This window comes from Ambystoma mexicanum, chromosome 3p (genome assembly GCF_040938575.1).
Source record: "Ambystoma mexicanum isolate Mex_15411 chromosome 3p, UKY_AmexF1_1, whole genome shotgun sequence".
Taxonomy (NCBI): domain Eukaryota; kingdom Metazoa; phylum Chordata; class Amphibia; order Caudata; family Ambystomatidae; genus Ambystoma; species Ambystoma mexicanum.
In genome coordinates, this window is record NC_090925.1 from 473,903,326 (window position 1) to 473,975,414 (window position 72,089).

A 72,089-nucleotide genomic window follows, 5' to 3' on the forward strand; every position below is an offset into this window, starting at 1 on the left:
AAGTCCATTGCTCATGGTCAAAGGCTGTGGCTAGTGAGGCCCATCTATATATTAGAATATATAGTGAGCACAGTCAAAGATTGTGGCCACTGGCCAGTATTGTGCTAAAGCCCATTGCTACTGGCTGATTAGTGCATATAATATTCTGTGAACACAACTAACAGCTGTAGCCACTGGTAAAGGCCAAGATTTATGGTTGGTGGCCTGGTAGTGGTTTAAAATATATAGTGCACATAGGTGAAGCCTGCCTGTGGTAGTCTTCATGACTGTAGACCATGATTAGTACCCATTCATATGGTAAAATATATTTGGTCATGCACACTGACCATAGCTGAAGGCCATTCTTAATGCCAGTTACTGTTCTATGTTATTAGTGATATTATCAGTGATGGGATTTTTGATGTCCTCATTGTGGTTATAGGCTGCACAACAGGGGGCTGCAACATTAATATGTCTTTAGGTGAATATATAGGAAAATGTATCACTCTCAAGTTTTTACAAATCTTTGGAGAAGTGTGAAACTTAAATCTATATATGCATAAAGTGTTTTTTGCAAAAGAAAAAAGTAGACGTAATAACTAAAAAAGATTTTCATATCAAAAGGACATTTTTCATTTTTGTATTGAATAAACTTAAGAAATTACTTACGATGACTATGCCATCGCATACAAATCTAGAAACAGTTTATATACTTAGGCGCAACAACTTTTGTGATATGTTTGGTGGAGAGTGGAAACACACTTCTTATACAGAAAGATCTTTTAATGAGGAGAGTTACATTCAAGGAAAGAATGTGCCTCTTGCTATTGATGAGAGTGGGTGTATCATACACTGTATATCTTCTGTATCATACACTGCTGTCATGCGGTATTTGGGCTCATTACTTTCACCAGTCTCTACTTGTGCTTCCCTAGTATCGTGAGGCACCTTGGTTGGGTTACCCACTGTAAACATTATCATAGCACTACTAGGGATTGCTTTAGCACAGCATCGCACCCCTACCTGGCACACACACAAAATCAGCAGCAGAAAAACGATGATGGGGACCAGCAGCTTCATTGTAGTCCCCAACAATGATGGTACCCAGTCGAATACTATGTCCAATCAATCACTGGTCTGGACCCCATCTTCCTTCCTCATTCTTACTCCGAGGTCGTGCACTCAGCCATCACATGTGACAGTGTCCCATTGTCGGCATCTGAAGAAGGTATGAAAGTGCAACATGCACTCCCGATTTTTCAGCAAACACTGCCTTCCATTTCTGTTAGGCGGTCCAAGACGTAGCAGTTCTGCATCGTCATCAACCGCAGGGCTCTAAGTTCCACCTTGATGATGTTGAATCCATCCTCAGTGTCGTTAGCCAGTTGGATAAGCTCCCATCTCCCTATTTGCATCCATTTGGCATTTTCTCGAGCCTGGATGCTTGGTATGAGTGATGCAAATAATGTCTCTGCTGAGTTAAACAACTTCTATTGACCAGGTATCTGCGCCAGGAGGTCGGAAGAGTCTTGAGAGAGGTAGTTTGATGCTCTCTTTTTGCACGATACCTGATCTTGCATCTGGTCCTCTGTTAATATATTATGTATGGGGGGTTCTTCCTTTTTTGACTGGGATGCCGATGACAGTCTGGTGGGCACCTTCTCCCCCTGGGCATGACTTTCCGGAATCACCATCAGGGCAGAATGCAGCGATGCCAGAGCACAATCGCCCTTCCATGATTGCGGGAGATGCAAGTATGCCTGGTTGCCACATATCCAATAATTGTCCATCAAAGCAGCAGTTCCTTTTCGCATATCACAGATGACAAGTGTTATATTGCAATGTTTGTTTGATCACATGGCCACTTTTCCTTCTCCACAAAGGCAAAGTTTGAATGTGTCTTCATGCTGTATTTTGATTGGTTTCTCAAGAGCTGTGACCCAAATAAGCTTTTTGATGTGTTTTCGACCACGTTCCTGAACATGTATCTTCCATCTACTTCAGTCTCTCGTCTGTCTGCTCGCGTAGTGCTTCAGCCTTGCACATCACTGTTGCATCATGCCTTTTACTTTCAGTAAAAAAAGTTCCTTTTATTTCGAAAAATGGCTCCTTGAAACATGTAGCACCTTCTGGTTTCTTTCTGCATAATTCCTTGTCAGGAGGGAGTAATTTTGTGTTATTGTATCCCCCTCTTCATCCCCTCCCTTTTCCCCCTAGGCCATTGTGGGCATACATAGCATTCTGGAGATAGATGGGAAAAATAACTGTGTTTAACATTTGCTCTTGATTATGTTATACTGCCAAAACTGTACATATGGAGGAGTAACCAGTGTGGTATCTTGGAACATGGTATACATCAGTTCAACATTTGAGGGAAGATCAGAGGTTGTCTGTAAATGTGTGTGTGGTGTTGCCAATGCCTCTGTAGTTGGTTGGTCGTCATCATAAACATATATTACATTTTCACTGGTATTCATTGGAGATAATTCATGTTGGACAGTGTTAGTGGTATGGTTCTTATGCAAAGTGGTGAGATTTGCAGAAGTATTGTTGTCCCATATTAATTTTACCCCATCCCATATTATCTTAGTGCCTTCTTGTATTAGTTTCCCCCCTGCCCCTTTCTTTTACATCCTCAATGATAAAAGACAGACTCCAGTATAGACCAAAACACAACAATATAATGGAGAAGACAATTGCTACAAAGTAAAGACCGCAGCCATAAGCGTAAGCTCTAATGGCACTAACATTGTCCCTACTGCTATCTAACTCTCTTCTGTCTGTATTCAGAGGTCTCATCTCAGTCATTGTTGGTCCTATAGCGTGGAATAAAGTGGGTTAAGTACATTTTTATTTACAATAACACTTTCATTTTTAATAAAATACTTATATTTAGGAGAGAGAGAGAGAGAGAGAGAGAGAGAGAGAGAGAGAAAGAGACACCATTCATTTATACACTACACATTTTCATAAAGCTACTTTCTTTCGTTTCTTTTTTTAATCACAATAATAGACCCAGTGCACAGTAGTCCTCATAGTCATTTTAGTACTTTAGCAGTTCCTACTTCCCTGCCTAATGTTTTCATTAAGGCACTGCTACTTCATGTTCCTCTGGCACTGATGGTCAGACAGATGGATCCAATATTTCAGGCCCTTTACCTTCACTGCTGAAGCAGTACAATATATTACTTCATAAGGGCCATGAAATCTTGGAACATTCCATCTCCTGACAATGTTGCGGACATACCAATTCTCCTGGCATCAGTTGTGTTGCGGGACTGTCGATTGCTGATGTTATTGTGTCCTTTGCATTATTTTTTTGAAGGGTGGCGCTATTTTCCTAGCAATGCTTCTGACCACTCACGTTAGTTGCATTAAGTATTCTTTAAACTCGTCCCCTAATATCATTGCTGTTTTGTGGGCATCTGACACTCTCCTTACTGGGGATAGTGGTGTTTGCATGTGCCTCCCTGTCACTATTTCGTGGGGTGACAAGTGGTGGTGGTCAGGGGCAACATGCTTGCCTTGGAAACAAGACAACACAGAGAACCACACATTCGATCCACGGGTCTGCGGTTAGAAACCTCTGGGTATTAAGCACGTTATAAATAACCCGTCATATCATATCATATCATTGGTGATGTCAGACTTGGTTGCTGAGGCTGGGGTGGTCAGTTGACACATTGGTCAGCTAGGCTCATCTTCGCAGGGTGAAGGTCAGGCTTAGTCCACAAAGTGTTACAATCCTAACTAATCTAAACTACACAATGATCATTGACATACAAAGAATAATGTCAGACATAAAACCATTACTTGAATGGAGGTTGCTATAAAATGTGGACAGATATATGCACATTCTAACCCATGCTTTTATGGGGGCAAGGGCACATTGGGCCCTTCTCCCAGGTGCCACTATGGGGTTAGATCTGTGATTTGTTCTCCCTGGTGCCTCACGATTCAAACAAATAGATGGATAGATGTTAGTTTAGAGGAGGATATATGATCACACGGATTAGGTATATGGTGGGCAATTTAGGGTGGTCTGGGGGAAAAGGTCTTCTGACAGTTACATTCAAAGCGAGTAGAGTGGCAAAGGCTTTGTAAGCTGTAACCTCTAAAGGTGGGGGTTGAGGTGGCACAGGCAGGTTTGTGGAGACGGATGTGCACATAGACCAGGGTTTGCTCCGGTCACATTGAGGGCAAAGAGCTCAGAGGAAGAGAGAAGGATACTGAATATTTGCAACAATACATTGTCAAGCGCTTCTGTGAGAAATGGGTTAGTGTGGAACTGGCAGGAGGTGGAGCGGGAGGCTGGGCTTTCTGTGCGCGGCACAGCACAGAGGAAGAGATGGTTTTTTAGAAATCATGGTGAGGCCTAGGAAAAGATGGCACTTTAGGTTAGCACACAATGGAGTCTGTATGTTTTAGCAAATGGCTTTGCTTACCGTCTTTTTTGTGGTTACGTTAAGGCCAAATTGTTAGAAGAAACAAACAAACATGGGGATGTCTCCCGCCATTTGGGTAAACACAAGATCTGTTTTATGCTGGAATGTAAGGAGGGTCTGAAAGACATTTCCTCCCTAACAATATAATACAGGGCCTGTGGTAGCAGCCCTGTAGTTATGGTTAAGTTGCTCAACTCATAGGAAGGGCACATTTTGGGAGGCTTATAACTTTGCTCCCTCGGGACTAATCCTTTCCAAACTTTGCAAAAAGATTATATGGCTCTACCCAAATCTATCTGGTTAAGTTGGTGAGGGGGGAGCAAAGTTTTAGGAGGGTTCCCAAAATGTCTGTTTTTCTAGAGACACAACGGAAAAAAAGAATGTGCTTACGTCTACAGCCCAAACCGCTGGACGTGAAGACATTTGGTTATTATCAAGCTTTGTATTGCAGTTTGTACAAAGTATTGAGGGTTCATTTATTTTGTATTTATCTTCTGTCATAAAATATAGAGCTAATTGGAACCATTGGGATTACCATTGGGATTACTCATTGTCTTCCATTTTGTAAGTCATATCTACAATTATTGTGTTCTTTTTTATAAAAGGTTCTGTGACAACACACACATACTTGGTTTGGTACTTCAGCAGATGTGCTTTTAAACTTTGCTACTTCTTTTTTGTATGTGTTTATTGTAAGATTGGTGTTTGTAAGGTTTTCGCTAATGTTCTCTAAGCAGTTCTTTGGCTGTACCATGTAGGAGAATGTTATTAAAATGTTGCAGTTGATTTTGCATAGTACAGTCTCTGCAGAAGATTCCTTATAGTGGAATGGTGTGTTGCCAACATTTTCATGTGGTGGAAGGTGCTTTGACAAGCAGGTCCCAAAATGCAGGCTAATGAATGTCCTCGCAGTCCATTGTAGTTGTGCACTGGACAGGAGTCCATGGTTTGTAAAGTTTCTATTCTAATTTTGTCTTTTACTTTCACATAGTGATTGAAGAATTGTCGTAAAGATTTGAAGGATTGTTGCCATTTGTTACACATTAAGCTGTATGGCCATTTGTAGAATGGATGGATTGGTTGGGTGGAAGGAACTGTTGATTACAAGTTTGTTGAGGATGTTTTTCCAATAAGGGTTTGTTGTGCCATAATGGTGTTTTCTAGCATTTCATACCCTCGGCCACTACTATGTATGGCAATTGGGTTTTTCTGTTCTTGTTTATAAGCCTCTTCATTGAAATATGGTTCTGTGCTGCTTGTGTGAATCCATTCACCTTTGCAGAATTTTGTAAAGGTATCTATGTTGACATTGCACATGTTTAGAAGTACTTTTTGTAATTTACTGATTCATTTTGTTAGTGGTTTCATTCTGGTTAAAATTAATATATACAATTTTCTTTTGAGCAGAATTGCACTGCCAATGAGAGCTTCAAGGATTAGTCTTCTGCAGTAATTTTTAAGGGTCGTGTGTGACTTTTCTGCTGTTTTCATAAGATTGTGAAGTACTCTACAGTGGAACATTTTTTTTAAAATACGTTTTTGGGAATGCTTAACTGTGGCTATGTTAACATTGTTAGATATAGTGGTATGGTTATTAGCAGTTTTATTCTTCTGCTTTATACATTTTTTAAATATTTTTAGTTTTTGGAAGAGGGGCCCTAGTTTTGTTTAGTGCTTGATGGTTCTGTTTTGTGGACTCGCTGTATTAGCAGTTTTGTTTGAATATTTGCTATACATTCTGCTAGAGGTGGATGATTATTTGGCATGCTTCTATTTTTATCTGCTCTATTTTTTCTTTGTTTTCTACAGAGTTGTTTTTTAGTAGGCATTCTGTTTTGTCTGTTGGAGAAAAAAGGAAATTGTGGGTTTGAAAGTTGTGGAATATATTTGAATGTATTGTCAATAAGTGGTTGAATATGAAGGCAGATATAAATAGAGGGCTGTGTGATTGTGCAATAGGCTGCTAGATGTGGTTGGGAAGGTTGTAAGAGTAGCTGTGTGTGTAGGTGTGTGAAGGGCTTGGGTTAGTGCGTAAGAGAATGGTAGTGTGAATGAATAAGTAAGGACATTACAATGTTTTCAGGATAATAGTGGGTGTTATGAGAATGGTGTTCAGATAAGAATACAAAGAGTATACATGTTGAGGTGTAATGAATAAGAGTGAAACAAATGTTGTTTTGAAAGGAATTTTGTAGGCTACTATGCGGCTACACTGTACTCCATGAGTAACTGAAAGAATACTACTATACTTGTACACTTACTTTGTAGAATGTGAAGAGTAGTTTTCTTCAGGTTGATGTCTTCCAGGAGGTTGTTCTTCACTGCAATTGCGAAAGAAGAAAATGAGTGGGTATGTATGGTAATGGTAATACATTATTTGTGAATGTAGGAGGAGTTTTTGGGACGAAGAGTTAATAACATTGGGCCTCATTATGAATATGGTGGTAACCCTGCCGTTGCTGCAGATGGGTTGCCACCAGATTCCTAATCATTTTTCGGCAGCTACCTTCCCGTTGCTACCAGGACATTACAGATCCTGTTGGCCTGGAAAGTCGGGTGCCGAAAAATGTTAGTCCCTATTTCTATGGAGTTGCATAGGACTCTACAGGAATGGGGACACGTGAGCATGGGCAGCATTTGCTAATTAACCATTCAAAATGGAAAATGTTGAGCATTTAAAAAGCTGTCCTTTTTGGGAGGCAGTATATGAAAGTTAAAAAATGTTTTTGGGGATTTATAGCAGCACTATGCATACCTTTTTTCTAATAAAAAGAAATGGAGATGGAAAATATTTGTAGAACACTTTAAGTGGCACTTGTGTGAAGGTTTGTTATGTCAGTACATGCATACCTGCAAATGTGATGCATAGTTGCTTATTAAATGATGATTCTTTTATTTGTGTTGTGGAAGTTGTGGTTGCAATATTTGCATTAGAAAAGGTGCACTGCAAGTCCTAGAATGCACAGAAAAATCGAGGAGGCAATAAGCATGTAGAAATTAGAAAGGGGAATGTTAGCAAGTATGCATGTGCGGGAAAGTTAACGAAATTGCACACACTGAGTGTTATTGCAAAATCGTGGGGAAATTGTTTCCATTTTCTTTAATTTCTTTATTAAAAATTACACACAGCACTGTTGTAAATGTATACATGCATTTATTTGTTTTACTTGAAATGGTGCTGAAATACATATTTGTAAATGCATTGCATTTTGCCATTGCTCATTCCATGTACATGCCATGCTTTGGTAACATATATGCAGTTTTCGTTTTGAGTTTGCATTGTGGGAGAGTTAGTGTAACTTTGTTAGTGGGAGAAGTGGTGTTAAAAGTAACAGAATGAATTAAAAAATAACACTTAGCAGATTATAAAGAGTCATATTGGCAAGTATGCATGTTCAGGTAATATATTGAATTTTGACACAGTATCTGGCACTTAAACATGCTGTGGAAATGTTTTAAATATGGTTTTCTTTACTTTCACAAAAAAGTCACAGAGAGTACTGCTGAAATTGCAAATATGTGTTTTGAAACTGTTATGAAAATGCCCATTAAAATAAAACTTTGCAACTACACATCATTGTAAGTAACTTTCTCTTGATGTCAGGAGGTTGGACAAACAAGAGTATGATTATTGAGTAGGTTACTTCAGGGTAAGTGGTAGGAACCCTGTTTATATGCATTTGTAAAAGAGTTGGAAATGTAATTTTATAAATATAGGCATACCTGTACTTTGTGTTGATAGATGCAGATGTGGTTGAATCTGCAAACAGAAATCTTGGAAATGTTTACAGTAGTTGTTGATGCAGGTTCTTGGGAGTGGTTGTGTAGAATCAACCTCCACCCATTAAAGGTGCTGCCAGCAACAGCCAGAGGGTCTCACTATGAGTTTAATGGTCTGGAAATAAGGGTGTCATTAGCAACGTACCAGTATGTTTTCTGGACTGCCAAACAAATAGTTTGCCAGTAGGTTCACAGAACTCCCGGCAAGCCTGATCGGCCAAGAGTTTAGGCCCCTACCGATAGTGTTTTCACTGAAGCACCAGCACTGTTAGCAATGATGCCGGTGCGTCAGTTACTCCATTCCTGTGGACTGGACTCCACGAAAATGGGGATTTACCGTTTCCGTCACCTGTCATAATATCTCACTGACACTGGTAAGTAAGGCGGTGGAAACAGCGTTCCAGGGTTGCTGGTGACCTGCCACCTACTGGTCATGAAAAAACTGCAGCACTGGAGCACTAAATTTGAAAATTCATCAGAAGTATAATTAGTAATTGTCAAAGGCTCGTCCTGCTCCCCACGATACCAGTGCTCATCCAACACCCTCACACCATCTCAGGCATACCAGGCACTCAGCACTCGAACACAAATAATACACAAAGCCAGAAGTGGGATCAGAAAGCTCTGTAATGCTAACACACACCAGTGCTTTGGAGGGCTGCATTCGGTTCTGTCCCTCCCAGGCCTGGCTCATACTTATGTACAATGCAGAAGCTACATATTATTCTCCACCAATTAACACCACGTATGAAAACATTTCCCGAATAGGGAGAAAGAAAGCACATTTCGTAACATCAGATTGTCTTTTCATGGCAGCCTCTGGCAGCCTTGGGACTTGAGCCAATAGCATCACTGCGTACTTCTCAAGAGGGAGGGCTGTTCTCATGCCCATCTCTGAGGACTACGGCATTCCACAGCTCAGCTGCTGTGCTCGGAGACATCACTTGGCACGCATGTTCAGATGTTAGGCCATTTCTCAGGCAAGTCTTTAGGCCAGTCCTTTGTATCCGATGAATCTCTAAGAAACCAAGAGAGAATACAGAATCAGAAATGCAACGTGTAACAGTAATTAATGTAATGTAATTAGCGATGTCATCAGGGATGTTATCATTGTGGTCATAGGCTGTGCAACAGGGGTGCTAAGTTAATGTGGCTTTAGGTGAATTTCAGGGGTTTTGTTGCATTAAGTTCTCACCTTAACGTCGATGCAACTAAAGCTTTTTTCTTGAAAATATTACAGAGCCTGCGGTAGAGACCCTGCAGTTATGGTTAAGTTGCTCAACTCATAGGCCGAGCACTTTCAGGGCGGCTTATAACTTCACTCCCCCTGGACGAATCCTTACCAAATTTAGCAAAAAAAGTACATGGCCCCGTCCAACATTATACAGTAAGTTTGGTGAGGTTTCATTAAGGGGGGGCAAAGTTGAAGGGGGGTCCAAAAATGTCATTTTTTTCCATAGACGCGATGTAAAAAAAATGTTGCTCACGTCTACAGCCCAAACCACTGCACAGATTTTCACTTAATTTGAGGCTGGAGCGGTGGCTTGATTCCAAAAGCATGCTTTTGTAAATTCTGTGTAAATCCATCAAGTAGTTTTCTTTAAAACGGGCCAAAAGTAGGAAAAAGATAAGTGATATGTGGGTTCGGTCTGTGGACTCACTTCCCTGTTTGCTCCACAGACAGGCCTCTGATTACCCAAGGGGCTGACGTGATGTCCGCGGACATCACAAGCGCCCGGTAATTGGATCATGAAAAGCGTGAGGTGCGTCATATTTTCCAAAACACCCGCCATGTTGTATCCACAGACAGCCAAAACTGACCGTGGATAGCACAGTGGGGAAGAAGTCTGGAAAACACATGTTGGGTCATTTGGTGTTAGAAAGAGGTGCTGGGAAGGGTGGGTGAGCGAAAAAATATTATATGGGCTGTTTGTTTAGGCAGAAAAAGAGTGTGCTGGTGGCGTGGCTGTCTGCGACACCGCAGTAATCCATGTACAGAGTCTTGGGCAGGCAGCTTGAAAAACACATTTGGGGTTATTTGGTGACTGAAAGAGGGTTTGGGGGACAGCTTGGGTTATTTGGTAACTGAAAGAGGTGGACAGCTTGAGACACACATTTGGTGTTATTTTGTGACTACAAGAGGGCTTGGTCATGTTAAGGGAGTGGAATCTAGAGGATATGGAGTCATTTGCATGGGTGAAAAATAGGGTTGGCAGTCCATTTCGATGTCTACAGATGTCATTTGAATTGAGAGGTTCAGTGCAAGTTGTGGTGTGGTGGTTGTGGCCAGATTCTTCGGTGCATGGCTGTATGATGCTGTGGTGTTTGTGGCCAGTGCCTGGATTCTTTGGTGCAAGGCCATATGCCGTAGGCCATGCACCAAAGAATCTAGGCACTGGCCACAACCACAACAGCATCATACGGCCATGCACCCAAGAATTTGGTTACTGGCCACAACCATTATAATCATATGTCTACAGAAATTGAATCCGACCATTGGCTACAACCATTATAATAATATGTGTATAGTAATTATAGATAGTGTGTGGGCAGTATATACTATTTGTAGCATGGTGACACAATACAATTGAAGTGCAAAGAGTACTTTTGATTGCTCTACCATTGGGTGTACAGGTTGAGTTTGTTGTGCATGATAATGAAGGAAATATCTTTTTCTGTAAAAAAAACACAGTATAATATGTTAGATAGGATAGTTTATTTCTCATTGCATACAATCTCGCATACTATGTTTGAAACAACATTACTGTGCATTCTGTGCATTTGCTGTTTTTGTTTTTATAATCATTGGGAAAAAAAATCCATACAGGATAAAAAAATCCTACTACATTTATTTGACGTTATTTTGTCGAACGGGAAATCATATTATACCCTCTTGATTGTATATATATATTGGCCTAGGCCAAGTCGCTCTGCGAGGTAATCCGCGTTGCAAGGTCCTGAAGAGGGAAAATCGAGATCAAACCCCTGCCCCCTCACCCCAGACGCATAAACAGAAAGAACAGCAGGAAGAACAAGGAGCGCACTTATCATTTGAACCAGGCCCCAGTGCACCCATGGGTGACAAACATGCTGAAAGACACCCACTCCACCAACATTGCAACTTCCATGCTACTTTAGAATCAATGCAGCAATACCATAATCTACAAAACACAAGAACCCCTGTTTAAAGGCTGCAGATGCCTATAGAAATTAACATGAACTAATTGCACAGTGTAAAGCCATGTTTCAGGAAAATCACAGCCAAGTGCATTTTGCCTCACTGAACACCAGCCGTGCTGACTTCATCAATACTCCTCGCAAACCCAGGAGCAGCCAAGGTCACAGAGTGAGATAAGATTGCTTTCTTTGAACAACAGTGAACCCTGGCAGACAAACATTTTTTAATTCTCCACAAATACGAGTAAGCCACGGTAGAACATCCAGAGCCCAGTGTTTTTTCTATGGGAACGAAAGACATTTTCACAAGACCCACACACCATTTGAAACATAATTGTAACAAGAATGGCTCAGCTCTGGCCAATGAACACTGAGAGCCCATGGGCGAAAAAGCCTGTTTCAGCTAAAAGAGATGGGAACAGATTCATACTGCAACAATTTCAGAGTTAGGTATTGGGGGGTGGCGTAGCTAAACCAACCCACTGACGCAAAAGTCCAATGTCCAATTATCAGGCTCCCTATAAGAGCTACATAGGTAACCTATCACTTAGCAGCCAATAGCAGGATGAGATAGGTTTCTGGGACCTGGTCCAATTCTGTGAGGTCAGCCTGCAGTGTGTTACAAAGCTGGCTTGCAAGCCAGCCCCGGGGAAGACAGCGCCTGGACTTTCGCTGTGCATGAAGCTCTCTGTGTGTCTTTTCTTTTTTTGCTGCCCAGAAATAAACGCAGTTTGGAACATGTTGCTGCCTGCTTGGGACTCTGTTGCATTTCTGTGGGCCAAATGGGAGGTGTTGGGGTCTCCTATGGCTCGGACCCCCAGTAGCCCGGGTGGGGGTCCAACTTCTCCCCAACAAGTTGGTGCCCTCTGTGAGGCTCATTGCTCATTGTAAGACATGGGTGAATGGGCACTGCCTGCCTGCCCTGCATTGAACTGCACTCCCTGCTGCCGACTCCAGGGAGCTGTGGTACCCTCGCCTGCACCTGAAGACCACTGGAAAATGCGTAACCGGCTAAAGGCATCGGGGGCCACTTGGAAATACCCCATTTGAAGGCAGGTGAGAGCCCTGCAGGAGAAAGGGTCCAGTGAAGTGCCTTGAGGGGGTGTCCAGTAGCAGAGCAAGTGCCAATGCAGCATAGGAAATGTAAGTACAAGTTCAAGCAACCAGCAACATGGGCTTTGAGGGTAGGGTGTGATTGTGTGGGGTAACAACGGGCAAATGTTTCAAGTATTATGATGTATTGTTGATCAGTATGTTGCAGAAATTTTAAGTTGTTTTGTTTGGGTAGAAACTGGGGGAAGTATTGTAAATTGGGTGGTGGGAGATTGTACATTGTAGCAAAAATTTGGCGTATTGGTGGTGATCGGCACGTGAATTGTAGTTGGGACTGGAGTGGTTGCAGTGGTCCCTTCTTGTGTTTATGAGGATATTGGGTGGGGTAGTGACTCCCCACATATAGGACGGAGTACCGCGCTGGTTGGTCTGCATGGCAATTACATGTACGGGGCTATGGATTTCCTATGAATTGACGTTATAGATCAATGAGTAGATGAGGTTCCCTGCTGATTGAGCTTTGTAGTTCAGTGAGTGGATGATGTTTCCCCGCAGGAGGTAGCTAGATTGCTCCCGAGTGCAGAAGATAATTGGCTGGTTAAGCTCCCCTGGTGAGGGGTGTATCACACGTGAGGTGATGCAGTGTGCGCAGTCCAATTATAAGAGTTTTATTGTGGTTTACCTTGTTCCAGTTGAAACAGGAAGATGCCCTATGGGGCAATAATGGAAATGGGGAAGGGCCATGGAGAAAGGGGGAATTACCGCTCCGCCAACCTTGGAATGGGGTGGTAATTCCCCTTTTCTCCATGGTGGTACCGGTAAGGTACCGGCGGCAACCATGGTGCTTATAGCACCATGGTTTACCGCCTTCTGTGTAATGAGGCCCATAGTGTGCAAAGATTAAAAGGTACTGAAGGAAAATTAAAAAAAAGACCATGGCTGCCATTGGCAGCTTCTCCAGAGGCGTGCAGCAATCACTACTGACACACATACACAGCACTTACACGGGAAGAGCGTTAAAAGCACCTGGCTACAGTTCAACTGTGCGCATGAAGGAAAGGGAAGGGGCGAGGCATCAGCAGATGCTGAACCAGCACGAGCAGAGGGAAGAGGGGACTCACCCTTCTGCACCTCCGGGAGTGTAATATTTGATGACACAGATGGTAAGCAAGGAATGAATTGCATGAGAGAACTGAAAACAGCAGAAGGACATTTAAACACCACACACACACAATCACAATACACTAAAGAGAACAAATAGGAAGGTGCAGAACAACCCACTAGCAGCACAGGAGCGAGCGAGGGAGGGCTGCAGTGCATGAAAGCAGATTTGAAGGCACAGGCACAGAGGAATTAAATTTAAAGGGAAGATAACGGAGGAGGTGCAAAGAGTAACAATAGCAACAGAGAGTGGGGAGAAGGAGCACAAAAAGCTTGACTGGGCAGTGCAAATGGAGGGAGAAGAGAGACGGGAGAGGGACCACGAAAAGAAAGTGCAGTGCGAGGAGAGAGAGAAGAAGAGAGCGGGGGAACTGGAATGGGAAGAAAGGGAATGGAGGAGGAAGGATGAGAGGGAGTTTATGGGAAAAGAGCATGGAGAAGGGATAGATGGCAAGGGAATGGGTACAAAAGAAGGAGGATGAACAGGTGATAAAAGTGGCCAGTGAGTGGGTTGCACTGGAATAAGAAAGGAAGTGATGGGAGGACGAGAGAAGGACTGAACGAGACAGCACAGACAAACATGATAGAGGCTCAGTGGGGGGTGATGAAGCATGCATGGGGGTATAGACGGGAGGCAGGAAGTATAGCGCGCTAGTCATTGACTGTGTGCATTGTAGATTGTGGCAAGAGAAGAGGGTTAAACAAACGGCAGGGACAGAGAAAGGCAGATGAGGCCAAGTCAGCACAAAATAAATTATTAAAGTATGCAATCGAAGGGGCACTTACAATCAGCCCCCACTCACACGCACAAGCATCACAATAATAGTATCAACAACCACCACAATCTGTACTGCCCATGTGGGGAGGATACATGGGGCAGGACGGGATCATTTCAGCAGACACCACAAGCACCAACGCAGGCACTGTCATCCCTACATGTACAGACACAGACACAACAAATGACAGCACCACTACCCCAGGACTCACAAGCATCACAACCCAGGGGCACTGCACAGCAGCCAGCACCCATACTGAACACTGACACAATAGCAACAGTACCAGTGAGACGCACTCTGACACACACACTCACGCACACTCAATACTGCAGAGGACAATTGCATAGGGGTGGTGTTAGGTAACAAAACATTTTCTTTTCTGGGTGGCAGTGGGGTGACTAGGCCATGCATTAGAGAAGAGACATTTGTGACATCATGAGCAGAGTGGATATGACCACCTTATTAACAGACAAAGCCACAACTTGTTAAACACCAGGCATACACATGTTGAAAGTAAGGAAGATTGTTTAGGTATAGTGGAGGGGTACGGTACAGAGGGGGCTGCATAAAGATAGCGCATCACAAGAGAGTACATTTAGCTACATTCTGAGCACACATCTTTCAGCGAGGAGACTGGGCTCATAACACAGAGCAAATAAATGAGACACACAAGGTGGAGGAAGGTGCACTTGAGGGGGGAGGCGTACATTTCATTGACGGTTCACCACGGGAGGAGAGAAATAGGGGTAACGGGTCCCAACAGACTCAATTTGGCAACAAAATAACACAGTGCAAGTAGTGATGCCACTAGCGCAGCACTGGCACAAATGCATTAGCCAACACACATAGGGAAAGAGGTCATTGCTGCACGAACTGGAGAATAATGGTTGTATTAAAATTTGAGAGCAGATAATGGGGGGAGAAATATATTGTTTAAATTTAACAGTAATGGAAGTAGTGGAGTAATACAATGCTAGGATCAATTAATAGACTAGGGTTTAACAAGCGAAAATGTAGTGGGATACAGGACATGGGAGTAAATTGTGACGGTTGCGATTGAAAGAAAAAGAGGAAATAAATAAATAAATAAATAAATACATAAATACATAAATAAATAAATAAATAAATAAATAAATAAATAAATAAATAAATAAAAAAGAGGGGGGTAGCGAATAATTGGTAGCAAATTTCATTAGTACCAGCTTAAAGTGCCTGCAGTTCACTGCGGGGCACGCCCTGAGAAGTTGTGAGAGGAGCCATAGAAAAAAGATTTAAAAACCCTGCGATCATCTTAACTAAGTAACATGATCCTCTTAATTTAGACACACAGCCACCCTATATGACAGATTTATCACCCTGATGTTTCCCTGTTTAGCTTGTCAGTGCCTAATGCCCACGGGACAAAGGCATGCACTATAAATAGTTTACAACAAAAGTACAGTAAATATAAAGATCCAAAGGCCCATTTGTACACTAGCACCTAAATTGCGTATATATGATCCAAGTGTGTAATGACTATCTTCACATAAATTAAGTGCCTACCAATTTTCTGGGTACATTTCGAATAGTGCAACAAGTTATGGTCAGACCATCATTGAACGCCACCAGGTGGTGACAGGATGGTGCATAAATGTACCATTGGCTCCTCCCACTAGGACACTGAATAGTGCAAGAGTAGTGCAGAGAGGGTAGGTCAAGAAATTGAAGAATTTGTAAATTCTTAGGTCTCAAGCGCTTCTTTTTCATTTCTCGCCAGATACAAAGGACCTAGGGCAGGCCTGAAGACAACGGACAACTAACACCCAATGGCTACGGACTAGATTGGGACATTTTGCCCTCCTGACAGACTTTGTTAGATGTGTAAGGCGTCAAGCCCTACAAAGCGGTAGCCACCCTGGCAACTAGGGAGCAACGATCAACAGGGCCAACGCAAAAGATTTTTATGAACTGGAAAACAGCACAAACACTCCCGAGTTAGGGAAACATGGCCATCCTATGGTCCAACGCACACTAGCAACTAGAATAGGGACCGACACACCCATGTCCAAACTTTAATTGAGTTTCATATTACATTTTGTGCATCTACAGCTGTAACACTGTTTTGTTCTTTCTCTTTTCATCGCACATGCAGGTTGTTGCGTATGTATGCTGTTAGAATTGTGTATTACATTTCCTTAATGTTATCTTCCATTAGTCACCCTGAGGCCTACTCATTGAACCATCGTGAAGCGTTTCCCACTCAATTGCCCACTCTATCAGGAAAATCCTTAGAGCACGTTTCCCTGAAGTATATTTCCTTCCTTCCATTGAAAACAAAGCCCACATTTTTCCCCAACTTGAATAAAGTACATATACAAGCCGATTCATGTTATTCCTCTCAAAAGTGTCGCACGCGGCTGGCGCACAGCGTGCCCGTGCGAATGTCTGCGCCAGCCGCGTGCGATAAAATCAATTTCCGCGCACAGCATATTCATGGATTCTCGCCTCCAAAAGCAGACGTGGCGCAGAGTGGCGCAGCGACTCTGCAGCAGCGCCAGTTACGCCCCCAAGAACGCCCTCGCGCAAGGAAAAGCCATCAAGATCGCAAAACCATCGCAAAGGGCTGCGCCAACACTGTACCAGTTTACCGGACTGGCAAACAGCAAACGCAAAGCGGGAAACGCGTATTACGGGTGTCGGGAACACGCGTGCGCGAGAAGATTCACACGCGATCGGGCCTGGGGGAGCGTGTGCGTGTATTCCAGGGGTGCGCGAGAAGTTCTACACGCGAATGGCCTGGGTGTGTGTATTTCAGGGGTGCGCGAGAAGTTCCACACGCGATTGGCCTGGGCGCGTGTATCTCAGGGGTGCGCGGGAAGTTTCACACGCGATTTCAGCAGGGTACGTATATTTCAGGGGTGCCGGGGAGTCCTACATGTGATTCGGCAGTGTGGGTCCTCCCAGGTGTTCCCTGTACACCCTCCATGGCCCCTGCAGGCAGCCCACACCACAGGGGACTACCCTGCATCCCTGGTCATGTCCCGCAGGCAGCCCACCCAACATGAGCATGCCCCCCAGCAAAGGCACATGTCTCCTTGCACTAATGATCACCAACTCATGTCCCCTTGCACCCCTACCCCCAGCATTGCGGGGCACCTGCCAGCAGGCCCCCACCCATGTCCAACTCATGTTCCCCACCGTCCCCACCCCCCAGCACTGTGGGGCACCTGCCAGCAGGCCCCCACCCATGTCCAACTCATGTTCCCCACCACCCCCACCCCCCAGCACTGTGGGGCACCTGCCAGCAGGCCCCCACCCATGTCCAACTCATGTTCCCCACCACCCCCACCCCCCAGCACTGTGGGGCACATGCCAGCAGGCCCCCACCCATGTCCAACTCATGTTCCCCACCACCCCCACCCCCCAGCACTGTGGGGCACCTGCCAGCAGGCCCCAACTCATGTTCCCCAGCCAACATGTTATCACAATCTAGATCCCTGGTCCCTATGGTCAGCCTCCAAATGCAAAATACCCACCCGAGTATTGCATCCACCCACTCAGAAATGGCAATTACATGACAGAACACCAATTGCAAGTTTCGAAACAAACACATGTCCCTCACATACATCCAATGGGTGTCAGTGAATCTCAAAACCCATATCATGATATGCATGAAACCAATGAGATGATACTACACATTGAAGTTCGATAAAAAAATATGTATTAAAGGAAACATAAATAGATTCAAAAATAAAGAAACAGAAATGGGAATGTACAAAAATGAAAAGAAGCATGTCCGTGAAAGAAAGCAAAACCAAAACTCATAATCCAAAGTAATGGTGTCCAAAGTCACTGTCCACAAAAGAAAATCCAAAGGGAAATAATAATTGAAAGCCATTGCTCCATGGGTAAATTGTGAAAGAAAAATAAAATCCAACAGTGAACTATGTACAGACGAACAAGCCAGGGTCCATTATCCCAACAAAATAAATGAAACCTATCTAACAACACTAACTAATAAAATAAACTATATACAAAAATGTGGCCAATGTCCAAAAGGTCCAAAATAAATAAAAAAACAAAGGAAACATAACACTACCTACATAACTATGTACAAGGGCAGCGGGCTAGTCTGACGGCTCACTTTTGGATGTCCCGGCCCAGGGCATCATCGAACTTGCTCAATGTCCCGGAGGCGGTCCTCCTCCATGGCCCAGAGGGTCCGCAGGGCCGTCGACGTGTCCACCTCCAACCCCCTGCGGATTGCCTCGAGGCACTCGGCCCGCCTCAGGGCCCTCCGCATGGAGTTCTCCGCCCTGACCATTGTGAGCCGTGCCTCTTCTGCCCGCTGCCGCTCCGCATCTATGGCGTGGCCCAACCGCTGCCACACGGAAGACACTCTCTGTCCTGGGTCCTCCTGCCCTCTGGCCGATGCCTGCCCCTCCGATGTTTAAGGCCCCGAGCCTTCATGGCTCCCACCACGTTGCTGCTGCTGCTGTGCCTCTGCCCGTGCACTGCCTCCTGCTGCCTGCACATCCTCCGCCGGCTGGGGTGCAGTCGTTGATGTGGCCACCCCTGCTGGATGTCCGACTCCCGACTGTGGAAGGGATGGCTCTTCCACCAGCCTGGCCGCACCATCAGAGGCAGCTCCACAGGGCACCCAGGTGACTGATGGGTGGGAAGATGGCACGGAGGACGACTGGCGCGTAGGGGGCTCAGTTGAGGAAGGGGTCGTAGCAAGCCCCATCAAACGGAGGAATCTGGCCTGGGTGACCTGTCCCAGCAGGCTGACGTGGTCAACGAGCCATTCGAGATGACGTGCAGTCTCCTCATGAAAATACTGCATGTCATCTCGCATGGCCCGTTGACGCAACGCCACACCTGTCAGGACAGGCTCAACCAGGACCCGGATAGCCACGTCCGCAGGCAGAGGAAGGCCAGTTGTCGTTTGCTCATCCCCTGCCTGAAACGGGTCTGGACGTAGGCATCCCTGCTGGTGCAAGATGATGCAGGGACAGGATCAGGGACAGGATTGCACACAGGCACCTCTGCGGCGGCCTGTGCTGCCTCCTGTCCCTGGTCCTGCACTGCACCACTAGCACCAGTGGGATCCCCACCTCCAGACCCCGTCTCTGTTGCTTGCACGGCTTCCTCCTCCACCAAACCCCCCACCAACCTGGATGACTCCGTGCCATCTTCCCCCGTTGGGGTCCCAGCTGCCCCTTCTGCTGCCGAGGAGTCCAACTCCAACCTCCGCCTCTTGGACCTCCCCCGGCAGCTGCGGCCTGGGACGCGGCACCGGACTCCTCACTCCCCGGCGAGATGACAACATGGGAGGGGAGCCGGGCCTTGCGTCTCCGGCTGGCGGTGGGATCCCCGCCGCTGTGCTCCACAGCACCTTCTCCGCCCTCTTCATCAGTTGACGCTGCAGACAGGGAGAAATAAAACACAGGCATCAGGGCACTGTACAATGGACACATACACACATGACAGTTGTACATGAGTGGCATTGGCAAACCTCAGACATGCCATCACAATCCCCAACAAACATGTCATTTCAACTCGCACACATGAGCCATACCACAGCCATATCGCAACTGCCAGCACCATCCATACCCATACAACAGCATGAGCAGGCAAAGCTGAGCCAGACATCACATGCAACACAGGAAGTGCACCACACATGTACACACACCACCACACTTGCATGCATGTGTACACCTCTGCCAAGTGTCGCAGTGTACAGATGGGCATCCATGTCACATCTGCCAATCAGGCTTCCACATCCCGCTGTCACATGCATCCTGTTGCATCACTGTTGCACCCTTGTCAAATACACAAAAATGCACATGTACACAGTGCTGACACATGCAGCTGAAAACAACATACATGCGTGACGTCACGGACATGTCTACTTACATACACATTCATCCAAACATGTGTGCCCACACAACTGCATCTGGCATGCAAGCCTACACACACAAGCACCATCCATGTCTCACACATTACAGCCCTCGCATGTGTTAGCCCCACGGCCCTGTACACCCCCACCCATACTCGACCCCATAAAAACAGATGTGCAACCTGCACACTACTGAAACATCACCACACGCACAGCTCACAATCAGGATGCATGTACACTTACCGCTCGACTCCAGACGGGTCTGCCTCTCAAGGACCTGGATGTGGAGCGCTGGGGATATGCGTTCCAGGACCCTCATCTGAACTTCTGACAAGTGGCCCCGGCGCCCCTTGGCATCCGCTGCCTTCAAGAGGCGCCGGGCCTTGTTCAGGGTCCTGGACCTGAAGTCCTCCCAGCGCTTCTTGACATGTTGGAAGTCGCGGACTGCCACCCCCTCCGCGTTGATGGCAGTCACGATCTCAGTCCAGATCCGAGTCCGTCCTTCCTTGTCAGCGTGGGAACTTCCGAAGAGGGCATCATACTGCCCCAGGACTTGCTCCACCAGGACACCAACTTCGGTGGCACTGAAGCTGGTGCCCCTCTGCCTCTCTGGCCGGGGGTTGTCAGTGGTGCCAGATGTTGCAGTGCCCGACATGACAACCCCAGAGGAAGGAGTGGCTGGGCAACTGGGTCCTGGGGCTGGGCTGTGGAGCGATGGAATCCCAGTCGGGAGTCTTCGGTTCCAGCAGGGGTGGTCACAGCAACAGCACCCCTGGCTGATGTGCAGGCAGCAAATGGCAGGGCACGTGGGCAGCAGGCAGTCAGGCAGCAGCAGATGGCAGGTGGGAGCGTGCTCGGGGCTCTGGGGGGCAGTAGTTCGGCCTTCTGGGCAGGAGCGTGGTCTTCCGTGTGCTTACGCGTGGCCAGCTTGATACGGAGTGATTTGGCACGTGAAAATTCTGCACATCAGCGTGTGAATCGAGGAAAGGCCCTTAGCGCGTATGCGTGTCTGTGACGTATCGCGCACGGGCATTGCTTTTCGTGGGGTGCGGTGCGTGTGTCTTGCAGGCGTTGGGGTTCACACGCTATTACTTCACACCGGGTGGGTGTTGGCTACGCGTTCTTCTACACGCAAGGCAGACGGTGAGTGGTACCCTGCTCCCCCAGGCCCGATCGCCTGTAAAACCACCCGCGAGCCCCTGAAATACACGTACCCCGCTCCCCCAGGCCCGATCGCGTGTAAAACCACCCGCGAGCCCCTGAAATACACGTACCCCGCTCCCCCAGGCCCGATCGCGTGTAAAACCACCCACGAACCCCTGAAATAAACGTACCCCGCTCCCCCAGGCCTGATCGCGTGTAAAAACACCTGCGAGCCCCTGAAATACACGTACCCCGCTCCCCCAGGCCCGATCGCGTGTGAAAACACCCGCGAGCCCCTGAAATACACGCGCCCAGGCCAATCGCGTGTGAGAAACTTCTCACGGACCCCTGAGATACACGCGCCCAGGCTAATCGCGTGTGGAACTTCTCGCGCACCTCTGAAATACACGCGCCCAGGCCAATCGCATGTGGAACTTCTGGCGCACCCCTGAAATACACAAACCCAGGCCAATCGCGTGTGGAACTTCTCGCGCACCCCTGAGATACACACGCCCAGGCCAATAGCGTGTGGAACTTCTCGCGCACCCCTGGAATACACGCGCCCAGGCCATTCGCATGTGGAACTTCTTGCGCACCTCTGTAATACACGCACAGGCTCCCCCAGGCCCAATCGCGTGTGGTACTTCTTGCGCACCTCTGAAATACACGCGCCCAGGCCAATCGCGTGTGGAACTTCACGCGCACCTCTGAAATAAACGCACACGCTCCCCCAGGCCCATTCACGTGTGGAACTTCTCGCGCACCTCTGAAATACACGCCCCCAGGCCAATCGCGTGTGGAACTTCACGCGCACCTCTGAAATACACGCACACGCTCTCCCAGGCCCAATCGCGTGTGAAACTTCTCGCGCACCTCTGAGATACATGCACACGCTCCCCCAGGCCCGATCGCGTGTGGGCCTTCTCGCGTGTGTAGAACTTTGGCGCACATTTTTTTCCTGCGCAGGGACGCTACCGCCTGCTTTTGTGTGGCGGACATGTATGGGCCTGTGCGCGTCTTTGGCCGTGCGCTGTTTTTCCCTATTCGATTCCATGAATACGTGTTGTAGGCGAGCGTGTGGGCGTTCTGCGCACTTGCCTCCTGTACTTCCCCCGTGACGCATACATTTTCATGATTTGTTCCCCATTCTGCGTGTGACGCCCCGTGTTACGCCTACTTTTGTTATGTGCGCCGCGCTATGTGCGAATTCGCTGTGGCCTTATCGCACAGCGTTCGATGACCTGTGCGCCAGCGTGCGCCAGCGTGCGCCGCACACTTTTTCAGCGCACATCCCACATTTTGCGCGTGCACGGACTTCCATGAATAGATGTACGATGTTTTCTGTGCGATAATCGCACTTTCACTGCGATTTTCGCTATTTCACTGCGAATCGCACGTTTTCGCATGTGTGCGCCGTTTTTACCGCGCACATTAATTCCATGAATTGGCCTGTTAATGTCCAACCGACATTGAGAAAACATCAACACGACATGTCCAGGGGGAGGTTTCATTTTTGCCCTTAGTGAGTGTCTAGTTCGCGGAGCTTGAGGTTACTAACAAGTACTAACGTATTTACGCCTTTCTTGTGATTTTCAGGCGGGCAACTTTATCATCTGATCAGCTGCAAGGACCCAGCAGCGTAAGTGGTTATGTTATGGGCAAGCAAATAAGGACTTTTACCTTCACGATGGGACTGTTAATGATGAACGGTCTAATGGGGGGTGGTAATTTGAAAACTATATGTAATAGTGAGCATTACCGCTGTACCCCCTACTAACATTCCCTAACCTAAGCAGGAAGACTTACAGCGTCAGTGGGTGAGGAAAAGCTGCTGCCAAAATAAGGGGAGATAAGGGCAGACACAAAGGGAGTAAAACATACACATAACACACATAGCAGAAGTGACCAACAACATGCACACATGTACAAAATTGGTAGGGACACCACTGGTCGAGAGCTGTCCTGACTGCTCTTTAACATATGCCGTGAGAGAATTGATTACAACAGAAATTACTACAGCAGAGCCCAACGCCCATGTATCTCAAGGTGTGAAGAAGATTGCAAGAGAAGAGAGCAGAATGGAGATTGATAGAAAAAAAGGGAGGGGCAATCCCCTATGAAAGGAGATTTCATAAAGACACTACTAATGATGAACAACTACTGGCAGCTCATTGAAGAACAACTGTATGTAGCAAGTGGCCAGAGAGAGAAGAGAAAAAAAAATAAAACAAGCAAATGCACCAGTGAGCAAGCTGCAAGAAAAAAAGAGGACAAAATAAATAAATAAATAATAAAAGAAGAAAGAAAAAAAAAGAGAGAAGAAAAAATAAGAAAGAAAAATATGATAAGTGCCTAACAGAGTGGGACAAGATAGAGAAGATGGTGACTTGGTTGGAGAATGAAGAAGGACGTATACTGTGAAGGCACCAGCCTTATTTTACCAGCACAACAGTGAAAAGAAGTGGACGAAAATGTTGGATGCAAGAAGGTTGAGGAAAGTAGGGAGATGAGAGCAGGAACATCAGTGCTTATGGACAACTAAAGAGCATATGCATCTAAAGCTCAAGAGAAACTACCACCGAATTGGGGAAGAGACTGTTCGTTGGTGCGCATCAGCATGTCCCTGTTGGTGATGCCCAAGGAATATGTGAAGAATGACACATACCCCAAGATGGAAAACAACGGAAGGAAGAGGAAGTGACTGAAAAAGAACCAAAAACACAAACAACAGAAGAGGAGAAACAGACAGAGGAGTGAAAAGAGGAGGGAATTACTTCTCGAGCGAGACAGAAGCAAAATTGGATGAAGTACCAGCATACTAAAGACTATTCAACAGAAAACGCATGTGAACAGGGAAAGACAAGAACTGGCTGGTGTTTCCATGGTAATGGATGCCATCATGACTAGCTGGTTGATTGAAGGTGATAACGGAAGCACTAGTACCGAGCGCAGCATCATTGTGCAAGATCAAGATACATTGCAAGATGCGAGAGAACAGCAGAAGATGAGATCGGAATGCAAACAAGAGACATGGTGAAAGGAAGAGCCGGACTAAGGGAGAAGATAGCGGTGTGCGACATGGTTCCAGCAGTAATAAAGGTGGACACTCCCTGTGATCCGAGGAAGTACGAAGGGAAGTGAGTGTGGTGAAACGCAGAAGGAGAACACTCCTACATGTATGTCATCGACAACAATGTGGACAATTATGGACACTTCAAAGAATTGACAAAGATATGAAGACCGGAAGGAGGTGAATGTTCCTTGGTGGTGTGGTCGACAAAGTCAACCAGAGGGGGGACTGAAGAGGGAAAATCGAGATCAAACCCCTGCCCCCTCACCCCAGGCGCATAAACAGAAAGAACAGCAGGAAGAACAAGGAGCACACTTATCATTTGAACCAGGCGCAATGCACCCATGGGTGACAAACATGCTGAAAGACACCCACTCCACCAACATTGCAACTTCGATGCTACATTAGAATCAATGCAGCAATACCATAATCAACAAAACACAAGAACCCCTTTTTAAAGGCTGCAGATGCCTATAAGAATTAACATGAACTAATTGCACAGTGTAAAGCCATGTATCAGGAAAATCACAGCCAAGTGCATTTTGCCTCACTGAACACCAGCCGTGCTGACTTCATCAATACTCCTCGCAAACCCAGGAGCAGCCAAGGTCGCAGAGTGAGATAAGATTGCTTTCTTTGAATGACAGTGAACCCTGGCAGACAAACATTTTTTAATGCTCCACAAATAAGAGTGAGCCACGGTAGAACATCCAGAGCCCAGTGTTTTTTCTATGGGAACGAAAGACATTTTTGCAAGACCCACAAACCATTTGAAACATAATTGTAACAAGAATGGCTCAGCTCTGGCCAATGAAAACTGAGAGTCCAGGGGCGAAAAAGCCTGTTTCAGCTAAAAGAGATGGGAACAGATTCATACTGCAACAATTTCAGAGTTGGGTAATGGGGGGGTGGTGCAACTAAACCAACCCACTGACGCAACAGTCCAATGTCCAATTATCAGGCTCCCTATAAGGGCTACATAGGTAACCTATCACTTAGCAGCCAATAGCAGGATGAGATAGGTTTCTGGCAGCTGGTCCAATTATGTGAGGTAAGCCTGCAGTGTGTTACAAACCTGGCATGCAAGCCAGCCCCGGGGGAGACGGCACCTGGACTTTCTCTGTGCACAAAGCTCTCTGTGTGTCTTTTCTTTTTTTGCTGCCCAGAAATAAACGCAGTTTGGAACATTTTGCTGCCTGCTTGGGACTCTGTTGCAGTTCTGTGGGCCAAATGGGAGGTGTTGGGGTCTCCCATGGCTCGGATCCCCAGTAGCCCGGGTGGCGGTCCAACTTCTCCCCAGTCTTAACTGCCGTTTTAGGTTCATCTGGCATTTTGATTCTCGCTCCAAAGTCACCCTGTGTTCTAGGATGGTGGACAGTCTTCTTCTGTTGGTAACATGGCCGTCTTGACCTCTGCAAGCATGTTAATGCTTAAACTGCCCGCAGGCCAAATGTTAGGGTCATGTAATGAGACCTTGTCCTTCGTTGCCCTGTGGATAGAGGATTACCTGTGCCAACGATACTAATCCATGAACATATATTATGCACAATACTATTCGAGCACCTAATGTGAACACTTGTTTGACTATATTGTACAAGACATGTGCGAAGGCTCAATGTGAAATCCAAAGACATACTGTTGCTATTGTAGCCTATTGGGGAATGTATTAAGGATAATCCGTAAATATATAGATGCATACATTAGGAACAAACTCGGCATGAACCCCTAGTTCAAGGAAATGGTTAACCTACAAGTGGGCTGAACATCAGATTACAAACTGTATAAAAGACACAACTATTCTGATGTACAGTCCCACTTACTGCACACACCGAACAGGGCTGGTGTTTGCTGTGTTGTACTGAGAGCCTGATAGCTATCTGTTGCATTGTTCTTTGAAAACTGTTCATTTGTAGAATAAAGACCTGTGTATCTTTTGAACCCACGTTTGGTGAATTTCCTTTTGGGGTACTCAGCCTCGATATTCTCTTTTTGCTTTCACAATGTGTCACAGTATGTTTGTTTGAAGTGTGCAGTACTTAAGGGAATGTTTAAGATGCACAAATAAGTGTATTTGTTGTTACAAGCAGTGAGGCATTAGGATGAATCCTAATGGTGTATTTGCAATTAAGTGAAATGAAGGGTATTTAGATACCTGTTGGTGTATCGAAACTGTTTTACTTTTCAAAAGTACGGTTGGACTCTTTCATTTAAAGGAATTTCTGAAGGACTTAGATATCTGTTGACGTATTGAAACAGTTTTCCATTTCAAAAGCAGCGTTGCAGTACTTTAGATGTAGTCAGATACCAGTTGGCGTATTCTAACTGTTGATAGTTTTACAGTTCCGAAGTATCTTTTGAAGCAGTTCGATTCTTGGTGGTGTATTCTAACTATTTTTATTTTCAAAAGAAGCATTGCAGTACTATGGATTCAATTAGATACCAGCTGGCATATTGTAACTGTGCATAGTTGTACAGGTCAGTGATTACATTTTGTAGACCCTCATAATCAGTACATTCTAAATACTATGTTTGAAACAACATTGCTGTGTGTTCTGCACAGTTGTTGTTTCTGTTTGCATAAACATTGGGTCATTGGGAATAAAATCTATACAGCATTAAAAAAAATGTACTACATTTCTAGCTACATTTATAGCTGTTGGCGTATTGAACTGTTTCATTACAGTACTATAGATGTTGTTAGATACCATTTGGCGTATTCTAACTGTTGATAGTTTCATAGTTCTGAAGGGTATTTTCTAAAGCTGTTCGATACCTGTTGGTGTATTCGAACTATTTTGCTATTCAAAAGTGACATTGCAGTATTATGGCTGCAGTTAGATACCAGTTTGCATATTCTAACTGTTGATCGTTCTACAGGTCAGTGACTAAGCTTTGTAGACCCTCATAATCACTACATTCTAAGTACTATGGTTGAAACAACATTACTGTGTCTTTTGCAAAGTTGTTTCTGTTTGCATAATCATTGGGCCATTGGGAAAAAAAACTATACAGCATTATAAAACATACTACATTTATGTCAATTTAACTTTCACAGTATTATGTTTGTTTGAAGTGTGCAGTACTTAAGGGAATGTTTAAAGTGCACACACTATTGATAGTTGCACAGGTCAGTGACTCAATTTAGGTTTAGGGATATTAAGTAGGAGTTTGTTAGATTTGCTGGTAATTTTTGTTTTAGAGTAATGTAAGTATTGTTTCATTCAAACCGACCATTTCTTTTTGATGTATGCAGTATAATGACCTGCACTGGTTGTTGCACCAGTGTGGTAGATTATGCCTACTGTTGTGAAGGTTTTCTCGCCAAGAGATACTTGCCAGTGTGTGAAGCTAGTCAGCTTACAGTTGTTTTTGGTACCATCTGTGTTGTACCTTAAAAACATTTGTATTATTGGCTATGTGAGTTTATGTGCAAGGTGGAACGATTGTCTGAATTGCAGAAAGAGCATAATATGGCATGATTTGAATTTTGCACCAGCTGATGAAATGGAATGGACTCACGATTTGGTATAGATACATACACAAGTTGTTCCTTAGGAGAAGCATGGGTAAACACAACTGGTTTGAACCGTTCAAGTAAATGTTTTGAACAATTGGTGGCAATTGGAACAGAAGATTGATTGCTACATTTGCATAGCAATTTACACCAGTTGTGTTGGAAAATGTAAATGGAACAGAGAGTACTGTCCCTGTGTCATTTTCTAGACATCTGCTTGATATTCCTAGAAAAAATATTTCTCTTCATATCTGCTGCTGCATGTGCACTTGTGTTTGCACTAGATAGTTTTGTTGTTTACTACTTGATGGAATAGCAGTTGTTTTTAGTTTCTTTGGTGGTATTGCTGGGAGATCTGTTATAAGTTCTGTTTCATTTCTTTTCTTTTAAAAACTTTACCCTTTTCAGGAACAGGGTAAATATCGAGATGGGGTGTGTAAAGTGCACGCAGTCTGTTGTACTCTAGGATGCAAGGAATGTCAGCCTTGACTTTGTTTGAATCAAAATTAACTAGAAATAGTCCTTCGAGTGTACGTAGATGTGAAAGTGTTACATAACTCATACCTTCTTTGAAGACTTTGCTGCCAATGTCAATCAATGCCTGATCTAGGGTTAGACCTTGTCATTTGTGAATAGTAACTGCATATGCAAGAGACAGAGAGAATTGCTCTCTGCGTACATGCCTTTGGAAAGAAGGAATCATACATTTCAGCATCCTATACTTTTGACTTCAGAAAGTTTGCCAAAGTGGATGTTGACAAACTGAATGTTGTTGTCATGTGGATACGTCTGGAAGCCAACAACTGTACCAATTGCTCCATTGACTAATCTTGGTCCACGTCAAGATTACGTTTTAGAATTACTCTGCAGTTTAAATACACCATTATCATTTTCTCCAAACCAGCTGTGTTGGAGATACATTTCTCTAAGCTATTTAGCCATGTTGTTGCTTGTTGACACATAGGGAGTGTCATGCCTTGCACTTCCAGTTTTTTTGTGGAGCTAAAATGCACTAGTAGTTACATTTCCTTTTTTAACATTGTCTCATTGAATTGCGTAGTGCTTGCTAGGGATGGCATTAAGGACATACATTTTACATTTATTTGTGCTAATTGTTCCATCAGGAGCAGATGTGTCATGCCAATATAGCTCATGGATGAGTCAACTATTTAAGATAAACTTTGCATCTTTAGAAAGAAGACCAGTGATAATGCTTTTTAAAATGTTAGCATAGGTGAGGTATGCTGACTGATGCATGTTTTGTGTTAGTTCTCTGTATTGGAAATGTTGGCAGAGATTTACATTTCCTATGCTGCCAAGTGTGTTGCAGCACTGTTTATGTCCTAAGATTTCAAAAATAGGTGCAACTTTCACTGGTGTTAATGTTAGGAGCTCTCCAAAAACAATAACATGTTTTCCTCCAAAGAGTTCTTCGAGGTCCGTTTTAAGAACCTCTTGCAGTCTGAGGTGAATTAAAGCCAACATTAAATTGGAAACCATGCTTACCTCATATATTAGGAGCATTTTCATTTGCTTAAGAATTCTGTGTACTTCAGTAGCAGCTTCTGTTGATAGTTTGCAGTACTCTAATTTGTTCTTGTGATCTACTGGAGGGAGCAGTAGTCGGTGTAAAGTAACACCAGCTGAAATGTTGTTGTTTGTTAACTTTTTTATGAATTTTTGATGATTTTAATTAAGAATGTTGTTCCAGAACCAGATTCACCGCTTCCATAGAGAAGTAGAGGTTTATAATTTTGACAGCTACATGTTTTACTTTCATGCTTCAAACCACGTTCAATTTCCTTAGTCACTTCCAGGAACATGCTAAGTTGCTGACCATTTAGCTGTGATTTCAGCACTCACAAGTTTTCTTCTGATTGCTCATATTGATACATGGTGTTCTCCACTTCAGTCATGGCTAATTCTGCTTCATTTACAATGAGTGGCTCGCCAAGTGTTTCTTGGCTTTCAGTAACAGAAGGTTGACTGCCCTCAGGAGTGTCTTCATTTAATTGTGCTTAAAATGCTTCCTCTTGTTGGCGTTCATTGTCCAACAAGTTTTTGTATTGCTTGAGATTGACATTTGTTATACTGCTTTCATTTGCATTGAATGCAGCTTAAAATGTGTCATAGTAAACTATTAAATCCTCTTCTTTTCTCCATGGTTTATAAAGTTGTAGTAGGGCCATGTAGAAAAGTTCTCTATGTTGAGGAATTTTAAATGATAATTTCATATGATTAATTAAGCTGGGTTTGGTATGTTTGACAAGGCTTCCTTGACAAGCTGAGATCACATATTTTCCACATTTTTCATCTGGTTTCACATTATTATTTAGTAGGAGAAAATTTGGGCTATATGGTACAGGCACATGTTTTCAATAACAGTACTTCTGTTTGGGTAGTATGTGTCTCATACATTGTTTGTTAAAATAACCTGGCTGTTGGGATGATGTTCGGCTATTGTTTCTATGTTTTGGTAGGATTTGAGCACTCTTTTGCTGGATGCAGCTGGACCAAGGCTTAGCCAGACTATGTGTTCAGATTTGCCATATAAGGCTTTGCCTGTTAAATGCTCTGCAGCTTTGTAGCATCCACATTCTCTATGGGACAGCATTTTTATGCCAAAGTTGTAATGTTTGTGACAGTGTTTTGTCAGATGATATGTCACCCCAGGGGACTTTTAGCTCTGTTTTATCAGCTTTGGTTAGATAGGCTTTGACATATCTTGCAAAAGCAGTGGGATTATCTGCAATATATTGTATATCTATGTGTGCATTCCACAAGAGGGCAATGATTGCATTGCAATCATTGATGTACGTTGAAGCTTCATTTTTATAATGCTGTATGTGTTTTTAGGTGATTTGCCTTTCACACTGTGTCTAACAGAAGACATGAAGCTGTGTTCTTGTCCTTTTGCTGAAACTGGTCTATGGACACCAAAGCGGCTGTTGGTGTAGTATTTACCTTTTGGTTTTATATCTGCGTCAGCAGAATTTGCCGCACTTATGTTTTTCTAAGCATAAAATTTGTGTACATAGGTTAGTAGGTATGATTTCTGAAGAGACATAGCAAGATAGGCATTTGTGAATAAACTGCAAAATAGTGGCATCACCGTCATGACCAAATTAAGGAGCATCTTTTATCCACAAAAGCATGTCGATGTGTGGTGCTCATCTGGATTGATATTCTTTTCTCCAAAAGAAGTGTTCCACTCATCCAATGATTTCTGCGACAACACACACATACTTGGTTTGGTACTTCAGCAGATATGCTTTTAAACTTGCTATTTCTTTTTGTATGTGTTTATTAGAAGATTGGCGTTTTAAGGTTTTCACTAATGTTTTTAAAGTTACTGAATTTTAGAAGTAATTTAATTTCCAAAATATTTACTTTGGATGTGTTCTATTTGTTGAAGGAGTTATTTGACTGTCCCATGTAGGAGAATGTTATTAAAATGTTGCAGTTGTAAAGTAGGACCTTTTGCATAGTACAGTCTCTGCCAAAGATTCCTTATAGTGGAATGGTGTGTTGCCAACTTTTTGATGTGGTGGAAGGTGCTTTTGCAAGCAGGTCCCGAAATGCAGGCTTTTGAATGTCCTCACAGTCCAGTGTAGTTGCGCACTGGACAGGAGTCCATGGTTTGTAATGTTTTTATTCTAAGTTTGTCTTTTACTTTCACATAGTGATTGAGGAATTGTCGTAAAGATTTCTAGGATTGTTGCCGTATGTTACACATTGAGCTGCATGGCCATTTGTAGACTGGACGGATTGGTTGGGTGGAAGGAACAGTTCATTGCAAGTTTGTTGGGGACATTTTTCAATAAGGGTATCTTGTGCCATAATGGTGTTTTCTATCATTTCATACCCTCAGCCATTACTATGTATGTCAATTGGGTTTTTCTGTCCTTGTTTATACGCCTCTTCATTGAAATATGTTTCTGTGCTGCTTTTGTGAATTCATTCACCTTCACTGAAGTTCACAAAGGTATCTATTTTGATAAAGGGCATGTTTAGACGTACTTTTTGTAATTTAATGATTCATTTTGTTAGTGGTTTCATTCTGGTTAAAATTAATATGAACAATTTTCTTTTGAGCAAAATTGCGCTGTCAATGAGAGCTTCCAATATTAGTCATCTGAAGTAATATTTAAGGGTTGAGCATGACTTTTCCGCTGTTTATCATAAGATTGTGAAGTACTCTATGGTGGGAAAATGTTTGTACAATTATATTTGGGGAATTCTTAACTGTGGCTATGTTAACATTGGTAGATATAGTGGTAGGGTCATTAGCAGTTTTATTCTTCTTCTTTTTACATTTATTTTCTTTTTCTTTTTTGGAAGAGGGGCCTTAGCTAGCTGGTTCAGTTTTGGTGACTGACTGCATTAGCAGTTTTCTTTGAATATTTGCTATATATTCTGCTAGAGGTGGATGAATATTTGGCATGCTTTCATTTTTTCTGCTCTATTTTTTCTTTGTTTTCTATAGAGTTGTTTTTTAGTAGGCATTCTGTTCTGTCTGTCAGAGAAAAAAGAAATTATGGGTTTGAAAGTTGTGGAAAATATTTGTGTGTATCGTGAATGAGTGTGTGAATATGAGGGCAGACATAAATAGAGGGCTTTGTGATTGTGCAATGAGCTGCTAGTTGTGGTTGGTAAGATTGCAATAATAGCTTTGTGTAGATGTGTGAAGGGCCTGGGTTAGTGTGTAAGAGAGTGGTACTGTGAATGAATAAGTAAGGACATTGCAATTTTTTCAGGATAATAGTGGTTGTTATGATAATGGTGTTCAGATGAGAATACAAAGAGTGTACATGTTGGGGTGTAATGAATAATAGTGAAATAAATGTTATAGGCTACTATGCGGCTACACTGCACTGTATGAGTAACAGAAGGAATACTACTACACTAGTACACTTACTTTGTAGGATATGAAGGGTAGTTTTCTTCAGGTTGTCGTCTTTCAGGAGGTTGTTCTTCACTGCAATTGTGAAAGAAGAAAATAAGTGGGTATGTATGGTAATGGTGAAGTAATTTCAGTACAAGAAGACCTTATTTGCAAATGTAGGAGGAGTTGTTGGGAAGAAGAGTTAATAACATTGGGCCTCATTACGAGTATGGTGGTAACCTTGCCATTGCTGCAGATGGGTTGCCACCAGATTCCTAATAATTTTTCGGCAGCTAGCTTCCCGGTGCCACCAGGACATTTCAGATCCTGCTGGCCTGGGAAGTCAGGTGCTGGAAAATGTTAGTCCCTTTTTCTGTGGAGTCGCATAGGACTATACGGGAATGCGGCCATAGGAGCAGTGGCAACGTTGCTAATAGGGACTGTGGTCCTGTGATAAGAATGTCTAATGTGCCGTAGCAAGAAAGTGTACCATTTTTATACAATTCAAAATGGAAAATGCTGAGCGTTTAAAAAGCTGTCCTTTTTGGGAGGCTGTACATGAAAGTAAAAAAATGGTTTTGTAGATTTATAGCAGCACTGTGCGTAACTTTTTTCTAAAAAAAAGAAATAGATATGGAAAATATTTGTAGAACACTTTTAAGTGGCACTTGGGTGAATGTTTATTATGTTGTCAGTACATGCATACTTGCAAATGGGATGCATAGTGGCTTATTAAATGATGGCTCTTTTGTTTGTATTGTGGGAGTTGTGTTTGCACTATTTGCATCTATTTATTTATTAAATTTATATAGCGTGCAAACAGCCCAGGGGCATTGAGGTGCTGTTACTTGCAAGAGCTTAGTTATAGGTTTACAGAAGTGGTAACAGTAGTAGAGCACATTGCAAATCAGTACAAAGCTACAGATCAGAACATGATTCAGTACATGATGATTCCTATGTGAAGAGGATGGTTTTAATGGCTTTACTACTAGGGTAACAGAGAGCATGTTGGTATAGGGTGATCTATTAGAAAGGTGCACTGCAAGTCCCAGTATGCAAAGAAAAATCGAGGAGCTAATAAGCATGTACAGATTAGAAAGGGGAATGTTAGCAAGTATGCAAAATGTACACCTCCGTAGGGAGTACGTCTGATTTGTACCCCTCCCTGGAAGACTTTTAAGGATGGCAATCTTTTCCACCTTGCTACACTTAACTCTTGTTCAGCCGTCAAACACCCCTCTGACATCTGCCGTCTCCTGGAAGAACTTGACTTTGATGTCCTTGCTCTCACCGAGACATGGTTCACAGCCAGCTTTGTCACAAGCTTTGACACTCTTCTTCCTGATGGCTACAAGATCCTCTCTGTGCCCAGATCCAACCGTTCCAGTGGGGGTGTAGCCTTGATCTTCCCAAAGTGGATTCCTGCCTCTTTCATTCCTATGCAGGCCTACTCTTCCTTTGAATTCCTGGTCTGCAGGCTTTCTCTCTCTCCTGGCCAATCTCTCACAGTGGCTACTATCTACCAGCCGCCTGGCCAGATCTCCTCCTTTGTCTCTGAGTGGGTGGACCTCTCTTCTTCCCTCCTGGCCTCCATCACTGATTTCGTCTTCCTTGGAGACTTCAACACCCATCTGGATGCCGCCTGTCCCACCACGGGAGTCTTTCACAATCTTTTGTGACTCTCTCGCTATTCTTCCCTCTGGCCCGACTCACTCACACACTCTTGATGTTCTGATCTCCTCACACCTCCCTCTTTCTAACCCACTCACCACTCCTCTCTTCTGGAGTGACCACTTTCTCCTCTCCTCTCATTTCTCGCTCTCTCTCTCTCTCTCTCTACCCTTCAGGGCAAGCCTACCCCCCACTGCCACTCACCTTCTCAGTAATTTGACCCATTAAGCTTGTGTCAGTTGAGGCTTTTCGATGCCTCCTTCTTTTCCCCTCCTCCCCCCCTGGCTGACTCACACCCTGACACAGCCCTTTCATTGCTCCACTCCGCTATCTATGATACGCTCGATGCACTTGCCCCTGTCATGAAGATCTGTTTGAAGCCAAAACCAAGTGCAACTCCTGGTATGATTCAGATCTCGTCACGCTTAAACGCAACTGTAGGGTGGCTGAGAGGAAATGGTTGGCATCTTGTACATCCTATGACAAAATGGCCTGCTGTCTGATCCAAAGGCAATACTAATGCTCTGTCCTCACTAAGAAGAGAGCTCACATACAAGCCCACGTTTCTGTGGCATCTAACAACTCAGCCAAACTCTTTAAAATGTGCAAGGAGCTGGCAGATTCTGCTGCAGTCTCTACATCTCCTGTTCCTTCCCAGGCCCTCTGCACAGCCCGGACCTCTGATCTCAAAAACCCAGCACATCTGCCCACCTTTTCAGCTTCTCTTGCTCTTCCCTCCAGTCTCCCTTCTTCCTCTTGCCCCGCTGTGGCCACCCCCTCTTCTCTTCCCTGCCTTTCCTCTCTTCTCTCACGATGAGGTTTTTAAACAAGTCCGATCTATGAAAACCTCATCAAACAGATTCTGCCCTGTTCTTCCAAAATTATCAAGGATTGACACCCTCCCTCCAGCCTTGGCTGACTTCTGCAACCACTCTTTTGCCTTTTGCACCTTCCCCTCCCCCTGAAGCACTCTTGTGCACTCCCTTCTGAAGAAATCATCAGTCGACCTCTCCCTTTCCAGCTAACTTTCGCCCAATCTCTACCACTCCTTTCCTGGGCAAACTCCTGGAAAAGCTGTCAGTCTCCCAGCTTAATCTTCACACTGAATCTGTTGGTTGTCTCCATGACCATCAGTCTTGCTTTTCAGCAGCCAGAAGCATGGAAACTGATTTCCTGAACATCTGTGAATACCTGCTCTCTAACCTTGGTTCTAATCTCCCCTCTATTCTCATCCTACTTGATCTCCCCTCTGCCTTTGACACAGTCAACCATGCCTTCCTGCTCAACCAGCTTTGTGATAACCTGGGTATCACTGATCAGGCTCTGGCTCTGGCCTGGCTGACTTCTTTCCTCTCTGATTAAACCTCTGAGGTCCAACTTGGGTCCTCTCTCTCCTCTATCTCTCTCTCCACCTGTGGTGTTCCCCAACGGTCTAACCTTTCTCCCTGGTTGTTCAACCAATACCTGGCATCTCTCGCCCACCACATTGCTGCTCTCTGCTCCAACTTCAAATGCTATGCAGATGATAACCATCTCGCTTTCTGGCTCCCCTCTACCACCTCTTCTTCTCTCATCCCTGTCTGTCTTTCTGGAATCCAGTAGTGGTGTGCCGCCAATGATCTCGGAATGAATTCCAGCAACATGGAGATCCTCCTCATCAGCACACCTGCACCCCTCTTTCCCTTCACTCTCTGGCCGGCCTCCCTTGGCCTTCTTCCTGCTCCCATCTGTGAGGCTAAGAACCTCAGGGTTTTCTTCGGTGCCATGCCCTTCTTCTCTCCTCACATCTCTGATGTCTCTAAGAAGTTTAACTAGCAACTGCACCTGCTAAGAGGTATTCTTCCCTTCCTCTCCTTCCCTGAGAAGCTCACTGTCTCTCGAGCTCTGGTTCTCTCTAGGCTTGACTACTGTAATAGCCTCTTTCTAAATCTGCCAGCCTCTACCCTCCGTCCTCTGCAACTCATCCAGAATAGGACTGGAAGGCTTTTCCTTGGTCTCAAACCGAGGCACTGTTTCTCTCCAGCACTGAAATCTCTCCATTGGGTCCCTGTGGCAGCAAGGATCAAGTTCAAGACCCTTCACATTGTTCACAAGGCTGTCTGGGGCCTGCAACCAAAATATCTCCATATTTCTATTCGGAAGCATCTTCCTACTGAAGCCCTTTGCTCCTCCACCCCCAACTCCTTGAGAGTCAGTCGTTGTCCGAAGCAACGAGCTTGTGGAAGATCTTTCTCTTTGGCTGGGGCCTCCCTTTGGAACAGCCTCCCCGCCTCGCTGAAACTTGAGCAGAACCATCTCCAGTTCCGGAAGCAGTTCAAGACTTTCCTCTTTGTTTCTGCCCTCTCTCGTCCTCTTCTTGCTGATCTCCTGCCTGTTATTGCATTGGTCAACTGGCTATTCTCTGAACCACGGGCCCAGGTCCCTGCCCTCCCAGTTGCACACCTGCACTGCCATCTGGCAACCTTGCAGTTGGGACTGCATCTGCAAACCTACAGTTCCCCTACCTGCACTAGAACTTGCTGTCTGCACTTAACACCTGCACTGCCACCTGCTGGCCGCACTTCTTGTCTTTCGATGTTTGATCATATGTCCTGCACTTGCTCCTCTTTCCCTTCCCACAGCACTTCTCCCCTCTCCTCTAAAATGTACTTGTGCATTGTCAATGTCGCTGGGCCTAGTAAGATCGTTGTCTTGTTCCCCCTCATCGCGCCTTGAAACACATGTGTACAGGCGCGCTACAAATAAAATATCATACCATATCATAAACATATATGGGAAATTGGGGTTTTATACGCAATCTTCATGAGGGGAGGAAGAGATTGAGGTTTCATCATAGTGTCTTTCATTTAGGGAATTTGATGTTGATGATTGGTTGGGACAGGGTGATTGGGCACAGGTATAATTGCCCAGTGATATTGTATTGTTTCCTTCATATGATTTTTAAGAAACGTCAGGAACTGTACAATTATTATTTAGTTCACCCATTTTTGCAGATAGGTTTATCAGTTCATTTTGTGCATTTTCAGTTAGGGGCGATCTGTTGCCATCTTCAGGTTCATTTCATTGTAATTCGGGCCCACTTTCCTCATTCCCACATGTACTGTTAAAAAGAAAACCTTGTTTTCAACAAATTACATCACTTTTTCTGTTTTAAAAAATGTATTCTGTACTATTAGAGTTGTTTCCTTCACTCATTTCGTGATGTGGGAAATGTTCCTCCAACCATTCCCGTGTGCTTGCCATTTCTGTTGAAAGAAAACAATACTGCTATTTCTTAAAAGTTATGTACACATAATACGTTGTAATGGTACAGAAAGAAATACAGTGCACTTACTATTTCTCTAAGGGTTTCTTCTGGAATAACTGCCAGCTGCTTGTCAGTGTGTAAGCTAGCTTCCACCAAGATAATACTGTTAAGCTGTGTGCTTGGTGCATTCCATTATGTTGTGCACCCTATGAAATTATACTTCTGGTTTCTCAAGTACAGAATTTCTATACATATTTATTTTTGGATGTGCTACATATATCTCTTTTTGTTTCATTTACATGTCTTTGCCCGTTGCAGGATACAACAATGTAAGGTAACCCTTGTGCTTTTTCATATGTGAATGCAGTCTGCGGATTCTGAATCTATCATGATGGCCCAGAGGGGTGGGGTCAGTATTATATACGGAACATGTAGAAAATTAAGAGTATCCCTGTAAAACCCATTACATTCACTGAATAAACGTAGTTAAAGGGATGTTATGGTTAGGTTACACTAATAAAGACCTATCAAATTCAGTGAAAACACTTTCTCAAAGGGAATTATGGTTACAAACATAATCGAAGAAAAAAAAATGAAAGTTATGGTAAAATAAGCAACCATAACTCGCCGCACCACCGTGCACTGCTAAGACAAACACCAAGGGCATCAAGATAACTTTAAAGGATTGAGGAAAGAAGTGAAAAGTGAATGGTATTTGAAGTATCAGGTGAGGGAGCGGGGGGGAAGGGGCACCAACCACAGGGACGTAAGGGCAGGTGAAGAGAGGAAGATGTTGGGTGTGCCTTAATCAGGTATGGAAAAGTGTTTTTCATGCTTCTTGACCACAGCCCCGAAAGCACTCCGAAACTGCTCCCCCCTAGAGAGCGGTGTGTCACAGTACATGCACAGCACTGTCACCCTCGAAAAATAAGGGGCAACTGTGTTGTGGATGGCCTGCAAGGCTTACGCAGGGATCATCTGCCCCACAGGAGTGTCCCTTGTGGTGGCAGGAGCGGATAATGAGGGGGAAGTAGTGGCCGTCAGCCTACTCGTCTCTTTGAAAGGTGCAACCTTTCGAACTTCTGGCTTGTGATTTGACCTGAGGTGGTATCGCATGGAGGTGGTCTTGTAGCTGTACAGACCTGGTTTTCTGTGACTGAGTACAACCTTGCATTCAGTGCATCGAACATTGTCTGCCCGATCCTTAGTTACACCCCCAACGGTGGTTAAAAACTGTCACACCCAGGATTCATGTTGGGAGCTGGAGAGAGGTACTTCCTCATCTTCCTCTTGATCCACTTCTGTATCACTACACCTGTTCCCCTCTTCAGGCCCTCAAGATGGTGGCGGTGGGGCAGCTGCAGTGGACATGGAAGCCATTGTCTTCAACAGGCACACAAGCACAGATTCCAGTAAAGCCAGCAGCAGGTGCTCTCTCCTGGACAGCCAGATTCACAATAAGGATCAGTAGTGGGTGGGTCCCTTTAGAGAGCTGTCCGCAGAAGGCGCGACTGCCTGCAGACTGTTGATCCGCAGATAGGGCTTAAAAAGTTATAAAAAGTTGTCAGATCAACTAAGACACGATCTAGGAGCTCTGCAAGGGTAAAGTTTCAAGTTCAAACACCCTGGATTGGCCAAAAATACAGTTATACACTGTCCAGGGTGATTGACACTCCGAATACTCCTGGCGCGCAGCGCTGGTGTGGTCACATGATGATGTCCCTGGACAGCTGTGGACACGACGGCTGTCCTGCAGGCCCCTATTGCACGGGAGTCAGTGCGCACATACGTGCAAGTGTCCATAGGACAGTGCTGGAGTCCCCGAACTAATTAAAGGTGTGACACGTGTGAGCGGACATGTCCAGAAAGGCAAGGTACCTGGGGGCACAATGAGATCAGGTGAGCATATGTGCTGGTGTCTGTAGGACAGGGCTGGAGTCCCTGAACTAATTAAAAGTGCAACATGTGCGAGCGGACATGTCCGGACAGGCGCGTTGCCCGGTGGCACAATGAGATGAGGTGCGCATGCATTCTAGTGTCTGTAGGACAAGGGTGGGGTCCCCGAAAGAATTAAAAGTGCTACATGTGCGAGCGGACATGTCCGTACAGGCACGGTGTCCTGGGGCACAGTGAGATTAGGTGGCTTGCATGCTAGTGTCCGTAGGACAGCGCTGGAGTCCCCAAACTAATTAAAAGTGTGACTAAACCGAGCAGACATGTTCGGACAAGCTTGTTGTCCAGGGGCAAATCCAATTTGGTTATAGACATCCCAGACAGTCGCTCAGTCTGTGGACTCTAAATTGGGCTTTTAAAGAAAACACGCACCAACAGTACAGACACGCACATATTTATTCAAAGAAAAACATACAATCAATTAGGAAAGAGGTGGGGGATCAGAATAGGAAACTATTGATTGCCTTGGTCTTTTTTAAACCAATAGCAGCAACTGGGAGGCGGGAGCTGGCCCGTTACAACTAAGGCCTGAAACAAAGGCCCTGTCCGCTGACTGGTCAGGCCTGGGGATCTGCTCCTACCCCCCACTTGATCAACTGGTGCCTGCAGTGTTCCTGCACTGTCCTGAGCCTTCTGAAGACCTTGTGACACTCTCTCTCCTTGTCAGATAGTCGTCAATACAAATTTCACATCCTTCACCTCTGGCTTTCCCTCACTCCATCTCACTTGGACTTCCACTTCACTATGCGGTGGCTGCATTTGTTTTCCTTTGTCCTGCTAATTCTGAACTTGCTGAGGCTATGGTAGAAGACAATGTAAGCTATTGAAGTGGTGACTGAAGTGGTTACTATAGAACTTAAGGTGATCCCAACCTTAACTTTGAACAAGAAAACAAACAGTTGTTCCATAAACATGTGCTGTCACAAAGTACATTACTCAGAATCAAAATGGATTGGATAGTTATCCTTGATAGTTTAATCTGTGATTGATACAATATTAGTAGCTGCACCGCCTCACAGGTATTCTACCTTTTCTAACTTTCCCCCAGAAGCTCACTGTCTCCAGAGACCTTGTCTTCTCTATGCTGGACTACTGCAACAGCATCTTCGCACTTTACAATTAATCCAGAACAGGACTTCAAGACTTGTCCTTGGCCTCAAGCCCAGGGATCATATCTTTCCAGCCCTGAAATCTCTTCAGTGGCTCCCTGTGGCTGCAAGGATCAAGTTCAAGACACTGTGCATCGTCCACAAGGCTTCTGGGTCCAAAGACCACACTACATCCAACTTTCTCTTCCTAAGCAACTTCCATCTTCCTTCTCGAGAGCTCTGCTCATCCACCTCCATCTCTCTGAGGGTCAGACGCTTCTCCAGGCAAAGAATGGGGGGCAGATCTCTGTCCTCAGCTAGGGACTCCCTCTGGAACAGCCTCCCTGCTTTTCTCAAACTTGAGCAGGACCACCTAAGGTTCGGGAAGCAACTCAAGACCTTCCTTTTGGCTTCCGCTTTCTCTCTCCCGTTCTGATGTATCTGTCTGCTGCACTTACTGGTTACCTGGCCACCCACTGAACTTACCGGACCAGGCTCCTGCATGACCAGTTGCTCTTGCACTGCCTTCTGGCCTCTCAACCACTTAGGAACTGTATCTGCAACCCTATAGTCCCCTGACACTCTGCACTTATAAGCCACCTCCTTGGCAGCACTTAGACTTTAGTTTGCACTCTCCCCTCCACCTCCTCCCTTGGCACTACTCCCCCCCGCGCACGTCCGTGATCTGAATGACACAAGGACATAAGGCCTAGTAAGATTGTTGTTTTTCCCTCCTTCTGTCTTCCTTTCCTTGTCTTGTTGCACCTAGAAACACTTGTGTTCAGGCACATTTAGAATGAATTATCATATCGTATTATATCAAGAAAACACAATGCATCCAGGACTGTGGGCTGTTTCCCATCCACGCAGTAACCAGGACTGACCCTGCTTAGCTCAAAGCCATGTTGCTTTAACTGTATATTGCAGAAGACTAGCAGGCCACTAGCCATGGCCATGGCCTTCGGACATGCCCTCTGACCATGCCCACTATAATTTGTAATTCACTCCCACACCACTAGCCATGACTTTTGGCCGTGCCCACTGTTGATTTTAGAACCCTACCAGACCACTAGCCATGGCCTTTGGCCATGACCAGTGAGCACGGCCTTCGGCCATGCCCACTGTATTTCTTAAATCACTAACTGGTCACTAGCCATGCTAACTGTCCATTTTAGAACACTACCAGCCCACTAGACAAGGCCTTCAGCCATGCCCACTATATTTTTTAAATCACTACCAAACCACAAGCCATGGCCAGTGGGCACGGCCTTTGTGCATGCACAATGTCCATTTTAGAAGACTACCAGACCCACTACGTGCACTCATTTATTAGGCGACATAGCCTTAGTGGGTTGGCCCCTTCCTCGCTTCGAAACTAAGCATGGTTCGTCCCGTTTATTGCATAGATGGGAGACCCGGATGCCTATCATGTCATTGGCCATGGACCTTAGCCAATATCTGCTTTTTTCTATAGCCATGGGTACAGAACTACAGAAACACTTGTCTATCTCTAGTCATATTATAGCTGTGAATATCCGAAAAACAGCAAAATAAATACTTTCCTGACCCTCCAGGCCCTCACCAAGTGTCCACCTCCTCTGTGTCTTCTCCCCACACACCCATGATGGCTTCCTCACTTCCCCTACCATCTACCATTCCCCTCATAACACACGCTGTTTCCATGATGCAGTTTGTGTTCAAATGTCGGCTATTCGTGGCTATTCTGTCCGTAGACGAGGCTCCAGAAAAGCTTTGTGTTGTAAACTCAGTCCCTCGCTAGACTCCCACCTGGAATTTCACTTGGTGTCCCCTTTCCTCCCTGCACCTATAGACTGATGGCATGTGTATGTTTTCTGACCTGCAATTGGCTTTTTTCCTGCCATTCATTTTCCTATACCCTCGGCTAAAGCCATGGCTATTTCTCGCATCAAGCAAAGAAAAAGATGCTGGCTGTTTCATTTCTAAAAAAACCCTGTAGGCAATTTAGCTGAGGTATAGCTATCTATTTTTGACAAGGGGGCACCTGCTTATCCATCAAATATTTTAAAATCTACTAACAGAATAACCCCAAACCACAAAAAGACCTCAAGTCAATGCTTGATGCTCAAATTGTTTCGGACCTGGTCCAAATCCATCCAGCATTGACCTTTTTTGTCTATGGGAAAATGAATGGGAAGTAGCCACAACTTTGTTTTTATTGTTTTCTTAATAACCTTTTTATGCTTTAACAAATCTTTACCAGACTTTTCAGTCTGGGGGCCCGCGCATCTCTAATTGACTTCAGAATATCTGTCAAATCCGTCACATGAGTCAAAAGTTATTAGCAATTAATTTTTCTGAGGTTCCCACGGGAGTCCAACTCCCCTTAACTAAAGGGCAGCTACCGCCGCCATATTATTTATATATATTTCTGAGGCTTGTGGAATCTGCTTAGCTCACATGCTGTGCATAGGCCGACATTCAGTGGAAGCTGCAGAGTATTACAGTTTGTTTTTCGAAACTCGAAAAGGGGCGTCGAACTAGGGCATGCCAGTAATACTATCCCTATTGTGACGTCCACTGTACCCATGATCCCTCACGCGTGTAGGACCCTCAGATTGTTTTTTTCCGCTATACTTGTCGGAAGCATAGTTGAGGAGTTCCTGGGCTTTTAGCCATTTATCATAACTTTATAAAAAATTTCCCGTTCTCAAGTGTGACGAAGACCGACGCCGGTACCTGAGAACAAGGACGAACAGCCGTCGAGACTACACAACGGACTTTGGGCCTCAGAAGGCCTCTGGCCTCGGCCCCTGCAAGTAGGGAGAGTGGGGGTGGACATACTCACACTCATTTTTTCCTACTTATACCCGCCCACTGCCAGGTTTTAACATATGGAGAGTACTCCATTTAAATTCTGCCCCAAGTGCAACTGTAAATTCACCTGGGTAGATAAACATAACACCTGTAAACTGTGTCTTCCAAGGGACCACCCCAAGGCGAATTGTTGAGCTTGCAAGCTCTTCAAAGCCAAGACATTAAAGGACCGCTCGACCAAACGTTGGGCCCACTACGCCAGGCAACTAGAGGCCATGGACGCATGTGGGTTCCTTCAGTGATGGCAGCAACACCGCCGTATCGGACGGCAAGGGCACAGGGGTGTCGTTAGACACCCAAGCGCGAGCCCCCGACCTCGGAGGACCGTCCGGCGGGTCAGTTATGGGGACAACATCCGGCAGCAAGAGCGCTACCCACACATCTTCATCTAAGCACATAAACCCCACCCGCGATTCGACACGCATGTCGAGTGATCGGCAGAAGAAGGCACTAAGAGAGCAGTCCGCAGAATCGGTGTCCTCTGGCCGTTCCAGGTCACGGTCACCTCATGACACACAGCAACCGACTACGATTGCTAAGAGTGCCACATTACCTAAAGTCACTGATGTAGGGTCGTCAGATGACAAATCCGACCTCTACCCCCAAGCAGCATGTTCGAAGGCTCTTCGTTCGACATCTGCATCTGAGATTCCACGTCCCTCTTCTAAAACTTCCGAATCTCTTGATCCTTCTTCCGAAACTCGACGCCAGGTGTCGAAAGATTCTGAAAAGTCCAAGGGGTCAGGAGTGAATGTCCCTACTGACATGTTATGACTTCTATTTGAGTAATTAAACCTTGTTATTCTTGCAAGAAGTGCACCTATCCTTTTTCCTCAGAGGAGTGTCAGTTTTTCGTCTGGTTGCCGGTGGTCCATCCTACAACATACTGAACCCCCTAGCCCCATGCTGATAACCTCAGGGTTCACAGACTCTGCAACTGTCTGCAGATCTTGGGTAGGATCCACACTGCCCAAAAGCTCAGGGGTTCTCTAACATTGTTGTAGTGTGTAACAAAGACACTCAACGTGTTGAAAGAGCAGCACATCAGTACATTACCAAGAAAAATGAAGTAGGTGTATAAACTGTACTTAAGAAAGCAACAGTGTAATTGCATAGAGTATGGCACATAATGGAATGCATCATTAACAAAAACAAACTGTGCTTCCAGCAATATTACCTCAGTGCTGTTTTACACAGAAACTAAAAAGCAACTATCAGCAGGAACAGGAAGAAGTACTGATAACGCGACTAAACTACAAACTGGTACATTGTTTCCTATAACTGTGCAGTTTGTTCGTTGTGCAATACTGAAAAATAATCTTTTTTTACACAGAAATGCAAGCACACTGGAGTGGCTTGCAGAGAATTTTCCTCGGGTTGAAATGAGTGATACTATTGGTACACAATACAGTTTAATAAGTAAGACAATTAATGCACATTGCTTCACATGTACCGCACAAATATTTTTTTTCTTTAACAGTACATACAGAAAATAAAGGAAATGCCCCAGAAGCAGTAGATCATTACAATTCCATGAGAACAAAGAACAGCAAAGTTACCGTATACAAAATCACCTACTGAGCTTGGAAGAAAAGATTTATCAATTAATTAACACTTTTGCTGATTTAAAAGATTTTGCACAAAGACATATCATGGACATATCATGGACAATATTAAATATCACTGTCCCACCTGCACCTATACACCTTCCCCCTGTCCCAGCCAACCATCCCCACAAATTCCCTGGAAGCAAAGACGCTACGATGAGACCTCAATCCCTGCCTCCCGTGATGCCCAACCTGTAGAAAACCCCAATTCCCATGTCTATGGGCCTCATTCCGCTATTAACGCCTTGGTTGATGCCGTACCCGGACCGGCAGCGCCTTGGTGGATGGCGGAATTACCGCCCCATTCCAAGGTTGGCGGGGCGGTAATTCCCCATTCACCAAGGCTCTTCCCCATTACCAAATGAGCCCCCATAGGGCTCAATGGGAATGGGGAAGATGCAAATAACGGTGACCGTTCATTACGGTCACCGTTATTGGCTTGGAGGCCCCTTTGCGCCCTCGACTTTAACACCTGCTCAAAGCAGGCATTAAGGGCGAGGGCGCAAAGGGAACTCGGAGTATGGCGGTAAGGGATCACCGCCACCGGTCTCGTTACCGGTGGCCGCTATCCCTTAACGCCATACTCGGAATGAGGCCCTATGTCTCAATTTCTGCTACCCCTTCTCTTTCCTAATTAATATATTTATGTGTGTAGATAAAGTGTTATATGTATACTGTCAATGTGTGTGTGTTTTTTCTTTTATTACAAGCCCTGTTAGGAGTCCGCAGAGCGCAGAGTGCAGAACTGTCTGGGATGTCCGCAGTTAATCAAATTGGCGGTGTGCTATGGACACCGCTCCTGTCCACCTGTCCGTAAGTCTGCAAAGTTGTGACGCACCTTTAGTAGCCCACACTACTAAAGTTCTGACGCATCTTTAGTAGCCCACGTCTGTCTGGCGGAAACCTGCACGCAAGCAAATTTCTCCTCCTAGGTCCTGCGAACATCGCCCCTACCCGGCACATCTGCAAAGTGATGACTTACTTTGATTAGCTGACACCTGGGCACATGAGCATACCACCTCCTGGGTCATACAAACACTGTGCCTTTTCGGAACTATCCGATGCACCTGTGTTAAACTTTTAATTAGTTCGGAAAGCCCAACCCTGTCACCTATGCACATGCGCACAACGCATCCCACACACTAAGTGTCCTACGGACAGCCGTCCCATTCGCGAATGTCCAGGATATCACCATGTGGCTGCACCCACGGTGAGCATAGGCCCTTATTCGCGGACACAGTCCGGGCCCCAGAGATCCAAAGAATGCTTCTTTGAGCAATCCAAGGTGTTTCACGATGAAACTTCACCCTTGAAGAGGTCCTAGATTATTACCCAGGCAATCTGGGTAATTTTGGGATTTTTTTTAGCCCTCTTTGGGGTTTGGAGTGTCTGCGGAGCACGCAACTGTCTGTGAAGCGCTCCCAGCCCTTCTATAAAAGGCCACACCGCAGAGCTGCTCCTCATTCTGTTTTTGAATACCAGGAGAGAACATTGCTCTAGATGGCTGGTTTCCTGAGATTGCTTTGCTGCTGTGCTGTGCTGCGGTACTTTTGGAGGACTGTTCAAGATGGCAACCATGGCTACCCTTGCTGCTGTTGCCTCTGCCTCAGCACCACCCACACCCCCTCCACCACTGCCCCCTTTACAAGAGCCTGGGAATGGAAACAGGCATGGTGATGTAGAGAGGGATCAAGAGGATGAGGATGAGGTAGTGGAAGTCCCCATTGCCAGCGGCCAGCATGAGTCTTGGGTGTTTAGGCTCTTTACCACCGTTGGAAATGAGCCCCCAAATTTCGTGCAAACAAGGTGTGCTGAACTGAGTGCCAGATGGTGCTCAGTGGCAGAAAACCTGGCTCGTACAGCTATAGCACCACCTCCATGTGGCGACACCCGAGGTCGAACCACAAGGCGGCAGTTCGGGGGGTTGTCCCCTTCGAACAAGGCACTAGGTTGAGTTCCTCTGCAGCATCCTTTGTATCTGCTTGTGCCACCACAAGGGACACTCCTGTGGGGCAGCAGATCCCTGAACCAACCTTGCATGCCATACGCACCACAAAAGACCCTTAGCTTTCGAGGGTCACTGTATTGTGCATGTAATGCGATGAAGTACTCTGCAGGGGAGAGCAATTTTGAATTGCTTTCAAGGCTACCGTCCGGGAGCATGAGAAGAACTGTAACCTACCTAAGTGAGGCCACCCAACATCTTCCTCTCTCCACCTGCCCTTTCTTATCTCTGTGGTTGATGCCCCTTCCCTATCCTACCTTCCCTTCCTCTCCCTCTGTGTTGTGTATAAAAACACCCAAAAAGATACAAAACAAAACAAAAGCCCTAAAAGGCACTTTGCAGAGCCATCTTACACAGTTTAAAAATAGAATTGCCAATGAAATGATGCAGGCCCCTGCGCAGGCTGTTGAGTCTGCGGGCAGCGCGGTACTCCACGGACTTCTAAAAAAAAAGGTGGGTGGTGACACCCTCAAAAACATTGCACTCTTTTCTGGTAGAAAGTGGTGGCTCTTAAAAGACCCTTTTTGTGGTGTTTATTTGTTTTTGGAAGGGTTGAAGTGGCCAACACCTACTGGAAAAATGTGTGTTACACTTGTAAAAAAGGCTGCAATGCATTTTGGATATTTCGAAGAAAAAACTGGTTACCAGCATCAGTAAGATGGACTCCATCTCTGTGAAAAATGGCCGTGCTACGAAACGTAATATTTTAATTTTGGAAGTTGGACATGCAAACTTCTCTCAAAAAGGCACAAACAGCCTTGTTCACATTGAGCCTCACTTTCTCCATTTGTGGACCAAATGAAGAAGAGTGCATCTAACTCTATCATCTCAGTTCAACAGTGCAGATGTACTGTTCAACACTCAGAGTACAGGTCTCCTGTGATTCCCAAGCACCTGCATCCAAAAGTATTACAAAAATCTCCAATATTTGTACTTCCAGATTCATCCACATCTACATCCAGCAACACAAACCACATGTATGCATGTGTTGTGTAATGCACACAGAAAATGAAAACTGCTTGTATGCTACCAAAGCGTAGCAAGTACATGGATTCCATGCCCTGCATATGAACAGGGTGCCTGCTACTTACTAAGCATAACCTAATCAATAATCATACTCTCATTTGTCCCATGTCCTGACATCAAGTGTCAGTTCCTTACAATGCTGTGTGCTTTCAACGTGTTCTTTTAATGTCCACTTGCATAACAACTGCAAACCAAATATTAATACATCATTAATAATACATACCATTACAGTACTTCAACCAGTGGCCACGCTCTTGCACTTTTGAGTACATCCCCTCGGCCATGCACCCAAAACTGGTAGCTGGCCACAGTTACCCCCACTGCATACAGTATCATACACCGAAGAATTTTGAGACATTCCAACAAACCACCTGACACACATGCTGTCCACTTTTGTACACATACCTTTACACTACTTACAGCCAGTGGACAGACTCTTGTGTACATGGCCTCCAGCCATACCCCCAAGAGTCTACTAACTTTACAGTACTTCAACCAGTGGGCACACTCTAGGACTCTTGAGTGCATCGCCTCCAGTCATGCACCCAAAACTATGGGCCGCAATTACCTCCCACTGCATACAGTATCATACACCCAAGAATCTCAAGACAGTCCAACAAATCACCTGACACACACCCTGACCACTTTTGTACACATACTATAACATTACTTACAGCCAGTGGACAGACTCATGGGTACATCGCCTCCAGCCATACACCCAAGAGTCTAGTAGCTACTCACAATCCCCACAGTATAATACAGCCATGCAGCCAACAATCTATATACTGCCACAACCCACACACATAAGCCAACCACCTGAGGCCCTATCCACTTCTGTACACATAGAATTCCGTATGTACAACCAGTCAGCACACTCTTGGATCCAATAAGCCAGCCGCCTGCAGCCGTGTACACTTCTCTACACATACTATTACAGTACTTCAACCAGTGGGCATACTCTTGCACCCAAGGCTCTAGTAGCTGGCCAGAAACACCACAGCATAATAGAGCCTATACAATCATCCTCATATAATCTACATTCCACTCCCCTACACTAATGAAGCCTGCCTCAAGTTACCACATAACCTGCTCACCCGAGAACCTACCCGCGGACTGCTGCGGTGACTGCGGACAACACGGATACAACACACTCTTCTTTCCGCCTAAGTAAATACATCATATGAACCATCTTTCACTCCTCCACCTTTTGCAGCCCCTCTACCCAACACCAGATGCCCCAAAACATGTGTTCAGCCATTTTCCCTGCTGCGCTATTCGTGGTTATCCATAGATACAACATGGCGAACATTTCAGGAAAATCTGACGCACATCAAGCTTCCCTCCAGCCAATCAGCAAGCGCATTGGTTGTCTGTGGACATGATGCTACCTCCCTAGCCGATTGGAGTGCAGTCCCCAGAGCAAACAGGGAAATGGGTCAGCAGAGCAGAGCCAGATATCACTAATTTTTTGGCACCTACATTTTACCTGTTTTTAAAAAAAACTACTGGACAGATTTTCACCAAATTTACAAAAGCACGCTTTTGTGACCAACCCGCCACTCTGGCTGCAAATTTCGTGAAAATCCATCTAGCGGTTTGGTCTGTAGGCATGAGCAAAGTTTTTCTCCATTCAGTCTTTGGAGAAAAAAAAAATGTGGGACCCCTTATAACTTTGCCCCCCCTTGACTAAACCTCCCCAAACTTGCCAACAAAATTCAGAGCCATATACTTTTTCTGCAAAGTTTGGTGTCGATTTGTCCACGGCAAGCAAAAAATAAGCTGCACAACAAGTGGTCTTGCTATGGGTTTAGCAACTTAACCATAACTACATGGCCGCTACTGCGGGCCGTGTAATTCAGTGAAAACATTTTGGTAAATGGACGTTATGGTTAAGTTGCGCTATTGAAAATCTATCAAATTCAGTGAAAACACTGTGTTAAAGGGACGTTTGGTTACTTTTCACTAAAGCCCCCAGATATTTGCCAGTTATGGTAAGCTAAGCAACCATAACTCACGCCACCACTGTGCACTGCTAAGACTAACTCCCAGGACATCAAAGATGACATCACAATTGTCATTGATGATATCACTGATGACATCACTTGTTTGGCTCCCTATTTTTTTTTCACTGACATATCTAGGCCAAGTGGTTTTCTGCACTGACAGTCAGGAACTAACAATTCCAAAGGTAGTATATTTGTAGACCTTACCCTTCTCATATGTTCTTACACTACTTTCCATAGGGTTCAGTCACATAATACAATACATGTACATAGTGGAAGAAGCAGGCCTGAAATACAGCAATAATTTCTGTGCATGAAGATAATCAGTTAAGTTATTAACACTTTCTGGTAATACTGTTGCTTTTTTGCTTACTTTACTTATCCTGTATACGCTCATGTTTGTATGCGTTGTTGTCTCTTTATGTTTTGTGTGTAGTAGTAAACTTATGTAGTAATTGAGGCATTATTAGCTACTTATTACATGTTTCAATGTACGCAAAACTCTGAAACAAAAGCATTCATCATTTTGCCATCCAACACGGCAAGATTATGAATATTGCACCTCCATGGTGCATGCTGAACATAATGGCTATGATTCTACATGAGTAGGTTCCTATATTGGAAAGATCTCCTTAATACAAATACAATGGTGTTTATAGCAATGCATTGCTTAATGAACTATGTATCTCATGATATTTCTCCCAATTACCTCTGATATTTTTCTACCAACATTATAATGACAATCCCTTTTCCTGAAAAGTAATTGTGCATGTGATGTCATCAGTGATGTGAAAAAATGACATTTGTGATGTCATCTTGGCTGTCACGGGTGTCAGTTTTAGCAGTGTACAGTGCTGGCGTGAGTTATGGTTGCTTAGCTTAAAACGTTTTTTAACTGAATTTGATAGATGTTTAATAGCTCAACTTAACAATAATGTCCCTTTAACAAAGTTTTTTCACTGAATCTGGTAGGTTTTTAGTAGCACAACTTAACCATAACGTCCCTTTAATAAAGTTTTTTCACTTAATTTCATAAGTTTTTACCCGGATACCCTTAACTTGTATAGATGTACCATACAACATACAAACCCTCCTGGCCCCATGCTGATAACTACAGGGTCTGGGACCGTGCAATGGTTTGCGGAGCTCGGGTAGCATCCACACTGCCCAATAGCGTGGGGGTTGTTTCACATAATGGTAGCATACAGCAAAGAACCTGAACAACTTTAAAGACCAACCCATAAGTAGATGAGATGGAAAAATGAAATAGGTGCACAAACTCTGAACCAACAGAGCAATTGCATAAGGTATGCAACATAATGGAATGCACCAACAAGAAAAATAAGCTAAGCTTCCAACAACTTTAGCTCAGTGCTGCTTTTCATACAAACTCAGAAACAACTGTTAGTGGGACAACTTCAAAGTACTGACAACACAACTGTACTACTAAGTGGTAAGAATACAACATGTTTTCCTATAACTGCATAGTTTGTTCAGTTTACAATACTAGAAAAAATAATGTTATTTTTTCACTCAGAAATGACAAGCACCCTGGAATGGCTTGAAGAGAATTTCCCTTAGGATGACATGAGTGAAGACAGTAACTCCATTGATACACAACACAGTTTGAAAAGTAAGACACTTAATACACATTGCTTCATATATACCTGACAGATTTTTTTTCTTTAGCAGTACATACAGGAAATGAAAGGAATGCCCAAGAATCAGCAGTTGCTCCACAAGTGCATGAGCCCATAGAAAATGAAGGAAACACTGTACAAAATAAAGTAGACGGCCTGGACGCAAAAATGGACCAATTGCGGAACACTTTTGCTGACTTAAAGGATTGTGTACAGGGACATATCATGGAGAAAATTAAATACCACTGCCCCACCTGCACATGTACTCCTTCCCCCTACCCCAGCAAACCATCCCCACGAATTCTCTGTAAATAAATATGTTACCATGGGCCTCATTACGACCCAGGCGGTAAGTTACCGCCTGGGTCGTACCTTTACCACTACGTTTACGCCATGGTGGTTGGCGGACTTACCGCCCCATTCCGAGGTTGGCGGGGCAGTAAGTCCCCAATCCCCATTTACCCTTCCCCATTCCCATTTTTGCCCCATAAGGTATAATGGGAGTGGGGAAGGCGTTAATTACGCCACCGTAAATTACGGTGGCGTAATTAACATCAAGGTCCCTTAGCGCCATGGATTTTAACACCTGCTAAAAGCAGGTGTTAAAACCTCCATGGCGCTAAGGGACCTCGGAATCAGGCGGTAAGGGTCGGCGCTGTTTACGCCGCCGTAAACCCCTTACCGCCTGAGTCGTAATGAGGCCCTATATGAGACCTTACTCCCTTACTCCTCTGAAGCCCCACCTGTGGAAAACCATATTTCCCCTGTATATGTTTCCATTTCTGATACCCCTTCTCTTTCCTAATTGTATATATATATATATATATATATATATATATATATATATATATATATTCAGTAAAAAAACTTTGTTAAAGGGACGTTATGGTTAAGTTGCGCTACTAGAAACCTATGAAATTCAGTGAAAAAACTTTGTTAAAGGGACGTTATGGTTCCAAGTAAAACCCTTGAAATTCGCCAGTTATGGTAAGCTAAGCAAACCATAACTCGCGCCACCACCGTGCACTGCTAAGCCTAACACCCAGGACATCAAAGATGACATCACAAATGTCATTGATGATATCACTGATGACATCACATGTCTGACTCTCCCTTTTATCCTTTCCTGACATATCTAGGCCACAATTGGTGTCCTGAAATGTTTGTAAATAAATGAAAATGGAGGTGTCCTGAAGAACACTATACCTGTCCATACTGTTCGCTAGCAAGTTGAAACTATTCTAAGAACACACGCGGTGTCCTGAAATGTTCGTAAAGAAACAAAAGTTAAAGTGTCCTAAAGAACACTATACCTGTCTGTAGTGTTTGCTAGCAAGTTGAAACTGTTCTAAGAACACAATTGGTGTCCTGAAATGTTCGTAAATAAAAGAAAATGGAGGTGTCCTGAAGAACACTATACCTGTGCGTACTGTTCGCTAGCAAGTTGAAACTGTTCTAAGAACACAATTTGTGTCTTGAAATGTTCGTAAATAAACGAAAATGGAGGAGTCCTGAAGAACACTATACCTGTCCGTACTGTTCGCTAGCAAGTTGAAACTGTTCTAAGAACACAAGTAATGTCTGGAAATGTTTGTAAATAAACGAAAATGGAGGTGTCCTGAAGAACACTCTACCTGTCCGTACTGTTCGCTACCAACTTCAAACTGTTCTAGAACACATGCGGTGTCCAGAAATGTTCGTTTGACGTGTGACGCACTTTTAATTACTTCAGGACCCAAACATTGTCTGTATAACATCAACGCGAAGCGATCATGTGACCGCGCCCTTGCTGATCGCGTGTTCTGAATGCGGACCCGAACAATTTAAAAGTACATTTTCAAGTAATCCACAATATTTCTCAATAAAAACTCACCATAGCACAAGTCCCACATACTAATCCTGAGTTTCTACATACTTTTTGAAAGTTTTTGAACCTTTTTTTGTGTTCGATCTGTCCGCGGACAGCGCGCATGTCCGCGAACTGTGTACAAGCACCCCTATAAAAGACCACGCCCTAGACTTATTCTCATTGTGTTTCTGGCTATTCTTCAGAGCACAGCTATTTTTCCAGCAACTTGCAGATTACACCATAATCGAGATGGCATCCATGGCTGCACTACTGCCACCTGGTGCTTCACCTGCTTCAGCACCACCCCCACCCCCTCCACCACCACCACCTTCCCAAGGGCCTGAAGAGGGGAACAGGAGTGAGGATGCAGAGGAGGAAGAAGAGGATGACGAGAATGAGGTAGAGGAAATCCCTACTACCCGCACTAGGCGTGAGTCTTGGGTGTGGTGGTTGTTTACCATTCATGGGAATGGTCCTAAGGCTCGTGCGAACCGTGTTACCTGCAATGAGTACAAAATGGTACTCAGTCACGGGAGGCATGGTTCGTACAGCTTTGGGACCCCTACCATGAAGCGACACCTAAGGTCATTTCACTCTGGGGCCATTCGCAAGGTTGTACCTCGCGAGGAGCGTAGTAGGTTTATTTCCTCTACTTCATCCTCCGTTTCTGATCCTGTCACCACAAGGACCACCTCTGTGGGACAGCGTCTTCCTCAAGCTGCCTCACAGGCCATACAGAATTCTGATGACCCTTACCTTTTGAGGGTCACAGTTGTATGTATATACTGCAACACAGTACTCTGCAGGGGGGGCGACTTTGCAGTGCTTTTGAGACTATCGTCTCAGAGCATGAGAAGACCTGCTCACTACCCAAATAAAACCCACTCTACATCTTCCTCTCTCAGCTCGCCCTTTCTTATCCCTGTGGTTGGTGTCCTCCCCTTTACCCTCCTTTCCCCTCCTCTCCTGTTGTGTTGTGTATAAAAAAAACAAAAAAATACAAATTAACAAAAATAAAAAAAAGGCTCTTTTCAGAGCCGCCTTTCACAGATAAATAATAGAAGTGAAAATAAATGAAGCAGGGCTTTTTGTATTTTTTAGAAGTCCGCGGACAGTCCGCGGACATCTAAAAATGTGGGATGCTACCCTATCATAACCATTGCAATTTTCTCTGGGAGGAAGTGGTGGCTCTGAAAAGAGCCTTTGGGAGGTGTGTGTATGTCAAAAATTTTAAATACTCAACACCTACTTCAAAATGGATGCTGTAATTTTAAAAAAGGGCGCAATGCATTTTGTACATTTCTCAGAAAAATCTGATTGCCAGCATAAGTAAGATGGACTCCATCTCTGCGAAAAATGTATGTACTACGAAACATAATATTTTCATTGTGAAAAGAGGACATGCCAAAATCTCTTAGAAAGGCACAAATAGCCTTATTAACATTGTGCCTTGCTTTTTCCATTTGTGGATCAAATGAAGAAGAACAAAGCCACATTTGTCCCTGCGCAATACGTGAAAATATTACTTGAGAATTAGGAAAAATGTCCATGACCTTCCCAAGTCCTTCTTTCATAGCAAATTGCAAAGAAATTCCAGACACATGTCCTAAACTGTTCCCTCCACAATGAATTACAATTATGTCTGGATGTAGCTCTGTCTCCAAAGTAGCACAGCGAGGTAGCAAGTCCAACCACTTCATTCCACGTACTCCATGCCAGTGTACTTCCACATGTGGAAATCCAAGATCTACAGCTACTCCACAGCTTTCTGCATGCACCTTCAACCAAAGCATCCACGAATATCCCAAAATCCAAACAATCTGTTTTCTGAAACACACAGCCATAGCTATCTGTTGTTCTCTTAGCAAAAAGAGTATCTGAGAAACTCTCTCCTGGCACAACATACCCACTAAACTTTCCTGACCAATCCCTTTCAGTGCTCATTCTCATTTGCATGACTTCTGAACCCAAAAATCCCTGGATGTAACACCCGATGTCCGCGAACTACCGCCATGTCAACGGACATATCGTAAAATGAACAGCCCTTCTACCATTTCCACTTCACTCTCTGTGCCATTCCCTCATTGGATGTAGCTAAGAAGTCACATGACCATCCACCAATCACATTCAAGACCTCTACATCTAACTGCATCATCGTAGATCATCACTGCAAATATACTGTGAATCTCTCTGAGTACAAGTGTCATATCATTGGCAAGCACCATCTACAAGAAATACTGTACAAGTCTCCAAGATTTCTACTTGCAGCTCCATGCTTATCCATATGCATGAACACAAACTACAGGTATGCATATTTTCTGTACAGTACATGAACACATTTTCAAACTGACTTTTAGCTTGTGTAATCTGTAAAATGAATCTACTGTCTTTTTTGCAATCTCCTAAAATCAACTGTCAATTATAAATCTTTATACTATTTGCTTTCTTTATACACACACGCACTGAAATCATGTTAAACTAACATTTTTGAAATTAAATATATAGACTACATATATTCAAACAAAATTGCATGCATGCACACTCTATGTTCAAATCTCAAAAAATAATACTTATACAATTACATATATTTTTTAATTTCTTTATTTATTTAATTACTTTAATTTAAGCATGACATTGAGGCACTCTTACCTGGAAGAGCTGGGCTACAGAAATAGTGGTATTCAGTGGTACATTATGAATTTCACAAGACATAGTAAAGATATTTTGTTTGCTACAGTTAGTCATTGCAATACAATTTGTTCATTAAGAAAATATCATATGTATTGAACTGGTGCGACGTATGTTATGTAAATAAGATAGTTTAAATGGTTTTGAGGAAGGCACTGAGGATTTCAATTAAAAATAATCAATGTCTAAATTAAAAACAGTGCTATGTACAAACAAAATTACTGATTTGTTTCTTTGACAATTGCAGTGAAGACCATTCTCCTGAAAAGAAGCAACGTAATTTGAAGAACAAAGAAGAACTAAAAAGTAAGCTGTTCATTTTAGGAAAAAAGTAAGTAGAATATCACCATAATATTTGTATTATTACTCAAACACACTGTAAAGTTAATTCATGCTATTTCTGTGCCTAAAAATAGAGATTGTGCACCATTCTGTCCAAAAATCCCCATGTCTTAAACACCGATTTACAGCCAGAATGGCCAAAAAATTCCTATTTTTGGACACACAAATTACCCAACTCAACCGCTAGAATTTTGATATTGTAGAAGAAACAACTGTTTTAATTGTATACACTAGATTTACTATTTGTACTTCTCCACACCACTAGCTTACTTTTTTCTGTCATCTGAAGCCGTTTTGTAGCACATAAATTCAAGAATACCCAACCCTACTAGTATTAGTTCCCAATGCACAATCACGCACCATTACATATATCTTTATCATCTTACTCAAACACTCATGCACACAGCACACATATATTGCAGAACACTCCAACCCATACCTTCTTTATTTTTTTCAACAGACCCTAAAGAATGCCTACCAAAAGTCAAATCTGTAGAAAGCAACGCAGAAGTAGAGCAAATGAAAATAAAAGTGTCCAACATAAGCATCCATCCCTAGCAGAATTTGTAAAAAAAGTTGAAACAAAACAGCTAATACAGTCATTTAGTGAAACACAAGAAGTTTCAAGTACAACAACTTCGCTTCCTCTATCAAAATGTAAAACAAACCAAAAAACAATTAACAGAAAATCAGCTATCCCTACAGATAAAACTGCTTCTTTAAATTTTGATATAGTGCAAAGTAAGCATACCAAGAAAAGTATTTTAGCCAAAATGTACCGTCACAAAGTCCTTCAAAATCTTATAAAAACAGAAGAGAAATCAGGTTCAATGCTTAAAACCTATCGTAGGAAATTAATCTTAGAAGCGTTGATAGACAGTGCAATTCTTCTCAAAAGAAAGTTATTTATTTTAGTGTTAAACAAAATGAAACCACTAACAAAACTAATAACTAAATTACAAAAAAGACTTCTCAATAAACGAAATGTCAACAGAAAGAACTTCTTAAGTATCTGCAGAGGCGAATGGAATCACACTACGAGCACAGAACCATACTTTAATGAAGAAGCGTACAAACAAAAGCAAACAAATACAATTGCCATACATAGCAGTGGTCGAGGTTATGAAAAAGTGAATAATACCATAATGGAAGAAGAAGTACTCCTTACAAAAACATGCCCTGAAAACTTAGAATTACCCCTCCATTCAACTGAATCAGAACATCTAGTGTACAAATGGCCATGCACGTCAATGTGTAACATTCCCAAACAATTTTTTAAGTCTTTATGTCAATTCCTCAATCAATATGTAAAAAATAAGCAAAGACAAAATCAAAAATAAACTACTGCAAAATATGGATACCTGTCCAGTGCACAAGTTCACAGGACTACAAGGACATTCATTGGCCTGCATTACAGGACCTACTTGTAAAACCACCTTCCATGATATCAAAAGGATATCAACACATCATTCAACTATAAGAAATCTAGTCTATAAACTGTACTATGCTAAAAGTCCTGCTTTAGCACTAGCAAATTTAAATAACATTCTTCTACATGGTACAGCAAAAGACCTACTTGAAGAAATTGACTATATCCAGAAAAAATATTTTGGAAGTGAAAGCCACTTACAGAATGAAAAAGCTTTAAACCAAATTAGCAACAATTCTACACATGGCAACCTTTTACTAAACGCATACAAAAAAGAAATAATAAAATGTAAAAGTACATCAGCTGAAGTACCAAACCATGTGTGTGTATGTTGCCGCAGAACTTTTTATAAAAGTAACACAAAAACTGTAGACCAATCATACAAAACAGAAGACAATGAAGATTCTAAATGGTTTGAATTAGCTCTCTACCTTGTAGCATAAAACAAATAGGAAATAACTGACCCCTTAATACTTTGCATTTAATGCACTACAAAACTTGACAACAACCAAACTCCTTCACGCGCTATCACAAATAATTTGGAATTATACCCACTACCACAACCCCTACAACAACTTAATTTATATGAGAGCATTATAATTCAAACAGTGCACGCATTTCAAGCAATAATACGCCTTCAACCAAAAACAACAATATTACCTCCCTCTGAATTGGTAAAAGGCATTTGTGGAAAAGTAGTTTATTTACCATTAGATCTAAAAGTAAATGTGCATTCTCTAGGAGTGCAGCATCCAATGCAGCAATCTTTAATTATCTTAGTAAATGGAGTACCTACAAAAGACAAAACAATATGGCTTGTAGATTTACATAAAGTTAGACAAGCCTTGCAATATCTTAAAGAGAATAATGAATATTACAAAGAAATTAATATTGAAGAAAACTTGAAGGATACAACTGAAATAATTCAAGAAACACAAGAAACTGGTCAATTTGAGCTCCTAGATCCTGCTACAATATCAAATACTTTAGACCAATTCATCCTTTGCACTCTAATGACACCATAGAAGATGCACTGGAAACATACCAATTGCGTCAAACAAAAGGATCACCAATCAGCATATGGGAAAAAAGTATAGAAGCACGTGCTTTTCCTCTACTCTTTCCTACTGGCAAAGGAGGAAGGTACGATGATAGACCTATTCAAATATCAGCATCAGAATACCGCTCATTGCGGATGTATTCTGAAGATCCCAGATTTAGACAAAATGTGGAATAAATATTCCACCTACTCTTTGAAAGTGAACTAGCAACTTTATGTTATGGAGTTGCACACATATTAAAATCAGGATCACACTTTCAAAATATGACAGCTACACAATTATTACAAAAAGTGCAACAAAAGGATGAGGTTTTACAATCAAATATTACAAATCTATTAGCAAATATGCGTGGTACTAAAGAGTACTGGTTTCGACGTCATGGAGATGTACGTTGTATGATCAGAAACCTTGGCCCACCCACTTGGTTTGTTACATTAAGTTGTGCAGAATATGCGTGGGAAGATTTACATGATTTCCTACGCATATCAAACAAAAACAAAACAAACATAGATATACTAACACCTGGAGAACTTTGTTCTTTGGATCCTGTTAATGTTTCAAGATATTTTCACCATCGCTTCATTGCTATGCTACATTTTATTTATAATAAAACTGTTCCTCATCTTGGAGAAGTGCAACACTTCTTTTGGAGAAAAGAATATCAAGCCAGAGGAGCACCACATATCCAAATACTTTTATGGATTAAAGATGCTCCTAAATTTGGTCAAGACAGTGATGCCACTGTTTTACAGTTTATAGAAAAATATGTCACTTGGACACATTGGAAGCAACAAATAGTGATCTTCATGCACAAATTTTACAATTTCAAAGACACAAATGTGGAAAATAGTGTTGTCGCAAATACAAAAACAAAGGGAAATACTACACCAAATGCCGATTTGGTTTCCCTAGACCAGCTACAAATACAGGTCAAGTGAACAACCTCATGTCTTCAGTTAGACATAGTTTTAAAGGTAAGTCACCTAAAAATATATATTACATAAAAAGAAAAGAAGAAGAAAACTATATCAATGATTATAATGCAATCATTGCCCACTTATGGAATGCAAACATAGATGTCCAGTACATTGCAAACAATTCTACTGCAGTTGCACGATATGTCACAGCATACTTAACCAAAGCAGAAAAGACAGAGCTCCAAGACCTCGGGAATGACCTGTCATCAGATAAAACAGTGTCTCAGAAATTATACAGCTTGGGCATAAAAATGGTCTCCCGTAGAGAATGTGGTTCATATGAAGCAGATGATCGTTTAACTGGTACTGCATTGTATGGTAAATCTAAAAATATAGCATGGCTAAGTCTTGGTCCAGCTAAATCTAGAAAAGGAGTTCTAAAATCATACAAAGATATAGAAACAATAGCCAAACGTGATCCCAACAGCCAAGATATTTTAGAAAACAATTTATTGGACACATACTATCCAAAAAGAAGTAATACTTTGGAAACCATGTGCCCATACCTCATAGCCCAAAACTACACATACAAAAATAATATAAAACCTGATGAAAAAAGGTAAATACAGAGTGACAAACTGTGAAGGCAGCTTAGTTAAACTCACTAAACCAAATTTAATTAATCATATCAATTTGACATTAAAGACTCCTCAACATAAAGAAATATATTACATGTCCCTGCTACAACGCTTTAAACCATGGAGAAAAGAAGAAGAAATACTAGATAACTATGAATCATATGAAGATGCTTTCAAAGCAAATGAAAGCACTATAACTGATGTAAACTTTACACAGTACAAAACAATGTTGCACAATGAACAGCAACACGAAGAAGAACTCCAGGCCCAACTAGATAAAGAAACTCCTGACAGTAGTCAACCTTCTGTAACAGGAAGCCAAGAACCACTGGGAGAACCACTATTAATAAATGAGGCAGAAATAGCTGTGATAGAAGTAGAAAACACTATGGGGCCGATTCATGGAACAAACGTGCGCCGAAAATCTACGCGCAAGCAGGCGCAAGCGGAAAAAAAGAGGCGCACGCGCACGCGTGCGATACATGGAAGTCCCTGCGCGTGTCTTCCTCGGGATGTGCGCCAAACCCGTGCATGGCGCACACGTCACTGCAACATCCCGAAAGACGTGCGCGTACACTAGAAAGTGGGCGGAACACAGGGCGTAACGCGCGGAATGGGGAACAACTTGCGAAAACAAGGGCGTAACTGGGGATGTACTGCAGGGAAGCAGAGGGAACGCCCACACGCACCCGAACCACACGTATTCATGGAACCGAATAGGGCAAAGCCACGCACAGTGAAAGACACGCACAAGCCGATACACGTCCGCCACACGAAGGCAGGCGGTAGCGTCCCTGCGCATTACAAAAGTGGCCACATACAGCAATTGTGCGAGCGGGGCACGTGTATTTCGGGGTTGCGCGGGAAGTTACACACGCGATTGAGCGGGATACGTGTATTTCAGGGGTTCGCGTGAACTTCCTCACGCGATCGGGCCTGGGGGAGCGGGCTACGTGTATTTCAGGGGTTCGCGTGAACTTCCTCACGCGATCGGGCCTGGGGGAGCGGGCTACGTGTATTTCAGGGGTTCGCGTGAACTTCCTCACGCGATCGGGCCTGGGGGAGCGGGCTACGTGTATTTCAGGGGTTCGCGTGAACTTTCTCACGCGATCGGGCCTGGGGGAGCGGGCTACGTGTATTTCAGGGGTTCGCGTGAACTTTCTCACGCGATCGGGCCTGGGGGAGCGGGCTACGTGTATTTCAGGGGTTCGCGTGAACTTTCTCACGCGATCGGGCCTGGGGGAGCGGGCTACGTGTATTTCAGGGGTGCGCGTGAACTTCTTCACGCGATCGGGCCTGGGGGAGCGGGCTACGTGTATTTCAGGGGTTCGCGTGAACTTTCTCACGCGATCGGGCCTGGGGGAGCGGGCTACGTGTATTTCAGGGGTTCGCGTGAACTTTCTCATGCGATCGGGCCTGGGGGAGCGGGATACGTGTATTTCAGGGGTTCGCGTGAACTTTCTCACGCGATCGGGCCTGGGGGAGCGGGCTACGTGTATTTCAGGGGTTCGCGTGAACTTTCTCACGCGATCGGGCCTGGGGGAGCGGGCTACGTGTATTTCAGGGGTTCGCGTGAACTTTCTCACGCGATCGGGCCTGGGGGAGCGGGCTACGTGTATTTCAGGGGTTTGCGTGAACTTTCTCACGCGATCGGGCCTGGGGGAGCGGGCTACGTGTATTTCAGGGGTGCGCGTGAACTTCTTCACGCGATCGGGCCTGGGGGAGCGGGCTACGTGTATTTCAGGGGTTCGCGTGAACTTTCTCACGCGATCGGGCCTGGGGGAGCGGGCTACGTGTATTTCAGGGGTGCGCGTGAACTTTCTCACGCGATCGGGCCTGGGGGAGCGGGCTACGCTTATTTCTGGGGAGCGCGGGAAGTGACACACGCGATTGAGCGGGGTACGTGTATCTCGGGGGTGCGCGGGAAGTTACACACGCAATTCCATCAGGGTACGTGTATTACAGGTGTGCGCATATCAACAGGGTACGTGTATTACAGGGGTGCGCGGGGAGTAGCACACTTGAATTGCACGTGTGGGTCCTCCCAGGTGTACCCTCTACACCCTCCACGGCCCCTGCAGGTGGCTCACACCACAGGGGCCTACCCAGCACATGTCATGCAGGCACCCCACCCACCATGCCCATGCCCACCAGCCAACCCACATGTCAACTTGCACTACTCCCCCCCACTGCATGTGACCCTGCACCCCCAGCCACCAGGGGCAGCCTCCACCAGGTCCTCACAATCCCCAACACACATGCACGTCAGCGTGTAATACGAGGAAAGGGCCATGCGCGTAAGCGCGCATACGAGGAAAGCCCATGCGCGTAAGCGCGCATGGAAACTGCACGTCCGCTTGTAATACGAGGAAAGAGCCTATGCGCGTAAGTGACGTGACGCGCGCGTGCGTTTCCCTCAGCACGGGTTAAAGGTGAGCGGGCCCAGCAGTTCGCTGTACGTGCCTTTCGTGGAGACGACGTGTGTTGCTGCTTCCTGTTGTTTCGCGCGCCATCACAACTTCACAGCTCTCAAGGACGTATCTCTTCTTTTGGCGGGGGTATTGGCTACGCGTGTTTTTCTGCATCGCGCTAGTCAGACGGTGAGTCACACACGCTCTTTTTCCCACTGCGGGTGCCCCTGTGTATCGCACCCATTTTTGATGTCATAGTAGCCTGCGTGTCCCACGCGTACGCGTTATTCGTGTTACTGGGTGCCACCGCGTACTGCTGGAGGTCCAATCCACGCACGTAGGCTGCAGGGTTGCGTGCACGGTTTTACTGCAGTTTTGGGGTGCCTGAGCGTTGCGTGACCCGTCACCACATCACCGGGGTCACATACAGCCTTGCAGGTGCAGGGGGGCTGTTAACATCTTGCTTCCCACCCCCTTCACCCCAATTGCCCAGGTCAATTGTGGTGTACACCTCCCATTGGCACCACTCCATCTGTGCCAGCACTACTACATCTGTGCCATGGTTGGGAGGCCACCAAAGATGAGGGGCGCCTCAGCTGGGCGTACTCCTCGTGGCGGGCGTGGTCGGGGACGTGGCCGTGGTGACCAGGGAGTAGGGGGACTCCAGGGTGTCCAGGGCAGCCACAGAGGGGGAAGAGGCAGGGTTGCGCCACTTGAGCACAATGTTGTGCCATGTGTCGGTGCAGCCATGCCACCACCTCCTGTGGTTCCGGGGGATGCAGCTCCTGCATCTGGCACTGGCACCCATATGACCCGGCAGTCCGTTCCATCGACTGCCACGGGCCCAAGGGTGGTGGTAGCTGCAGGTGCAGCTGTGGACACCGCCACCCAGGCTCAGGGTCTGCCAGCGCAGGCTGCGTTGGCACTTGAAGAGCCCTTGGTAGATCTCCAACAGGCCAGGGGGGAAACCATAGGGGCACGCTGGGCTGCTCAGACCAAGACACGTGTCCCTGGGGCAGTCATGTCATCTGCTGCCCCGAACAGCCGGGTGTTGGCAAGTGCAGGGGCAGATGCACCCAACAGCACCCCGGTTGTGAGCCTGCCAACCAGGACCGTTGCGGCCAAGCACCCTGCCACAGCTGATGTTGCTGCGCAGGGTCCATTAGTGGGCACCCAGCTGCCACTGACACAAGTCAGGCCTCTGGTCATCCCTCCACCTGCCACTCCCTTGGCTCAATCCACCGAACCCACTGGCCATGCTGGTCAGGGCGGCATTAGCCAGCCAGGGTCTGCGCCACAGTCCAAGAGGAGGAAGGTTGCACCTGCAGCACAGGCTGTGACCCCACACACAGCCACGACCTCCTGCACGTCGAGGAAGAAGCCTTTCTGTAAGCAGGAACTGGACTTCCTCGTGGACTACGTGCGGGGACACAGCCGTGACATGCTAGTGGGTGCCAATAGTCAGACCACGGCTGCCCAACGTGACACCCACTGGAAGCATGTTGCGGAACATGTCAGTTCATTCGGCCATGAGGTGCGCACGGCGCAGGAGTGCAAAAAGCGTTGGAATGACATCAAGCGCAGCACTAAGGCCAAGCGTGCCTCAAATTACAACTTGACTCTGGTGACTGGCGGTGGGCCTGCACCAGAGGAGGAAGAACTCACTCCGCATGAGGCTCTCGTTACGGAGTTCATACCACCTGAATTGGTCGAAGGAGTGGGAGAGAAGCTGGACTTCGATGCCCAGTCCAGTGAGTGTTGATGCGTGTTTGTTGAGGACGTGTGTGGTTCACTTGTGGGATGTGTTGTGCATGATTGCTGCTACATGTGACGTGTACATGGTTCTGATGTGTAATTAATGCAATGCTAACGTCATGCATGTCACCTCTGCCTGCATGCGGGACTCCATGTAGGCATGCTCCCTTGCCCCTCCTCCGCCACTCTGCACCCCAGTTCCACCTTTGCACTGGTCTGATCCAATCTTGCCAATGTGTAGTTTCTTGTCCATGTGTCCTGTGTAGATGCTAACTTCCAGCGTAGAATCTGCCAGACATATGCCATGTCGTACAGCCTTAGTACTCGATGCAGGGTATCTCACTTGTACTGTGCATGGGTCAGATGTCCCGCAGGGACATGAGTGCCCATTCATGCTCCATGTGCATTGCACGCATGCCCCTATGTGTCCTTGACTGGATGATCACTGTAATATCAGTCCTTGGTTCCATACATTGCCTGCCATCTCATCAGCCTTCCCATGTCAACTGTGCCTCAGTCTTGCGTTGCACACATGTTTAGGCTCTGACAATCTGTGTGGCTCACAGGCCTCAGCCTGTTCAATGGCCAATGACTCTGTCCAACTCTTGTTGTGTCTTCTTCACACGTGGGCGGCCTCCGGAGTTTCCATCATGTGTCCTGCCCACTGTCCCAGCATCATTTGCAGTGTTGTCATTTGAATCACATGAAGCTGTTGATGCCAGTCAACACTGCCTGTCAATACACAGGTGTATGGTCAGCCTTTTGATACCATGATAGGCATCCCTGCTTTGGTACTGGGGTGGAGGGGTGCTTGGCTACTGGACATAGTACACATTGAATGCACAATGCACGTGATGTCTGATTTTGACATTGCACTGCCTTCACATTTCCTGGCACACACCATGTAGTGTTTGTACATGTAGGTAGTGAGTGGCGTACACATTTTCTGCACTGCATAGACCCACTTCCATGGAAACTGCCACCTTTCAACAGGTCTGATCACAGAAGCTATTCAAAGTAGACCCAGCATGCATGCCAGGTCATATGTTGTGTGTCACATGTCTGCCTGATGCCTTTGCTGTCGGTGTGTGTGTGTGTCGTGTGCTTCTGACATGTGTATTGACCTTTTCCCCTCTATTTTTCAGGTGATGACGCAATGGAGGCAGAGGATGGTGTTGTCATGCCAGACACAGGGTTGGTAACGCCACATCAACCCGGCACTAGTGTGGGTCGTGGGGTGGTAGGCCACGAAAACCCCCAAGTGCTGCAGTCCATCTTGTCTCTGGCTGCCTATGAGTCCAGCCTTGATGACGACTCTGACGTCCATGTTGAGTTGGATGACCATCAAGTCCATGTGTCAGGGGTGAGTGATTCTGATGTGGACACTCCTCTGTCTGCGACACCTGCACTGAGGGATCAGACAGTCTTGGTTCCTCCGCCCGTGGTGGATCGGGACGCAGGGTCACCCTCCACACCAGTCACTGATGTGCCTGGGACATCACGTCGACGGGGGCATGTAGTCGTGCAGCCGCAGGCGGTGCCAACACAGCGAGGACCCCCGGTCCTTGGGTCCCGCAGGGGTCAAGCCCGGCAACGCGGTCGCCGCGCGCAACCGCTGTATACTGAGTGGGAGCAAGACATGACTGCCAATTCCGAACGGCAGGGGGCAGCAATGGAGAACATCGCTGAGAGCATGGAGCGTGTGGCCCGATCTGTGCTCCCCCCTGCTAGGCAGGTGCTTCTCCAGCAGCAGGCGGCACGGTCCACGGCCCGCTCGCTCAGGCTGGGCATGGCGGCCTCAGACAGGGCACGCCAGGCTGAAATGTCGTCTCTGCGTCAAGCAATTGCTGCTCACGCAGAGGCGCACATGGATGCCTTGAGGGAGGAGTATGCTTCCCTCAGATCCACTCTGGGTGTCCTTATGATGTCCCAAAGGCAGCGGGCAGAGGAGCGGTTTGCACAGCTTGAGTGTACCATCTCGGCTGAGCTACAGGCTTGCCGGGAGGTGCAGCGGTTGTCAAGCCAGGCCTTGCAGGAGGAACTCCGTGTTACACGTGCTACCTTGCAAGAGGAAGCACGTGTATCACGGGAGGTTCTGCATGCAGACCTACGTCACATCGCCACACAGAACCAGGCTCACCCGTCCGGCAGACTTGCTGCCGACGAGGGGCAAGCTGCGGCTAGGCGTGGCCAGGCTACTGTGCCACGTCCTCCTTTCCAGGATGAGCCAGACTCGGACGACCATCTATCTCCCACATAGGTCGTGCTGTGCAGGCGTTGAGCCCATGGAGGTATTTTTTTTTGGCTCAGCATCATCGCATGTGGATTTTGAGCAGCACCCTGTACCTCCCCCCTCCTGGGTGCCTCCCCTCCCCCCCGGATCGTATGTGGCCATTTTTGATTTTTCTTCTAGTTTAGTTAGTTAAGTTTCTGTTTGATAGTTAGTTTAAATAGGTAATGTAGGTTTTCCATAGTTAGTGTAATTAGTTAATAGTTGAGTTAGTTTAAAATTGCTAGTCTATTGTGCTTTCATGTGACGGTGCGGTGCTTTGTGGCTTTTGAAGGCATCCACTGTCTGTTCCAGCTGGGCCCTTCATGGTTGTCTTGTGTATGTGTTTGCTGCTTGGGTTCCTTGACTCACATATGCCACTCCTGCCTCCCTTATCCATGGGCTCGCAAGGATGGTTCGGTGTTACAGCATTTTACACAAGGGCATTGGACTGTCATATCTGTGGCATGTCTGGTGCTGTGTGACTTGTGTTGACACCCCTAGTGGGGATGATTTAGGTGTTATTGTCCACTGTTCAGCTTTTGCTAGATGGGGTGTATCATGATTAATGTGGACATTGATTGCTATGCATTGTGTAGTATGTTTCATTTCTTTCCTGTACATGTGCGTGTTGCTATTCATGCTGTAGATAGTGTTCCACACTTTGTAGGTGAAAGACGGACTGATGGTGTGATTTGTGATGTGACTCTCTGACATGGTCAAGTAATGAGATGCCTGATGAGACACACACAGATTACTTTGAAGCATTAATCATGTGTTACATGCCCTTTCTGCAGGGGGATGAGCCTCCAGACCACCTTTGCCAGCAGACATGTCCCATTGGACGACGGAATTCTGGACCCGTTTGTTGGTGCCCACATGCACATGTGTGCAGGAGCAGAGGCACAGTGATTGCAGACCCACATCCTAGTACTGCTGACATGTTCCAAGGAACTCCAGGCAAGGTGAGCATCACAGGGGGGCCACGACACAGCAAAGCTTGCACCAGGCGAGTTGCACATGCAGGCTTAGTCACAGCACTGAGGTTGAGCTTAGACAAATATTGGTGTTGAAGCACACAATGCAGCTCAGATGTGTTTGTGGACTGATGGCTGCTGATAGTAGGGTTGTCTGGGACACATGCAGGGGCAGTGGCACATACCCTCCGGTACACCAAGGTCCATTGAGCCACTTGTATCAACCATGTAGCCTTCCGAGACATGGAAAGGGGCAGCTCACAGGGACATGCAGCAAGGGACATACTCGGGTGCAGTGCATGTCTTTTCCACGTACTTCATGATAAATGCACTGCCAACTTTGTTTCGGTCATGGTGGTACACAACTTGCTCTGTAGTCATGGCTTGCAATATGGGTCTGTCTGCTTACCCAGGGAACATTGCATGTTGTGTGAATTGTGACACATTGGTGTTCCATTTTCCACGCACCCAGCAGCGGCTGCCTTACTGCATTGACTGTGTATGACCCGTCACAGGGGTGATGTTATATATGGGTACGAAGCATCAACCACAGATTGTCTGTTTGTAGAGTAGTCTGTTGCTATGGGGCATGTTTGGTGTTGTGTTTATGTGCAATTGGCACGTACAGGTTGTTGACTGTGTCTCTCTTTGCAGCATTGCAGTGCTCCTGTAACCGGACCTGAGAGTGCGCAGGCAGGAGGCCAGCACTCAAAACCAGAGCTAAGTGTCTTGTTGTTTTTCTTACAAACTGCTCTGCATAGGCTTGCTGGGGAGTGTACTGATGCATGGATGTATGTGTGGTTCTATTTGGTATGTTATTTTCTCCCTAATCACCCGTGATCCTATGCAATTTTGAAACCTGTACCCTCTACCCGGTGTTCCTGCTTCCCGTGCCTATCCAAGCAACGTTCCCTGACCCTCTTTCCCCACTGGGGTTGCGGATGCCTGTGTAAGCCCCGAACTTGCAGGCGCCAAAACCCTAGAGGGGGTGGTGGGTTCGTACCACTCCTGAGCCTGGACTACAGAAGGCCATGACAATGATGTCCAAGTCTGTTTGGATTGTGTATGTGTTCATGCAGGTTGTACATTTTCGTGCATTCCCTAGTTTCATGTGTCATTCCACCTCCCCTCTCCTGCCGCTCATTCCAGTCATCCAGTGTGTCAACACCTGTCCCGACTGCATATCCCTGAACCTCCTTCCCCACCAGGGTCTCAGGGGCCTGTGTGAGTTTGACCTTGCAGGCACCCGGGACATGGTGGGGGTGGTTGTTTCGTGGCACTCCCGCGCCTGTACAGGGGACCTGTGACAGTACACATCCATTCATGGTGCATCATCCGATGTCATGTACCACACATGTCTCACATCCTGTCGTGACATTGTTTTGCTGTGCTACCTTGGTTGTTGCATCATTGTGGTAGTACTTGGCCTTTGTGAGGTACTGCTACGTCAAGTCATCTACTGGAGGGTGTTTGGGTTCGTTTTTATGCCTTGGATTTTGTGTTTCGGAAATGAGTGTGTATTCAGGGGGTTCAGGCATCTTTTTACACACAAGGTGGGAGATGATGACGAAGGGTAAAGGTGATCCTGTGGCCAGGTGGAATTGAGGTTTGGGGGCTCCATGACCCAGGTGCAGTTGTTCAGTGGGTCATGGTCATTTGTGAGGGAGGGGGGGGTTGTTGTTGATTGTTGCCTTGCCCTGCAGTGTGATGGGAACTCTGACATAGTAATGGTGGTATCCCATGTACATGTTGTGTTCTGCTGATCAATGCCTGTTCATGTGTTGTGTTTTCCTTTCAGGTGCGAGGGGATAGTTGAGGTTTGACATGCTGGGGTGTACACATGGTGGATGTTCACATGTGATGTGTAGGGAACACTGATGGTCACTTGAGTGCACATGCATATGTGGAGTGCATGTCCTTGCAGAACCACACACTTGCACTCTGATGCACTACATGTACTCCCACCCTTGCATATACACATGTACACTGTTTGCCTTCTGGTGCACACTGTGTCCCGGCAGCACATGTTCTGTGACCGATCATGGATCCAGTACATGCCTGATTTGATGTTTGACGTGGTCTGTCACTTAGATTTGATGCTCAGGGTGTGCATCACACACAATGGCTGTTCACTGTGCTGTGCGCTGAGCAGTGTGATGCAGGAGTAGGACACTGCACACATGAGCTGCAGTGTTGATTTTGCAATGCATGATGTGCATGTAGACAGGCATTCATTGTGATATTACGTCTACGACTGTTGTAATGCATTTTGAAATGACTTATTTTGGGTGGGAGGTTGTTGGTCTGTCATTTCATCTGATTCCGGGTCAGGCAGCAGTGTCCGATGCCACTGTGCATTTAGGACATGGCAATGTGTACCTTATCGTTACTGCATTGGTGTATGGGTATTGCGTGCCATGACATGTTGATGTTTGGGAGGGTTTGTGTGACATGACAGTGATGGCCATGGCCTGGTGTGCAGGTGTGTGTGATGCACACCTTGCATGTCCGTGTCATCCGCTTCTCAGAGCAACTAGCTGGGGGTAGATTTCTCTCCGCAGCAGGGCCCTCCCCCTGGAACAGACTTCCGGCCTGGCTTGAACTTGAGGGGAATCATCTCCAGTTCTGGAAGCACCTCATGTCCTTCCTCTTTGCTTCTGCTTACTCTCTGCCTCTCCCTTGCAGAATTCTCCACTGGAACTGCACAGGAGCTGCAACTGGGCCACTCTCACCGACCTTGGTCCCTGGCCCAGCCACTCTCCACTTGCACTGCCTCCCTGGCAACCCCTGCACTGCAGTACTGTCTCTCTATCCCTACAGCCCTCCCTTCCCAGCACTTGACTGCACTCACCTTTGTAGTTGCCACCAGGTGACCTATGTATTATTTTTTCGGGCTACTTCCCCTGTACTGGACTCCCCCCCACCCTTCCCCTTGCACTTTTCCCATTCCCCCTACCCCTGCACTTGCACGATCCCAATGACACCTGGCCTAGTAGTACCGTTCTCTGTGTTCCCTTGTTCCCCCCTCCCTGCCTCATTGCGCCTTGGAATACTTGTGTATGGCCCATATCATGTCATATGTCATATGTGTGCCTTTTGGTCACACAGGATAGCTTGTGTTTAAGTAGCTAGGGATGCAGACGATGTGGCACTTCCATGGCAACTATCTCAGGGTGGTAAGGTTGTGACAGTTGACTGTCTCTTTGTCATCATCGATTGTCACCTGGTATGTGCCAGGCCTGTGTGCACTCCGCAGGGGTGGGAGTTTAGGTGAAAAATGTGGCCACAAGCTGGGTCCGGGCTTCCTCGCCACGTGCCCTGTCCCCTCCCATGGGCAGCGCCTGTGGTTGGGGATGTGGGGGCACCACCATGTCCACCGGGACGCCCTGCCGTGTTGCAACATTGTGCAGGACACATGCTGCCACAATGATCCTGCACACTACTGGTGGTGCATAGAGTAGTTGCCCGCCAGAGCGGTCAAGGGAGCGGAAACGTGACTTGAGCACTCCGAATGTGCGCTCCACTATGCCCCTGGTTGCAATATGGGCGGCGTTGTATCTTACCTGGGGTGGTGTGGTGGGGTTCCGGATTGGCGTCATCATGTGGTTGCTCAGAGGGTAGGCACTGTCCCCTGGGGAGATGATAATAGTTGAGATAATTAGGGTTTGGATATTTGTCTGTGTGTGACTTGCATGCATGTGCAAGGGCATTTGTACTGACCTAGGAGCCATGTGTCGCCATGCTGCCCAGCTTCCAGGGCCCGGCTCAGGGCGGACATTCTGTATATGAAACT